The following is a 72,089-nucleotide window of genomic DNA, read 5'->3' on the forward strand; positions in this document are numbered from 1 at the left end:
TAACTTGCTGCAGTTGCTACAATGCAATTTGCTACTCCACCTTATACTTTATGTTATTGAGATGATGGCTGCTTTCCTTAAACTTAAGGAACCAACTTCTGCCAGCTTTCAGACTGTGTCTGCAGTTTTCTCACCTCTCTCAGCCTTATAGAATTGAATGCAGTTAGGGCCTTGCTAACAGAAGCAGAAGATATTAAGAAGAGGTGGCAAGAATACACAGAAGAACTGTACAAAAAAGATCTTCATGACGAAGACAATCACGATGGCGTGATCACTCACCTGGAATCAGACATCTTGGAATGTGAAGTCAAGTGGGCCTTAGAGAGCATCATTACGAACAAAGCTAGTGGAGGTGATGGAATTCCAATTGAGCTATTTCAAATCCTGAAAGATGATGCTGTGAAAGTGCTGCACTCAGTATGCCAGCAAATTTGGAAAACTCAGCAGTGGCCACAGGACTGGAAAAGGTCAGTCTTCATTCCAATCCCAAAGAAAGGCAATGCCAAAGAATGCTCAAACTACTGCACAATTGCACTCATCTCACACGCTAGTAAAGTCATGCTCAAAATACTCCAAGCTAGGCTTCAGCAATATGTGAACCATGAACTTCCAGATGTTCAAGCAGGTTTTAGAAAAGGCAGAGGCACCAGAGATCAAATTGCTAACATCCGTGGGATCATGGAGAAAGCAAGAGAGTTCCAGAAAAACATCTATTTCTGCTTCATTGACTATGCCAAAGCCTTTGACTGTGTGGATCACAATAAACTGTGGAACATTCTGAAAGAGATGGGAATCCCAGACCACCTGACCTGCCTCTTGAGAAACCTGTATACAGGTCAGGAAGCAACAGTTAGAACTGGACGTGGAACAACAGACTGGTTCCAAATAGGAAAAGGTGTACGTCAAGGTTGTATATTGTCACCCTGCTTATTTAACTTCTATGCAGAGTACATCATGAGGAACGCTGGGCTGGAAGAAGCACAAGCTGGAATCAAGATTGCCGGGAGAAATATCAATAACCTCAGATATGCAGATGACACCACCCTTATGGCAGAAAGTGAAGAGGAACTCAAATGCCTCTTGATGAAAGTGAAAGAGGAGAGTGAAAAAGCTGGCTTGAAGCTCAACATTCAGAAAACGAAGATCATGGCATCTGGTCCCATCACTTCATGGGAAATAGATGGGGAAACAGTGGAAACAGTGTCAGCCTTTATTTTTTGGGGCTCCAAAATCACTGCAGATGCTGATTGCAGCCATGAAATTAAAAGACGCTTACTCCTTGGAAGGAAAGTTATGACCAGCCTAGATAGCATATTAAAAAGCAGAGACATTACTTTGCCAACCAAGGTCCGTCTAGTCAAGGCTATGGTTTTTCCCGTGGTCATGTATGGATGTGAGAGTTGAACTGTGAAGAAAGCTGATCGCTGAAGAATTGATGCTTTTGAACTGTGGTGCTGGAGAAGACTCTTGAGAGTCCCTTGGACAGCAAGGAAATCCAACCAGTCCATTCTAAAGGAGATCAATCCCGGGTGTTCATTGGAAGGACTTTTGGTAAAGCTGAAACTCCAATACTTTGGCCACCTCATGCGACAGGTTGACTCACTGGAAAAGAGTCTGATGCTGGGAGGGATTGGGGGTAGGAGGAGATGGGGACGGCAGAGAATGAGATGGCTGGATGGCATCACCGACTTGATGGACATGAGTTTGAGTGAACTCCGGGAGTTGGTGATGGACAGGGAGGCCTGGCGTGCTGTGGTTCATGGGGTCGCAAAGAGTCGGACACGACTAAGCTACTGAACTGAACTGAACTGAACTGAAGGGCCTTGCTCTGGATTAGGCTTTGGCTTAAGGGGAAATTGTAGCTGGTTCGATGTTCTGCCAGGCCACTAAAACTCTCTCCGTATCAGCAGTAATATGGAGAATATGTTTCACTTTCTTATCATTTGTGTGTTCACTGGAGTAACACTTTTTTCTTTAAGAAGCTTTCTTCTGCATTCACAACACTGCTAACTTCTGCACAAAAAGGCCTAGTTTTCAGCCTTTCTTCATTTTAGACATGCATTCCTTGGCTTTAGACATACCTTCCTCATTTCTGAGAGCTATAAGACTAAAGATTAAGATTAAACTGAGAGATATAAGACTCTTCCTTTCACTTGAACAATTGTTGGCCTAATTTCAATGTTGAGTGTCTCAAGGAATAGGGAAGCCCAAAAAGAAGAAAAGAGATGGGGGAACATTGGTCGGTGGAGCAGTCAGAACACGCACAACATTCATTGAATGTTCAGTCTTATATGGGCACCCTAAGACAACTTTAATAGTAACATCAAAACTCACTGATCACAGATCATAACAAATATACTAACAGTTGAAAATCTTGAAATATTATGAGAATTACCAAAATGTGACACAGAGACATAAAGTGAGAAAATGCTGTTGGAAAAATGGCATGGATAGTCTTGCTCCACTCAGGATTTCCGCAGACCTGCAATTTGTAATAAGCGCAGTGTGTACAAAGTGCAGTAAAGGGAAGCACCATGAAATGAGGTATCCCTGTATTCCATAACTACGCCTATGATTCTCCTGAGTGATCTGCTATCCTATTAGCTCTTTAGAGCTCCCTTTGACTAAGCAAAGCCCAGACTGACGGAGCATGTATTTTCTGCTGGTTACCCCTCTTGGAAATCCTACAGCCACGATCCTTCAGCACACACAAGACAATGTGAACAAAGACTAGAGTCAAAAGATGGGATTTCTGGTGAAGTCTAAAGGCTCAGTGACGGGTTTCGACAGCCAATACAATCGTTCATTCACTCACTTAACTACTGACAAAACAACAAGTTGCACACCAAATGCTGAGAATGTAATGGTGAGCGATCCAAATGGTTCTCTACTTTCATAAAGTCCACAGCTTAGCAACAGTCCATAGACATTCTGGTGAAAGGAAGGGTGCTATGGAGACTGTAAGACTCCCATCCTCTTCAGGTTACTGGCAGAAGAGGAATAAAATAACCTAAGTAAAAAATGTTAATAGGGAAAAATAACATCATCTCATCCTGGTATGGGCCAGGGTGAGCCCCTGTAGACTGGAACTTTGCGATCTACTCAAAGAAGCTGAGTGCAGGAAGGTCCTCTTTGATGCCAAACAAACATTAACTGAAGCTCATCCCTCATTGGAGTACCTCCAAAGAGCACTTTACAGCCTCTGATATGTGTCAGATATCAATATTCTCCAGCCGACTATCTATCTCTGCCCAGCTTTGACTTCCCCACCCCCTGAATCTCATCCCATCTCCCCCATCTGGGTAAGCTTCTTACTGATAACTTCACCTCAGTTCCCTAAACTCCTCATCTTCGGAAACTTCCCCCTTGTCTCTCTTATGCCTTGAGCCTCGACTCCTCAGAACTGCTTCTCCTCTAAAATATTAAATGCCACCACCCAAACCTCTGACACAGTTGCCAGTTTCTGAAACTCCTTCCTCTACTCCAACTCTTTCTCATTGAGGTCCTTTATCCCGTGACTTATTTCTTTCTCCATTTTTTATCAGTCCATTTCCTGATCTTCTAAGCCTGAACCCCATAGTAGTCAACTTGAGTTGCTCTCTCGACTTGATTCCAACTTATTGGGTATTTAATTATGTGACATCCTGCCTTTTAACATCCTCAAGAAGACAATAAAGTAAACATCCACATCTGCACTTTTAAAATTTTTTTATATACACACTGCTGTATTTATTTTTTATTTATTGTATTTTCTTATTTGGGGCTGTGCTGGGTCTTCGTTGCTGCATGCAGTCTTTCTCTAGTTGCAGCAAGCAGGGGCTACTCTCTAGTTACAGTGCACAGGCTTCTCATTGTGGTGGCTTCCCTTATTGCAGAGCATAGGCTCTAGGTCTGTGGACTTCAGCAGTTCCAGCATAGCGGCTCATTAGTTGTGGCTCACAGGCCCTAGAGTGTGCAGGCCTGAGTAGTTGTGGCACATGGATTTAGCTGCTCCAAGGCATGTGGAATCTTCCTGGGCCAGGAACTGAACTCATATCACCTGCATTGGCAGGCGAATTCTTATCCACTGTGCCACCAGGAAAGTCCTAGACTTTTTTCTCCTGATTCAAACCCTGATGGAACTCAAACCTGGCACTCACTCGTCATTCCTACCCTTAAACTGGAGGCAAGTGTTTCACATATACTCAGTTCAGTTCAGTTCAGTCGCTCAGTTGTGTCCGACTCTGTGGACACATGGACTGCACCCCATGGACTGCAGCACGCCAGGCTTCCCTGTCCATCACCAACTCCTGGAGCTCACTCAAACTGACGTCCATTGAGTCGGTGATGCCATCCCACCATCTCATATATACTCAAATCTCAAGATATCAGTCTTAAAGCAAGGATATAATTGACATTTCCTACACTACACTTGGTTATAACTCTATCTCTAAAACTCCCCCAAATGTAATCCTCACTCTATTACTAGAGCTTACACGAATCTCACTGAATAACTGAAACTCCATTCTTACATCTGCAGTAATCCTTAGATTGTCAGCAACATAAAAGTGAGTTTATTTTAATACTAGACTTACTTAATTCAAAATCACATGGAAAACTTTCTAATGATCCTGGTCATTAATATCTTTTAGAATATATTTTGATGCCAATCCAAATGCTAATCTTAATTACCTTAAAACATACTGATACCAAAGTGATTTCTAATCTGTTCAATTAGATTGTAACTGTATGTATGGAATAAAATTAAAATAAGCCACAAACTAAAATGTACATAATGGTAGTTTTCTCATATTTTTTATAATTTAATTTCTATCCCTAATCTCCATTCTGCCTATTACCAGCCAACTAAATAGTCTTAATTTTGCAACTCAGATTAATTTCAGATATATCAGAATTTTCTCACTCAATCCAACATTTCCCCTTTCCACTTATCTCTGAGAGTAATTTCAGGATCAGCTGTGTGGGGGACACACTGCAGAAAGGCATGTGTTGGATATCTGGTCCTCAGCAGTTCCTTTCTATCCATGCAGACATCTGGTCATGCCATTTGGCCTACAGGCAAGATCATCCCTCTCCTTGTTGGCATCTCTTAAGGCGTCCATACTTCTATAAGTCTGAGAGCAACATTCCATGTCCTTACTTCCTTGTCTTAAACACAGCCCTGGCAGGAGACTTGGTGTTCTGCCTCAGGCTCTTTAGGAAAAGAAACACTCTCTATCTTGTCCATTCTTGTTCTGTGTATAGAATAACATCTCAAATAAAATACATGTTCAATAAATGTTTGTTGACAGGGACTTTTTGTTTCTTGATTTCCACCCAGTCATCTTTAACCTACTTCCATGTTTTGCTAGAATAGAGAATTTCTATCATATTACTAATGCCTAGATCTCTGGCCATGAATCAGCCATGAGTATTAGATTTCCCACAACTTATCTGAAGATTTATGGAATCTACCCCACAACTGTGTCCTCACTAAACTCCTAGAACAGATGTTGGGTACTACAAATCATGACACTAGTGAACCCCAATAAACTGGGTCTCTAATATCTCTCAAAATCCATTTTGGCAATTTGGCACTTTCAAAAAAATACAGAAATTTAACCCTCCAAAATATTAAACAATAATACAGACCTCTATAGACAGTCTCTTAAGGAGGTGACAAGAGTGGGGAGTGATAAGGCATGGTGATATTGCAACATATAGCATACAGTAAAACTTCCCAAAGTTCCCCTTCAGAAATGTCTCTCCACAAAGTGCATTAAGCACAGCATCTGCCTACCCCCAAATTTTTTTTATTTTTCCTAGATCTCCAGTTTCCTGATCTCTTTCCCAACTGCCTCTTCCAGTCTCCTTGCTTCTCTTGCCCCTCGTCCTACCTTCTAGAGCTTTTTTCTATATCTCACCTTTGTGTGCTTTCAAGTCTCCTCTTTTCCTTAGCAAGACCCTAGTAGCTGTGGCTTTAGGTCCAGAAGCTGACATGTAAGATATTCTGATTGTAATCCTGTGCTATGCAAATATTGATTAAAATTGTATCCCTGCCAGTTAAAAATATGAAGAGAACTTGGAATGAAATTAGTTGAATCCAATCTAATGGCAAAGAGATCTGATGGGGAACCAGTGGCTGAGGGGTGAGCATAAGCTCAAATTAGACTTGAAATTTTGTCAGGATAAATTTAAGGACAGTGAGCTACAAGACAATCCCATTTATAGGGCATAGATTTGAAATATTTATTGGCATGGAGTGTGCTAAACAAGGTTTGACTTATTTTTCATGGTTTTGAGAAAATTTAACACCCCACACCTCAACCAAAATCTTTGTTTCATGTACAGTATCAGTTCAACTGCACCATAAAGCCAAGGTGATTGACAGGGTGTGGCAGAGACTGCCGGACGCTCACCAAACAGTCACTCTCTCCTTGTTGAGTAACAGTGGGAGGCAACAATGTGACCAGATGATCATCCAGATTCCGCACCCACTCCCTTTGCAGATAAAGGTAGTCATATGACTGCATTTCGGGCAATGGTACGCAGGCAGAAGTTGTTGGATGGTGCTTCTGGGGAAACTCAGAGAGGACGAGGCTGACTCAGCAGGGAAGGCTTTCTGTTCTTCTTTCTGCCCACTTCAAATGGGAACATTGTTGATACAACCTTGAGGCAACTGTTAGGGTGGAATCTATGTGCTAAGCATGATAGAAAAGAAAGCCAGAAGGAACCCAAAACATTGAAAAAAATTTAATGTCAAATTCAACAGGAGGAAGATAATATCATGAGTGAAGGGTAGAACTTGAAGTGATAGGGACTCTGCATGATTCAATTAAATTTTGTGAACCTCTTTGAAACGACTCAATTTTTGCTTTTCAGTTCAGTTCAGTTCAGTCGCTCAGTTGTGTCCAGTTCTTTGCGACCCCATGAATCACAGCACACCAGGCCTCCCTGTCCATCACCAATTCCAGAAGCTCACTCAAACACATGTCCATCGAGTCGGTGATGCCATCCAGCCATCTCATTCTCTGTTGTCCCCGTCTCCTCCCACCCCCAATCCCTCCCAGCATCAGAGTCTTTTCCAGTGAGAAAACTGTTTGCATGAGGTGGCCAAAGTATTGGAGTTTCAGCTTTAGCATCAGTCCTTCCAATGAACACCCAGGATTGATCTCCTTTAGAATGGACTGGTTGGATCTCCTTGCAGCTTTTAGATGAAAGAAAAACAAATTGCTAACATTTTTAAGCCATCATCACTTAGGTTCCTGTGATGGCAATTAATCAAATTCCTAATATTTAGTCACTCCAAATTATATCAAAATGTTAAATTGTTTCTTTAAAGAGCTTTATTCCAGTAAAAAAAGAAGTAAGAACTGATGTGGTAAAGTTCAAAAGCATATTATTAATATTTCTCTACTATGTAGAAAAATGATCTTTAAATATTTTGTGTTTAAAATATTTATAATATGTAAAAAGATAATATGAATATGTAAAAAGATAATATTGAATGCCTAATAACTTAGCTATGAGGTTTCAATTTTTTAAATGTGTAATAAGTAAATGATTTGACTTGCAGATAATGAGAAAAAAATCGGTATTTATTTGAGTTTTAATATGTGTTTTGCACCTAATTCTCTAAACATTTTCTAATTAAGAAAATATTTTCATTATAACCTTAGGAAACAGCTTCAAGTACTACAAATAACTGGCATATTTTCTTGAAGACTGCATCTTTTATTCCATGGGTTTAATCTGATAATCTTAAAGTGATGACTCGTGTGTTTTTTCATTGTGGTTCTAATTTTTCTCTTCATTTAATAATCTATATAAGCTGTCATTTTTCTGTTTTATATCATAAAGAACAGAATCCATAGAACAGGCAAATTCAGCAAGAGCATAAACCTTATGTCTGGATTTATAAGAATATCCAGTGGAATACAACCAGCAATCAACTAGCCAGATGGACTTAATGCAGGGAATCAGGGAACTGTTAGAGAAACAAGCATCATAACTGTGTCAGAGCACCAAACCTCTAGTAGAAAGTTTCTTTGGGTAAACATAGGGCAAGCATGGTAAGTGGCAGCATAGGATCCGACCAGCCCAGCTTCATAATGCTCTGGAGTAAAAGAAACCATAGCACAACCATCTAATTCCTTGGTCACACCTTCTGGAAGACCAAGTAAATAAGCCAAGCCACTAGATGATTAAGGGAAAATTTGTCTAATAGAATTGTTGCTTTAAGTTGAAAGTTATAAGAGAATTTTACCATTTGTAAACATCATTGAGGAGAACATTATAATCACCATACTTTTAAGAGCAATTTATTTGATTTGTGATTACTTACATATATGAGAAGCTTTGTTAGACTGACAACTTACTAGAAAAGAAAATAGAAAATAGTACATTAAATTTATAAATGCAGTTGAAAATTTCTAGGAAATTTAATTAAGCTATAAAAATCCCCTTAAAATTACTTCCTAAATTTTCAGTAATATAAAATTACATTATGAAGTAGCCTTTTTCTTTCTGTGATTTTTCTCCTGTTGTTTGGGGTTTTATTGTTGCTGTTACTCAATGCAACAATTAAAAATATCTAACTGTAAATATATACAAAGTATTTTATGAGTCCTCAAGCCACTTTCAATAAATTCCAAAATTCACATTAACACTGTCCTTGGATTATTCTCTTGAATTATTTATTTATTTATTGGCTGCTCTGAGTCTTTGCTGCTATGCAGGGGCTACTTTTCATTGTGGTGCATGGGCTTCTCACCCGGCAGCTTCTCTTGCTGCAGAACACGGGCCCTGGGCACACGGGCTTCAGTAGTTGCAGCACATGGGCTCCGCAGTTGCGGCTCTCAGGCTCCAGTAGTTCTGGCACACAGGATTAGTTGCTCTGTGTGGAATCTTCCTGGACCAGGGATGGAACCCATGTTCCCTGCATTGGCAGGCAGATTCTTATCCACTATACTAGCAGGTAAATCCTCCTTGGATTATATTGACCAGCTCAACAGAACAGTGCAAACAAGAAATTTTTCACAAAAGGCAAGGATGAGGGAAATGCTGAAAGTTCAACATTTTAGTTTTTGTCCCCACAAATTTTCTACTCTGGAAAATTATTGTGATCTTTTAAAAGAGTTTTTAAAAATCTCACTGAGACTCTTACAGTCCCTTCAATTTCACAGTTCATCCTCATCTTTAATATTATGCTGCTCTCACTGTGCTCTCATAGCTTCTTCTTCTTCTCTAACCATCTTTAGTGGTGGTTTTGTCTGGCTCAGCCCAGGTTTGTCTGTCAAAATCTGTCAGAAAATTTTATATTCTGGAGTTTTGTAACAGTCCTGAAGAAAATACATTACCGGGAATGTCTGACAGTATTGTGCCTCTTGGTGAGTGAGGAAATGTGTTCGTTTTTCTTCATGGTTGCCACCAGGTGTCACTCTTCTCCAAAACTTAGATCAGTGCTATGGTAAGAACCCTTCCTCTTCATGGATCACAGCCTACAGTGGCAAAGGAGCTTAGAGTAACTCGATGAAGCTGTAAGTCAGGTAGTGCAGGGCCACCCAAGACAGACAGGTCACAGTGGAGAGTTCTGACAAGACATGGTCCACTGGAGGAGGGAATGGCAAACCACTCCAGTATGCTTGCCTTGAGAACTCCATGAACAGTAAGCAGGAAATGGAAAAGCATCAGTATCTTTTGGCAAGATTTTGATGCTGGGAAAGAATGAGAGCAAGAGAAGAGGGTAACTGAGAATAAGATGTTTGGATAACATCACCGACTCAATAGACATGAGTCTGAGCAAACTCCAGGAGATAGTGAAGGGCAGGGAAACCTGGCGCTGCCATCCATGGGGTTGCAAAGAGTTGGACACAACTTAGCAATCAAACAACAACAATGAAGCACCTTTAGCTTCCAAATCCTGGGCTGTCCTGAATTCCTTGTCAAGTTTGTGCCACTCATGGGAGGCATTGCAAGCATCTATTGGGCCTTGCAGAAATCTCGCTCAATGTGCAGTATTGCAGATTGCAGACTGGTCAACCTGTAAACTTCAGGGGCTTGCTTTTACCACTACTTAATATCTTCCCCCACCATGAGTTTCCCTCGTTTATGGTAGCACACATCCTTCAATAGTGTTTCTAATATTTGTTTAATGGTGCCCACAACAGCCATTCAGTCCCCAGAAGGTTTGCTTACATGGTGGAGAAGGGTAAAGGGCTACCAAAAACCTTCTCCTTCTAGGAAAGGCCCTAATTTATTAGAAAACTGTATTTAGAAGAAAGTTGGGTTAAAAAAAATTCTGACCTGTAATGTGAGTTGCTTAGACTTCATATGAGTGCTTCCCTGGTAGCTCAGATGGTAAAGAATCTGCCTTCTATGTAGGAGAGCCCAGTTTGATCCCTGGGTCAGGAAGATCCCCTGGAGAAGGGAATAGTTACCACTCCAGTGTTCTTGCCTGGAGAACTCCATGGACAAAGGAGCCTAGGAGGCTATAGTTCATGGGTCGCAAAGACTTCATATGAAAGAACTCACTGAACACTGCAATTCTGGTGAGCCATCTAATATACCCAGATCTAGACTGCTTTACTTCCTCAATAAGTATTATCAAGGTACTACAATTTTCTCTACAGTATCCTTTTAGATTTGAGGGTGTATTCTGCAGACCATTATAACCCGATGGGGATATATTTCTACTTATTTGTGCCATAAGCCAAAGAGTGTGGGTGTCATGGTGAAGGTTATCTCTTTTCCAACTACATTTAAAAAGAAATTTCATTGCACAACACAAAGCGAACTTTTCTTCCATATCTTTCTTCCTCAAAATTGCACTCAGCGTAACAGCTATTACTTCCAAAACTTTTCAAAAATCTCTTTCAACTCTGTTTTCCCTAGTCCTCCTCTTTCATCACCTCTTCTCCTATCTTTAGCCTTCTGCTCTTTTTTGTTCAGAATTTTTTTTTCTACTGTGTTCTTTCTCTGGAAATCAATCACTCCCTTCTCAGCTTCTCCCAGTTCCTGTTACCTTGATCAGACCTGGACACTGAGCAAGCAAGCAATGAATTCTACATAGAAAGAGGAACCAGAGGAAGGGCATGATATTTATATTTCAATATTTTTCCAGGCACAATACAGGTAAATGAACGGAAATCAACATAAAGATACATTGCAGTGATAGTAGATTGTTTGGAAATTAGTATATTATGAGTGGCATTGGAAAATGGTAGTTTTTCAGGAAAGTCATTTTACAATATGTGAAAGGATCCATTCAAATTCTTTCTGATTCAGTAATTCCATTTCAGAAATATGCCCCCAAGAGGAAAGCAAACGTCAAAAGGTATAAAGATGTTTGAAGCCGTGCACTGTGAAGGGAGGTGACAGAGGGTGTCATAAACACTATACCTGATTCACAATCGAAATAATAACAGGAGCTGCCTATGCAGGATCCAGGCCCAGAATCTGAGTAAAAATAAAGTGCTCTCACGCTGTGAGATGTAAGCAGACAAGATTCAACACATAACAGAAGGAATATGCCATGGCCTACTTCTTCTCAATAGGAGTCCAAAAGAATCATTTGTAGATTTGTTTTGATAAGACTTGGCAGTTCCCAGTTCCCAAAAAGCAGCCTAAAGAATAACAAGGTGGCAGTCGGTGAGCTATAATATCGGAAACCACAATATCAAATATTAAGTAAAATATCAGGATCAACTAGCAATACTTCTCAGCCATTTTTTTTAATTTGAGGATAATTTCTTTATAATGTTGTGTTGGTTTCTGCCATACAACAATGTGAATCAGTCATAATTACATACATATATATCCCCTCTCTCTTAAGCCTCAAAACTACCATATGACCCAGCAATTCCACTACGGGGTATATATACCCTGAGAAAACCACAGTTCAAAAAGACACATGTACCCGCAGTGTTCACTGCAGCACTGTTTACAATAGCCAGGACACGGAAGCAGCCTAAACGTCCAGTGACAGGAGCGGATGAAGAAGATGTAGTGCAGATGCACAATGGGACACCACTCAGCCTTAGGAAGGAATGGACCTGAGTCCGTTGTCGTGAGGTGGATGAGCCTCCTTAATGCTTTAGTGGGTGTCACTGGCTCCACTCAGACACAGACTGTCACTGGAACTAGCCCGCCACGAGGTCTCAGATCGCCACTGCTCTCACGCCCTTCTCCCGAGCCCTTGCCCACTCCGGTTTTCACTGCCCAAATAGTGTCAGCAAGTTAATCCTTGCCTCCAGTTCCATTTTCTAGAAAACTCAAGCTAAAACAGACATTGCACTCTTTCTTATGTTTTCACTCTTCTTATCTTAGCCAATTTGATTTGGATTTTTGTCACTTGCAATCAAGAACCCTGAAAACTGTAAGCTCAGCACAAATGTTTACACTATCAGATTTGTTCCTAACACCCTATAATGTCTCTTTAACCACTTTATCACAATTTTCACTATCTGTCTTCCTGCCTTAGACTCTAAGCATCATAGGAATAAGGGTCATATATTTTTGTATATTAACATTCAAATGGTCTTGAGTTTGTGGCTCTTCTTCCCATCTGAACCACAGAGTCAGCATCCATCACAAAATTCAGTAGGCAATCATTAAATATTCAGATTTTTTAATGAATAAATGAATTATATCTTTCAGTTACCTTGGGACTAATCTATAATAATTCAACCAAGTGTTATAAACCCAAAATGATATATTCAATACTCAAAACTTTTGAAAATTGTTTTGGGGATTTGTAAATGTGTCTTCTGTGACTTTAGCCAATGAGAATTAATTAAGCTATATGTGTTCAGCTCTGATACTAATAAATTTGAGTTACTAAATCTAAAACATGCACAAACATTCTGTAATAGTTACCAGCTCTGAGATTTGGGGTATGTCATTGAAACTCTTGAATCTGATCTTTTCATTTACCAAATGATAATAGTGTTTTATTCTGCTCATCTTATCGGCAGTTTTGAGGACCCAAAACTTCAAATGATGTGAATGCCTGTGAAATATTGGCTATATGCTGTTTGTCGTATGATGACAGAGGACAGCCACCATATAAGGAAGTTCCAGTCTGAAAAAATAATCTCTGACTCTCTAACCCATCAATCGGAAAAACAGCTGGATATTTTTGAAAACTGAAAATTATTTTCCATAGTGCTTAACTCTGTATTTTAACGTTCAGAAGAATTTCAACTATTCACTGTCTTACCTACCAACATCTGGATGTGGTGTTAAGGGTGGGAGTGGGGGAGGTGATGCATTTCTTTTTTGTTGTTTTTGTTCTTTGGGGCTTCTTTTAATCTATTTTTAATTAGAGGCTAATTGGTTTACAATACTGTGTTGGTTTCTGCCATACATGAGTTAGTCATGGGTATGCGTATGTCCCCTCCCTCTTGAACCTCCTTCTACCTCCCACCCCTTCCACCTGTCTAGGCTGTCACAGAGCACCAGATTTGAGCTCCCTGCATCACACAGCAAATTCCCACTGGTTATCTATTTTACATGTGGTAATGTATATGTTTTAACACTATGCATTTCTTAACATAATCAAGGAGCACACTAAAGGATTTTTCTGTAATAAAAGAGCTGTTTCCTTCCTAAGAAAAATTTTGTTTCTAATCTCTAAACTAACTAAATGACATAGTTGAAATTAAACAGTAATTTCTTCAAAGACATGTAATAAGATCAGACTATAATGCTGCTTTATAACCTACTTTTGCTTGCTTAGTTACAAAACAAACAGGCATCTTTACATCAAAAAAATACTTTTACTTCATACATAGCAACACATTAAATTTTTCTGAATGTAAAGTAATTAAACTAACCAATTATCTAAAATTAGGTTCATTTTTATTTTAATTAATACCACAATGATGAACATTGTTTTGCAACCATCTAAGCTGGATGGCATCACCGACTCTGTGGACATGAGTTTGAGTGAACTCTGGGAGTTGGTGATGGGCAGGGAGGCCTGGCATGCTGTGATTCATGGGGTCGCGGAGAGTCAGACACGACTGAGAGACTGAACTGAACTGAACTGAACTGAAGCTTGATATTTGGAGAAGGAAATGGCAACCCACTCCAGCATTCTTGCCTGGAGAATCCCAGGGATGGGGGAGCCTGATGGGCTGCCATCTATGGGGTCGCTAAGAGTTGGATACGACTGAGCGACTTCACTTTCAGTTTTCACTTTCATGCATTGGAGAAGGAAATGGCAACCCCCTCCAGTGTTCTTGCCTGGAGAATCCCAGGGATGGGGGAGCCTGGTGGGCTTCCATCTATGGGGTCACACAGAGTCGGACATGACTGAAGTGACTTAGCAGCAGCAAGCTTGATATTGGAGAAGTCAATGCAGCCCACTCCAGTACTTTTGCCTGGAGAATCCCATGGAGGGAGGAGCCTGATGGGCTGCAGTCCATGGGGTCGCTAAGAGTTGGATACGACTGAGCGACTTCACTTTCACTTTTCACTTTCACACATTGGAGAAGGAAATGGCAACCCTTTCCAGCGTTCTTGCCTGGAGAATCCCAGGGACTGGGGAGCCTGGTGGGCTGCTGTCTCTGGGGTCGCACAGAGTCGGACACGACTGAAGCGACTTAGCAGCAGCAGCAAGCTTGATATATTTTGAATATTTTAATTTGGATTGAATGCAGTAGTTTAGATGTTTTAAGTTAGGAATTTGCAAACATAAAGACACAGTATTCAGCATCAAATTTTTAATCCATATTTTTCCATGAAGGGAAAGCAGTGATAACTGCCTGATGAAAAGTATATCCTAGGAAAAGACACAACCGTGGTTTCTCTAGATGACAGCTTTGGTAATTTATCAGTCCTAACTCAACAACAACCCTGGCTCCAAGATCACCATGACAACTTTCTGTTCCAGTTCACAGAGGGAACAAGTAGAGGGGTTGCAGGGTCCCTGAGCTTCCCCCTTCACATGTGGCCTCTCCCAAATGAGAAATGCCCTTCTTCCTTCTGGGAAACTATAGCAGCTTTATGCAGAAACACAGAAGTCATGCACTCGTTCTGTATCCAGACATTTGCTTCCTGGGGTGTAGAGAAGAGGACGTTATTTCAGCAATGCCTCCTGACATCTGTGGCTCCAGTCCAATTTACTCTGCCCTTGCTACTCTGTTCTCTGCTAGCAATTCATATGCCCTGTATTTTCTTCTCCTTTCTAATCACAGAACACCACCCTGGTAGAAAGAAAAAAGCAGACACCCTGTATGCGGCCATGTGAAGTAACACATGGAGTTTGAGATAAGCTGAAGTGTAATTCCTTTCCAAGTCAGTAAACTGAGAGTGCAATAAAACTAAACTTTCATTAGTTCAGTCGCTCAGTCGTGTCCGACTCTTTGTGACCCCATGAACTGCAGCACGCCAGGCCTCCCTGTCCATCGTCAACTCACAGAGTTTACTCAAACTCATGTCCATTCAGTCAGTGATGCCATCCAACCATCTCATCCTCTGTTGTCCCTTTCTCCTCCTGCCTTCAATCTTTCAAAACATCAGGGTCTTTTCAAATGAGTCAGTTCTTCACATCAGGTGGCCAAAGTATTGGAGTTTCAGCTTCAACATCAGTCCTTCCAATGAACACCCAGGACTGATCTCCTTTAGAATGGACTGGTTCGATCCCCTTGCAGTCCAAGGGACTCTCAAGAGTCTTCTCCAACACCACAGTTCAAAAGCATCAATTCTTCGGTGCTCAGCTTTCTTTATAGTCCAACTCCCATATCCATACATGACACCACTGGTAAAACCATAGCCTTGACTCACTGGAAAAGACTCTGATGCTGGGAAAGGTTGGGGGCAGGAGGAGAAGGGGACAACAGAGGATGAGATGGTTGGATGGCATCACCGACTCAATGGACATGAGTCTGAGCAAGCTCCGGAAGTTGGTGATGGACCAGGAAGCCTGGCACGCTGCAGTCCATGAGGTCTCAAAGAATCAGACACGACTGAGCAACTGAATGACTGATACAACAGGAAACAAAAGATGATCTTTGCCCTTGTGGATCTTACATTCTAGTGGGAAGAGAAAACGTAAACAAATATAACATATAGTATCTCATATCAAGAAGCTCAACATTCAGAAAACAAAGATCATGGCATCTGGTCCCATCACTTCATGGGAAATAGATGGAAAAACAGTGGAAACAGTGTCAGACTTTATTTTTGGGGGCTCCAAAATCACTGTAGATGCTGATTGCAGCCAGGAAATTAAAAGATGCTTACTCCTTGGAAAGAAAGTTATGACCAACCTTGATAGTATATTAAAAAGCAGAGACATTACTTTGCCAACCAAGGTCCGTCTAGTCAAGGCTATGGTTTTTCCCATGGTCATGTATGGATGTGAGAGTTGGACTGTGAAGAAAGCTGATCGCCGAAGAATTGATGCTTTTGAACTGTGGTGTTGGAGAAGACTCTTGAGAGTCCCTTGGACTACAAGGAGATCCAACCAGTCCATTCTAAAGGAGATCAGTCCTGGGTGTTCATTGGAAGGACTGATGCTAAAGCTGAAACTCCAATACTTTGGCTACCTCATGCGACGAGTTGACTCACTGGAAAAGACTCTGATGCTAGGAAAGGTTGGGGGCGGGAGGAGAAGGGGACGACAGAGAATAAGATGGCTGGATGGCATCACCGACTCTGTGGACATGAGTTTGAGTGAACTCCTGGAGTTGGTGATGGACAGGGAGGCCTGGCGTGCTGTGATTCATGGGGTCGTGGAGAGTCGGACACGACTGAGCGACTGAACTGAACTGAACTGATACATTTTATTTTTAAAAGACCAAGATGTAAGAGAGAGTTGCAATTCCTTGCCAGTTGGTCAGTCAAGGCCTCACTGATAAAGTGCCCTGTAAGCAGAGAAGTGAGAAAATGAAGGGATGGGTTATCTAGGGAGTAATGTTCTAAGAAGAGGGAACAGCCAGTGCCAAGACCCTGAGACAACAGTGTGTTGCATGGTTTCACAGAATAACAAGAAGTCTCTTGTGGCTAAAGTTGAGAGCATGAGGGAAAAGCATTAGGAGATGAGGTCAGATAAGTATATCTGGATCACTAGACCATGTTGGTAGGGGCTAAGAACACTGTGAAAGCCTTTGTACTCTTTAATTTGAGATGAAAAATCACTGAGAGTATTTTAAAAGAAAACTAATGTAATCATTCTCAATCCAAGTTCAGTTTTTTGAAAAAGAACATGTAATTAAACAAATATTTGTTCTATTAAGTAATTTGACAATATGAATCAAGAGCCTTAAAATAGTTCAGGCCTACCATTAATGAGAAAATAGAATGACTTCCCTGGTGGTCCATTGGTTAGAAATTCGCCTTTCACTGCAAGGGATTCCGGTTCAATCCCTATTTGGGGAACTAAGATGCCACAGGGCAACTAAGCCCACTTGCCACAACTAGAGAGCCTGTGCTCTAGAGCCCATGTTCTGCAACAAGAGAAGTCCCTGTGCCACAAGTAAAGAAAGACTGCACACAACAATGAAGAGCCATGTGCCACAGTGAAGACTCAGGGAAGCCAGATTTTTTTTTTAATGGAATGAAAGATTCCGTTCACAAATAGAAAATGTAATGATAATATACCTAGAAATAAGCCAAGCAAAAAAATGACAGAACATATGTAAAGAAATCTTCAAATCTAATGAGTAAGATAACATAAGATGTAAATAATAATGCAAACCCTGTTCTCAGGGTCTCAAAATTGTAATTTTAATTATTTATGTATTTTATTTATTTATACTTTTCATATATTATTTATGTAGTTATTCATTTATAATTTATATGTGAGTTTAATGTAATTCAAATAAAAATGAAAAAATTATTTTGTCTTTTGTACTAGACAATCTCATTCTAAAGTTCATATGAAGACATAAACCTATAAGGATGGTCAGAGAAATTTTAAAAGAGCAGTAAAAGGTATAAGCCTATGACGTGTGAAAGAGTATTTTAAAATCATGGAAATTACTGAGATGAATAAGTGAATAACTAAATATCAATAAATATTAAAACCACGGGAGACTTCCTTGGTTGTGCAGTGGTAAAGAATCCATCTGCCAATACAGGGGACACAGGTTTGATCCCTGGTCTGGGAAGATCCCACATGCTGTGGGGCAGCTAAGCCCAAGCACAGCAATTACGGAGCCTAGAGCATGTGCTCTGCGATAAGAGGAGCCACCACAATGAGAAACCTGCTCACTACAACTAGAGAAAGCCTGTGCACAGCAACGCAGACCCAGCACAGTGAAAAGTAAACAAATTTGTTTTTTTTAAATAAGAAATAATCCACAATAACTTGAAGAATTGAACAATCCACTCTCAGCAACTGATAGAACTATTAGAAAACAAAGATATAGAATTGATTGACACCATCAAGGAACAGGATCTCGGTAGCATTTATAGAATTCTCCATCCAACAACAGAAAACACAGATTTCCCAAGCACTCATGTAACAGTCACCATATAGCCTATTTCCTAGGTCGTTAAACAAACCACAACAAATCAGAAAATGATTAAATCACACATGATAGGTTTCCCAACCATAATAGAATAAAACTAGAAATCAATAACAGAAAAGAAAGAGCAAATCTTTATAAACAAATTGAAATTAAACAACATACTTGACTTGGCCTCATAAAGAGCATCTACAAATCCCTACAGTAAAAGACAGTATTTCTCTCTCAAGACTGGGAACAAAAACATCACTCTCATTCAAGAATACCAGAAGCTCTAACCACTGCAATAAGACAAGGTGGGAAAACAGGCAAATTGGAAAGGAAAAAACTAAAACTGTCTCTATTTGTGAATAACATGATTGTCTACATAGCAAATCCCCAAGTGAAAGTCCCTCAGTCATGTCCGACTCTTTGCGACCCATGGGCTATGTAGTCCATGGAATTCTCCAGGCCAGAATACTGGAGTGGGGAGCCTTTCCCTTCTCCAGGGGCTCTTTCCAAACCAGGGATCAAACCCACGTCTCCTACTTGGCAGGCAGATTCTTTACCACTGAGCTGCCTGGGAAGCCATCTGGGAAGAAAATCCCCAAGAATATACCAAAACAAAAAAAGCAAAAATAAGCAAACAAAAAAACCTCCTACATTTAATAAATGAGTTCTGTACAGTCAATGGATACAAGGTCAATGCGCAAAAGCCAACTGCATTTCTATATACTGACAGCAAACAGGTAGAAATAAAAATTTAAAACACATGCTATGTATCTATTGCTACTTCGTTGTTTTAGGACTGTTTTTGTGGGGTTTTGTTTGTTTGTGGTTTAATGACTGTTTTTAGTGTTATGTTTGGCTTCCTTTCTCTTGTTTACTTGACTATCATTATAGATCTTTGGTTTGTGGTTACCATGAAGTTTATATATAGCAAAATAATTATTTTAAGTTGCTGATCTCTTACGTTTAAATGAGTTTTAAGAACCCTGCATTTTCACTTCCTGCCACACACACATTTACTGTTTTTAACATCATATTCTACATCTTTTTATTTTGTGTGTCTCTTAACCACTTAATATGGATATAGATGATTTTATGACTTTTTTCATCTTCCTACTAGCTTTATATGTGATTAATTTACTATTTTTACTACATATTTTGCCTTAACCAATGAGATTTTTTTCTTTCATAATTTTTGCATTTCTATTTGGGGTCTGAACATCAGTTTAAATTTGATTTTGGTATCTCTACTCTTAGAATTGGGGTTTTGATACCCCATAGCTCAACATGGTCTCATCTTCTTGGACAATATGAATATGACACCTGTTTCTGGAACCAGACTCAGAGCATTTGTCTTTGTCCCTGTACCCTTTCCTGATCATCCTCAGGCCTGGAGAAAGACAGGAATTTCTATTAGTGCAGGAACATCAGAACACTGAGGAAATTGAATATTACTATAAATATGACCCTATCATAGTCCCTGAGTGCACATGTCTCTCTCATGTTTATTTCAGGCTAATGGTCAAATCTAGAATATAACCTAGACTACATCATGGCAGTCAACTACTGGTCAAATGCACCACAGAGTCCAGGCTGACCCTTTACAGGCCGCACCAGACCTTGAGACACCACTCCAAAGGAAAATGAAAGACTTTGAAAATATTTCTATATTAGCATCAGGGATATGGCTTTGGTGGAAGACAGACCATTGCAGGGAATGCACCATTAGAGACTGAACATATCAGACATAAAGTTTGTTGCCTGCAGTATTCCTAAAGATTCTGGGAAAGATTACTTCCCTCTCAAAGTTCCCTAGAACATGAGAGCAGATTATTTCACATTTAATTGGATCTTTTCCTTGAAGATCCACAGTCCCTCTGCTATAGTAGGTATGACAGACCTGCCAAACAAGGTTCACTGTCAAGAGAATTGACTTACTGCCTTCATGACTCTTCATTTTCCTGTTAATCTCCTCCGTACTAGAGACATAGAGGCAAGACAAGTAAACATTTACAAAATTTCTCAGAGTGTTGCAAGACTTAATGTTTGAAAAGTCCTGCCTGTACTAATTGCCCTGGTGGCTCAGGTGGTAACAAATCAACCTACAAAGCAGGAGACCTAGGTTCGATCCCTGGATTGGGAAGATCCTCTGGAGAAGGAAAGGGCAACCCACTCCAGTTTTCTTGCCTTGAGAATCCCATAGACAGAGGGGCCTGGTGGGCTACAGCCCATGGGATCTCAGAGTCAGACACAACTGAAATACTAACACTTTCATACCAACTGCACAAGCTTCAACTCCCAGTGTTCACACACTTTCATGAGTTCCCCCTCCTCTTGGTTCTTATGAACGTCTGGGTACTGTGGTACCATAAGACAGAGAGCTATCACATGCCTGTTTCCGTGGCCATTGACCGTCCAGTACCTTCTGCCAAAGGTTACAGACCTGAGCTCTCCTGTTCTCTAATTATGACTGCTCTGAGGACATACAAGTTGCTGCCTCTGACATTTGCCTGTTCTCCTGGTTTTAACTGAGGTTTTCCTCATCCAACCTGGGAGGATCCAGACATTTATAGTAAAAAGGGTGCGTGTGGAGCTGGAGGATATGCAGCTAAGAGATGCTCCAAAATCTCTTTCCCATCTGGCTGTCCTCACCAGGAAGGATGAAGGATGCTCTGGAGAACAGGAACCATGGCAACTCTGAAATCTTAGAAGTCCTATGTTCTGTTATTTGGATAAAGCAAACCTGGCAAAAGCAAACCAGGTTTCCTTTCATGTCTCAAAATTCTAATTCACAAAGAGAAGACCAGCTTTTACCACCCACTAAGAAAACTGTATTTTTCAGGAACTAGTTCTGTGTATAATAGTCCATCTTTCTTTTGCCAAGCCTTTGTGCTGCATAGCAGTAGGCCAGTGGCTCTTAATCTGATGTTCCTGGATCTTTTATGAAAGTTTTGAGGCTCCCAAATTGTCTGAAAAAGCTTGTACCTTTGTGTCTTTGTACACTTGAGAGGATAAGTTGTGTGTATATTATAGCAAGATCTCAAAGAAGTATATGTAATAATGAATATCCATCAAGTTTGCAGTTCATCTGCTGCTTAACTGTCATGTCTTACTATTAAATCTTTGATTCATGGTTGGAATATTCCAGTGGCACATTTCTTCTCTGCCTCTGATTCTTTCTTCATTCCTATCTTTGTCACACAATCTTGTTCTTTTTCAAACATTGCTTTGACTTAACCCATATATATCTAACCATTCATATATCTACTTCTGAATGAAAGTTTTCCCAGAACAATTATTTGCCTGTCTTCTGGAGGCTGAAATGTCAAAGACATCATAAAGTAGAACGTATATGTATCTATATGGATGGAATTTATTTTTTACCCTCTCTTCTCCCTTACATTCAACAAAGCAGGCCTAGAGTCTGTGCCCTCAGACACTGCCCGCTCCAGCCTCCTCATACCTACAGGCTGCAAACATAAACAAATTTAACAAAGAAAGGCCTGTACCCGGTAGCTTAGAGCAGCTCTGGCTTGCTTCAACTCTTATGCACACATCTGTGTTCCAAGGGTTGACTGACTTGTGGAAAAGGAGTTGCAAATTCACAAAGACTTCAGGCTAAAAAGAGCTTCATCTGGGGATCTGGATCCGAAATTGTATTGAAGGAAGTAATCAAAAGAATGTGACCCGCAGTTGAGCCAAGACCTGGCCCTGGGCAATCAGAAGCTCTTCATGCCCTCCTCTGGGTTTGAAGTGTACCTCCTCCCCACTGTCCTTAGAGTGAGAGCTGTTTTCAAGGATGTAGCCTTGACAGAACAATGTGTTGTTGAGAGCATCTGGACAGTATAGACTGAACCCAGTTATGGTATGTTTATTAAAAAAAAAAAAAAGATTTGGGGGAAGGGTGCAGAAATTTACTCATCTTATAGCCACCCAAGACAAGCCTTATAAGTAAGTTCTCTTGCTTGTTAAACCTGCTGCCTACCAGTCTGGAGTGATCTGCCTCTTTCTTCTGTCTCTCCTTGCCCTCTGTGTATGGGGCCAGTTTGTGAACCAGTAATTGATGAGCCAGCCAGGACATCAAAGTAACTGGCCTTGGGAAACAGACATCCATGGGGGAAATCTTGAGTTGGCCAATTACCTCAATGTGTGGAGGGGTGGCTCCTGTCTTAGGTGTTGTGTGGAATGCCAACTGAGTAGAGAGGTCCCCAGAAAATGCCAGCTGCTTTAACACATTTGAGAAACTACACATAGTGAGTACACTGTGGCAAAGAAGAGGAATGAGTGGCTGCTGCAGTAGAATGGCCTCTACTTGGGCAGTTCTGCGCCCACCGATGCCCAACTAAGATTAGGAAGCCTGAGTTAGGAAGCTGGGATGCGAGCTGAAGTTAGGAAAAGATGTGCTACTGGCCACTGCCCTGCTAACTTGGGGCTGGCAGACAGGGCAAAAGGCGAGAATGATCAGCGGGAGACCTTAGCATGCTGTTTTACAAAGCTAAAAGGGCACACGTCGCCATAGATTAAGGTCCAAGTGCTCATGACAAAGCCCGATTAGGATGCTGCTGCTGCCGCTAAGTCGCTTCAGTTGTGTCCGACTCTGTGTGACCCCACAGACGGAAGCCCACCAGGCTCCCCCATCCACGGAATTTTCCAGGCAAGAGTACTGGAGTGGGGTGCCATCGCCTTCTCCGGATTAGGATGCTAGGAGGTAAAAATCTCTGTGAAAGTGAGCAGAACAAAAGGGAGGATATTATGATGATTGACAATAAAATGGATAGAGCTCCTCTTGCCATCTGAGCCCTCATACAAAGGAAAATTTTAAATAACAAGTACCCTAGACTTCTGATAATAAACAAATATAGTCCAAAATATGTAGGAGGAAAACTTGCATTCTTTCTCTGTCCACTTGAAGTTGTAAATATTATCTTGTCTTTTGAATATTAATATAAATACCTCAGGAGATAACTAAAACACTGCCCAGTACAATCCAAAGACTGAATAAAAAAGAGGCGGACAGAATTTTTGAAATACAGACTGTTATAGAAGCACCCTTACCCAAAATATAATTCACAGCCTCCATAAGATTATCCATCAATCTTAAAAGTCTTTCCCCAAAATACTAATAAAAAGCATTTGCCATATAAGTGGGTACCTGATTCATGGCTAGAGTTTCTGAATAAAAAACGTGGGGTCTATGTTTAAATTTCTGTGTATGGTTACATATATCTATGAATATATGTTATGTCCGTTCCGTTCCGTCGCTCAGTCATGTCCGACTCTATGCGACCCAGTGGACTGTAGCCTACCAGGCTTCTCCGTCCATGGGATTCTCCAGGCAAAAATTCTGGAGTGGGTTACCGTTTCCTTCTCCAGGGGATCTTCCCTACCCAGGGATCGAACCCGGGTTTCCCACATTGGGGGCAGAAGCTTTAACCTCTGAGCCACCAGAGAAGCCCAAGAATACTGGAGTGGGTTACCATTTCTTTCTCCAGGGGATCTTCCCGACCCAGGGATCGAACCCAGGTCTCCCGCATTGGAGGCAGATGCTTTAACCTCTGTATATGATATTTTTCTACCTCTGAAGAATAATGCCAAAATTATTTTATACATGACTTCCCTTGTGGGTCCAGTGGTTAAGATTCTGCGCTTCCAGTGACTCCACTCCGGCAGGGGGTGCCGGTTTGATCCCTGGTAGGGGAGCTAAGACCCCACATGTCATGCACAATGGAACCAATTTGCTTTCACATGGAAGGGACAGCAACAGAGTTTTCAAGTACTTCCCCAAGGTTACCTGCACTTCCCGACAACATGTCATGGACCGATGACCCTAGATCCGTCCCTCCTTTTCTTCATGTCAATAAAATGGGCCCATTATATTAATGATGCAATGTTAACACATGTGAAGACATACATATGCTGCAGGATACCCTGAAAATTTTGCTGAAACATCTGCAAGACAGAGGATAGCAGTAAAGCTGTAAAAAAATTCAATGCCCAGGCACTACCATGACATTCTGAGGAGTTGTTTGCTCTGTTAACATGCGTACTGTCCAGGAGCTATTATTGATAAGATGCAAGCCTATCAAACCTCTAAGAATATAAAAGAAATGCAAATTTTTGCAGAGATTTGGGGTTTGGGGAAAGTTTTTACTCCCCTCTGGCCAGTGTCTCCATCACTTATACTGCATAGAAAAGAGAAAGCACATGGGGAGCTGGAAGTCAGAACAGCACGCTACCTTTCTAAAATATTTTTCAGTTATTTATTTGGCTGCGCTGGGTCTTGGTTGTGGCATACGGATCTTTAGTTGGGCATGTGGGATCTGGTCCTCTGACCAGGGATCGAACCCAGGCCCCCTGCATTGGGAGCTTGGAGTCCTAGCCCCTGGGCCACCATGGAAGTCCAAGCAAGCCATTTTTGAGAAGGCAAAAATACTAACTGAAACAAATTAAAGCTCTGGGCATGTCCCAAACAAGGCTACTGTTTCAGTTAGATGTGTCTCTGACTCTGAAAGCTGTGGCAGAGACAACAGGAGAGACTGCCCCTAGGATTCTGGAAGGGGACGAAAACCTGACTGACTCCCACAGAGCAACAGCTCCTAGCAGTGTACACAGCTCGCAAAGAAACACAGTAAGAACTTCCCTTCCTGTCAAGGGGTGGATTAAAAATACGTTTCATCAGCCCACCTCTGCCATGACTCAAACCTGCACTTAAGCAGTGGCCTGTTTTCCTGGTGGTGCAATGGTAAAGATTCCGCCTGCCAATGCAGGAGACGCAAGAGACACGAGTTCAATGCCTGGTTCAGGAAGATCTACTGGAGTAGTAAATGGCAACACTCTTCAGTACTCTTGCTTGGAAAATCCCATGGACAGAGGAGCCTGGAGGGTTACAGAGCTCTGGCGGGGTAGCACAGAGTCGGACACAACTGAGCACTTGCACACACACACATGGAGCCTATTTTCAGCCAAGGACCACCCTAGCTGCCAGTCCACTGTCTCTAAAAATGCAGGTGATAGCAGGCCTTGTGGTGGATACTCAGTTCAGTTCATTTCAGTCTCTCAGTCCTGTCTGACTCTTTGTGACCCCGTGGACTGCAGCACACCAGGTTTCCCTGTCCATCACCAACTCCCGGAACTTACTCAAACTCACTTCCATTGAGTCAATGATGCCATCCAACCATCTCATCCTCTGTCCTCACCTTCTCCTCCTGCCTTCAATCTTTCCCATCATCAGGGTCTTTTCAAATGAGTCAGTTCTTCACATCAGGTGGCCAAAGTATTGGATTTTCAGCTTCAGCATCAGTCCTTCCAATGAATATTCAGGACTGATCTCCTTTAGGATGGACTGGTTGGATCTCCTTGCAGTCCCAGGGACTCTCAAGAGTCTTCTCCAACATCACAGTTCAAAAGCATCAATTCTCTGATGCTCAGCTTTCTTTATGGTCCAACTCTCACATCCATACATGAGTACTAGAAAAACCATAGCCTTGACTAAATGGACTTTTGTTGGTAAAGTAATGTCTCTGCTTTTTAATATGCTATCTAGGTCTGTCATAACTTTTCTTCCAAGAAGTAAGCATCTTTTAATTTTATGACTGCAGTTACCATCTGCAGTGATTTTGGAGCCCAAGAAAATAAAGTCTATCACTGTTTCCATTGTTTCCCGATCTATTTGCCATGAACTGATGGGACCAGATTCCATGATCTTTGTTCTTTGAATGTTGAGTTCTAAGTTAGATTTTTCACTCTCTTCTTTCACCTTCATCAAGAGACTTTTTAGTGCCTCTTCTCTTTCTGCCATAAGGATGGTGTCATCTGCATATCTGAGGTTATTGATATTTCTCCCAGCAATCTTGATTCCAGCTTGTGCTTCATCCAGCCTGGCATTTCTCATGATGTACTCTGCATAGAAGTTAAATAAGCAGGGTGACAATATGCAGCCTTGATGTACTCCTTTCCCAATTTGGAACCAGTCTGTTGTTCCATGTCCAGTTCTAACTGTTGCTTCCTGACTTGCATATAGGTTTCTCAAGAGGCAGGTCATAGGTGAGTGCAAAATCACTTACTTGTGGCCACTAAAGACAAACCTCACAAGTTCCCTTGCTTATTAAACCTGCCACCTACCAATCTGGAGTGGTCTGCCTCTTTCTTCATCTATCCTTGCCTACTATGTATGAGGGCCATTTGGAGGAACCAACAAATTCCTAGTGAAGAAGTGTTCATTTGCCTTGTTTATTCCACTGTCAATATTCATCCCTGGTATGGCTTACAAGATTATAATATTTAGGTTTATGGGATTCCAGTTGAGCTATTTCAAATCCTGAAAGATGATGCTGTGAAAGTGCTGTGCTCAATATGTCAGCAAATTTGGAAAACTCAGCAGTGGCCACAGGACTGGAAAAAGTCAGTCTTCATTCCAATCCCAAAGAAAGGCAATACCAAAGAATGCTCAAACTACCGCACAATTGCACTCATCTCACACGTTAGTAAAGTCATGCTCAAAATTCTCCAAGCCAGGCTTCAGCAATACATGAACCGTGAACTTCCAGATGTTCAAGCAGGTTTTAGAAAAGGCAGAGGCACCAGAGATCAAATTGCCAACATCCGCTGAATTATGGAGAAAGCAAGAGAGTTTCAGAAAAACATCTTTCTGCTTCATCTATGCCAAAGCCTTTGACTGTGTGGATCACAACAAACTGTGGAAAATTCTGAAAGAGATGAGAATGCCAGAACACCTGACCTGCCTCTTGAGAAACCTGTATGCAGGTCAGGAAGCAACAGTTAGAACTGTACATGGAACAACGGACTGGTTCCAAATAGGAAAAGGAGTACGTCAAGGCTGTATCTTGTCACCCTGCTTATTTAACTTATATGCGGAGTACATCATGAGGAACGCTGGGCTGGAAGAAGCACAGGATGGAATCAAGATTGCCAGGAGAAATATCAATAACCTCAGATACGCAGATGACACCACCCTTATGGCAGAAAGTGAAGAGGAACTAAAAAGCCTCTTGATAAAATTGAAAGAGGAGAGTGAAAAAGTTGGCTTGAAGCTCAACATTCAGAAAACAAAGATCATGGCATCTGGTCCCATCACTTCATGGGAAATAGATGGGGAAACAGTGGAAACAGTGTCAGACTTTATTTTTTGGGCTCCAAAATCACTGCGGATGCTGCTTGCAGCTAGGAAATTAAAAGACGCTTACTCCTTGGAAGGAAAGTTATGACCAACCTAGATAGCATATTAAAAAGCAAAGACATTACTTTGCCAACCAAGGTCCGTCTAGTCAAGGCTATGGCTTTTCCCATGGTCATGTATGGATGTGAGAGTTGGGCTGTGAAGAAAGCTGATCACCGAAGAATTGATGCTTTTGAACTGTGGTGTTGGAGAAGACTCTTGAGAGTCCCTTGGACTGTAAGGAGATCCAACCAGTCCATTCTAAAAGAGACCAGTCCTGGGTGTTCATTAGAAGGACTGATGCTAAAGCTGAAACTCCAATACTTTGGCCACTTCATGCGAAGAGTTGACTCACTGGAAAAGACTCTGATGCTGGGAGGGATTGGTGGCAGGAGGAGACGGGGACGACAGAGAATGAGATGGCTGGATGGCATCACCGACTCGATGGAGGTGAGTTTGAGTGAACTCCTGGAGTTGGTGATGGACAGGGAGGCCTGGCGTGCTGTTGACTCATGGTGTCGCAAAGAGTCGGACACAACTGAGCGACTGAACTGAACTGTACTAAAATATCTTTTTGGTCTCATCTCAACAATGCACACACTGATAACATCAAGTGGGGAACATGGGAAAAGAAAGGTTTTTGCTGGGAAGGAGCTTCTAAGGTTGACATAATCTCCCGCTCCCCCATTTAGGTCTATACAAGTTATTCTCCACTCGAACCACTTTCAGCCAAACCTAGATTCATGCTCTGCCCTTCTTGGCTGCTCTGCACCCTGGCTTGCTGACCCCTGCACACTGCATCAAACAGCCCCCTGACTTACAGCTGGACTCCATCAATAGAAGAGATGATGCTAAGGGAAGACAGGGCAGCAGGGAGAGGTCAGGGCATTCCCTCTCAGTGCCTCGTCTCCAGCAGTAGCTGCATCCTCCCCCGATCACAGCTCTGCCTGGTGGCCCCTCCTTGGTGACTCCAGTTCGCATTAGGCTTTTGCAACTCTCCTTCCTCCCCTTACTTCTTCAGTACAGGGGCTGAAACAGTGTCCCACTGTGATTGGCCTTGGGGTGACTCATCGTCTTTAGTTTGTTATTTCAACCCTGTCCACATCTCTATAAGTCAGTTCTTTCCTTAAAGCCTCTTCTTTTTGAGCACTAGTTTGATTCTACTTCCAGCCTGATACAAGAGCTTTCTTCCAAAATTGATTCTTGACCTTTGGAATGTCAGGAGACAGATGTGACCTGTCCTATGGGTGTTAAAATCCTTCAGATCACTGTGAAGTAATTTGGAGCTAATACCTAAAGGTTAATGCCACAGAGTGTGTTACTTTTTCCATTTTGCTTGTATCTGTCTGGAACATCTCATGGGCAGAGATGACTTGGGTTGGGCACAATTTGTACCCTCCTGAGTTCCTGGACTACATAATACCATCTTATACCATTCTAATCCACCATCATTTTTAACAAATGCTCATTATTTCTTCATGTGATAAAGTAGATCTCCAACGAGCAGCATCCATGTGGTGTTAGCATGGTGTCGCAATTTTGGGATTTGCATAACAGGCCGTGCATTCTGAATGGTAAAAGGGATTTCTCTTTGAAAAAGACCATGCAGGTAATATGAATTTTAGCAGGCCCAGAATTAAATCAACAGTCACTGCCGAGTCAAAACAAGTTAGAAAGCTTTTCTAGAGGGACCTTAGCTATATGGTGAAGGCATCTTATATTTTAAGGAGCATTTCTAATCAAAACACACATATCTGAGCAAGTCTGTAAAGAAGAATATTTAGAGACTTCCCTGGTGGTCCAGTGGTTAAGAATTTGCCTTTCAATGCAGGAGTCATGCGTTTGATCCCTGGTCAGGGAACTAAGATCCCGCATACTGCAGGGTGACTAAGCCCGCACACAGAAACTACTGAGCCCGAGTGTTCCAGAGCCCACACACCACAGCCAAGACCCAGCACGGCCTCCACTCCTCTCAAAAAAAAAAAAACAGAAGAACAACATTTACTTTCTCAGCATATGTGGGGCAGGGGGTGAGGACGATGCTGATTGTCAAACAGAGAGATTTCCTACATCCTTTTTTTAATTTCTATAAAATAAAACCTGAACCACAGTGCCCAATCCTGGCTTCACAGTCCATGGGGATAGACTGTGGATTCTGCCCTGGGACCTGAGCTGCACAAGTCACTGGGAGAACTTCTTACCTCCAACCTCATGTTCCTGTGGCCTTTGCTTCTGGTCCTTGGTGGGTAGGATGCTGAAGCAGGATTTGAGGACAGCCAGGACAGAACTGGGCTTCCCTCATGGCTCAGAGGGTAAAGAATCTGCCTGCCAATGCAGAATACCTGGGTTTGGTCCCTGGGTCAGGAAGATCCCCTGAAGAAGGGACTGGCTACCCACTCCAGTATTCTTGCCTGGAGAATCCCATGGACAGAGGAGTCTATGGGCTACAGTTCATGGGGTAGCAAAGAGTTGGATGGACTCCACTGAGTGACTAATACACACACACACACACACACACACACACACAGCAGAATCCCTTGTACCTGGGCACCCAGAATCTCTTCTTCTGCTGCTAGGATTAGTAGCAATGGGCTTCAGTTTCTAACTCAGGACCAATAATAGGTAATATGCAAATAAGTACTGATGAGCAGGGTTCCCAGGAAAAACAAAGGACTGTGAGTTTCTTTTCCAAATACTAATGCCTTTTCCCTTTGTTTATTAACCATTTCTACTTTGATCTCTAACAAAATTGGAAAGCTTCTTAAAAGGACATCAAAAGAATTTTCTGTTAGGATAAATTTTATTTCTAGCCCATTTAAATCCTCCTTTGCCACCAACCCCACTTCCACTTCAAATTACCACATTTTTGGTTAAACTCCAACTTTCCTAGACTTGGGTTTTGGAGAGGTTTCAATACATGCTACCCAGAGATGAGACTGTGTCTTTTGCTGATGAATATGACTCTTGTGCGTATGCATGCACGCTCAGTCACTTCATTCCTGTCCGACTCTTTGAGAACCCATGGACTATAGCCCACAGGCTCCTCCGTCCATGGGATTCTCCAGGCAAGAATACTGGAGTGGGTTGCCACGCCGTCCTCCAGGGGATCTTCCCCACCCAGGGACTAAACAGCCATTTCCTGTGTCTCTAGATTTGCAGGCATTCTTTACCTCTGAGCCTCCGAAGCCATGACTCTTGGATATGGATGGAAATGCAGTTCTAGATCTAAATAGGGGAAAGGGAGAAACGGTGTCAAGAGGATACCTCCATTTCCTTCCCGACCCTTCCTGGTTTGTGTGCTGCCACCAGGCAGGCAATGTGTCTCAAAACAAAACAAACAAACAGACAGAAATCAGTCTTAAAAAGAGAAGGTGCGAGAGGAGATAGGAAGTCATGAAACTTCTGAGAATTTGCTTGCAAAATAACCAACTTCTGGTAAAGGAGATGGTCTGTGTTTACAGAGTGTTTTGTCTTACAAAACAAACATTCAGTCCTACAGGAATGTTGTGAAGGTAGGAAGGGGAGATAGGAGGGAAAATAGAGGAACTGAGGGAAGGAGGATGGAAGGGAAGGGAGAGTAGGGGTAGAGGGAAGAAGGGATAGAAGGAAAGGGGGAAAGAAATTGTTGGAAATATTTTTAGAGCGTTATGACCTTTTTAAAAAGATCTTTATTCTGGTCTTGTAGTAACCTCTGTGACTCCATTCCCCCCACAGCTCCTATCAGCACGCAGTCAGGTGAGTTACTCTTTTGGGGTTGTCCTTTTAGATCTCTAGGAACCATAGTTATTCTGCAATGCAAGGAAGATACCACTTCCCCCAGCCTCCTAGGTGAGGGTTTTGGAGATCAGGGCTTGGACTGGGGTGAAGAGAGCAGGAGGCCAGTGTCTCACCTTGGTCCTAGCTGGGGCAGGAATGCTCCGATGTCACATTCATCTTTGCTACCTGCCTGCTTGATGGGTAAAAGACCCTACCCTGACACTCCAAGGCAATGAATTCCCCTCCCTTTACTATTAAGCCCTGGGACAGGAAAGGATTTAACTTATGAAGAGAAAGCAAATCATGCAGTGTAGTATTGGGAAAATGTTCTCCTGGTTTCATCCACAGGAGCTCGGTTCCCTCCACCAGAATCACTAGAGACAGGGATGGAAAATATTTATAATAGAAAACCAGCGGGCTAGGGAGATGCTGTGCGAAAAACAAGAACTTCCCTCAATCTTATATTTGGATTGCAAACTACCCATGTCTAACTTTTTTTTAAATTAAAATTCTAATGTAATGAAAAAGAGAGTTTGCTTTTATATTAACCTGGAAAGTTACACTTTCTTCTTTAATGATTCCTTTGAGAGAGTATTCATCCTGCTATAGGGATGGAAAGTGATACTTATAAATCTAGTACTTTTATATCTGATGATAGAAATTACATTATAGTTTGTTATTTTAAGCAAAACTGTTCTTAACACATTAGAGGGTCTCTGGATCAGCTTCACAGGATCCAGTGAACTCCCTGAAATTATAGTATACTATGTACATATGTACAGTTGTACCTTCCTCAAGGGAATGGCATGCATGCATGCTAAGTCACTTCAGTTGTGTCTGACTCTGTGTGACCCCGTGGACTGTAGCCCACCATGCTCCTCTGTCCATGGGATTCTCCAGGCAAGAATATTGGAGTGGGTTGCCATGCCCTCCTCCAGGGGGTCTTCCTGACTCAGGGATTGAACCCAAGTCGCTTATGTCTCCTGCACTGTCAGGTAGGTTCTTTAGCACTAGCTCCACCCGGGAAGCCCTCAAAGGAATGGGTCTGTAAATAAACAGGGAAAAGGGTCCAATCTTTGTTCCAGACTCTGTGTAACCTGTAGCCAAATTTCTTATCTAACTCCAGCCCTTGTCAATATTACCAAGTTGGTCACATAAATCTTATTTTTCAAATATTTCTTTAATTAAGTTTTAGTATCTGTAATCTTCACTGAAAGTGAAATGAAAGTGAAAGTCACTCAGTCATGTCCGACTCTTTGTGATCCCATTGACTATACAGTCCATGGAGTTCTCCAGGCCAGAATACTGGAGTGGGTAGCCTTTCCCTTCTCCAGGGGATCTTCCCAACCCAGGGATCAAACTGAAGTGTCGGGCATTGCAGGCGGATTCTTTACCAGCTGAGCCACAAGGGAAGCCCAAGAATACTGGAGTGGGTAGCCTATTCTGTCTCCAGTGTATCTTCCCGACCCAGGAATCAAACCGAAGTCTCGGGCATTGCAGGTGGATTATTTACCAACTGAGCTATCAGGGAAGCAAAACTTTGCCCAATGTTGAGGAAGAAAACTTTTGGTCTCCAGAAGGACTTAAGACTTCTCTTTCTTTATCAATACTTATGACTCCCACCATCCACTCCAACCTCCTAGCCTAATGGCAGGACTTTTGAAGTAGCTAAAAAAATATGGAGTAGTCGTCCCTGAATTTATTTGATCACTTTGTTCCATCAGGAAAAAAATTTGAGCATGTACCTTTAATGTATTATATACATGGTGGTGGTGGTGGTGGTTTAGTCCCTAAGTTGTGTCCTACTCTTGTGACCCCATGGACTGTAGTCCACCAGGCTCCTCTGTCCATGGGATTTCCCAGGCAAGAATACTGGGATGGGTCACCTTTTACTTCTCCAATTATATAAATATAGATCCCTATACTGACTGTGAATGTTGTAAAATACAACAAAAACAGAAAATTTAAAAGATGAGAAAATGTTTACCATAATATGAAAGCTTTGTCTCCACCTCCTTACGAATCCCACTTTGCATTTTTTTTAATTGAAGTATAGTTGGCTTGTAAATTTGTTAGATTCTGGTTTTCAGCAGAGTGATTCAGTTATACATATACATTCTTTTCCATTATAAGTTATTACAAGATATCGAATATGTTTCCGTGTGCTATACAGTAAACACTTGTTTATTTTATACATAATAGTTTGTATCTACTAATCCCAAACTCCTAATTTATCCTTTTCCCCCTTTCACCTTTGATAACCATAAATTTGCTTTCTATGTCTGTGAGTCTGTTTCCGTTTTATAAATAAGTCCATTTGTATCATATTTTAGATTCCACATTTAGGTGATATATAGTATCTTCCTTTCTCTATCTGACTTATTTCACTTAGTATGGTCATCTCTGGGTCCATCCACATTGCTGCAAATGGCATCATCTCACTCTTTTATGACTGAGTAGTATTCCACTTATAGTGGAGGACAGGGAAGTCTGGTGTGCTACATTCCACGGAGTTGCAAAGAGTCAGACACAACTTAGCGACTAAACAACAACAACTACAGTATTCCGTTGTGCGTGTACATACACATTAATATGCATATACACGTTCTTCATCCATTTATCTGTCAATGAATATGTAGGTTGCTTCCATTGCAAACAGTGCTACTGTGAACACTGGGGTGCAAGGACCTTTTTGAATTGGAGTTTTCATTGATCCCACTTTGAAGACTAGATCTTGACATCACGAGACAAGACACTGAGACCCAGCACTCCTTCCCTCCACCATAAACTCATGGCTGAAGGGGTGAGCTGGGCAGACAGCCTAAGAAAACCCTCTCAAGGGCCGTCTCTTTTCCCACTCTGTTCCTCCATGTCTGGCACTGCCTCTCTTTACACTGAAGGGGAATGATCCAAAGTTCAGACCGGGAATTAGATTTCACATCAGAACAACAAATATTTTCCCTGCAATTTATCCCAATGTACTACAATATCCCAATGTACTATGCTGAAGAATTGATGCTTTTGAACTGTGGTGTTCGAGGACTCTTGAGAGTCCCTTGGACAGCAAGGAGATCCAACCAGTCCATCCTAACGGAAATCAGTCCTGAATATTCATTGGAAGGGCTGATGTTGAAGCTGAAACTCCAATACTTTGGCCACCTGATGTGAAGAATCAACTCATTAGAAAAGACCTTGATGCTGGGAAAGATTGAAGGCAGGAGGAGAAAGGGATGACAGAGGATGAGATGTCTGGATGGCATCACCGACTCAATGGACATGAGTCTGAGTAAACTCCAGGAGTTGGTGATGGACAGGGAGGCCCGGATTGCTGCAACCCATGGGCTCACAGAGTCAGACACGACTGAACTACAATTCCAAATTGATTTTTAAACCTGAATTTCTAGTTCCACTGTCAACCAAAAAATTTTCCCCAAAAAAAGCCCAAGGCTGCAGGGTTGAACCACAGAGCACTGTGGTGGTTGACTTCCCCTTCTTTCTGCACAAACTTTCAGGCAATAGTCTCTTGCTCCTCTCCACTGTATTGTTTACTTTCCCTCCTGGGGCAGATCCCAAACACCAAGCTGTTGGTGTGCTCTCTAGTGACCACTCTCTTTTATGGGGAGGCAATGACCTGAACAAGGAGAGAAGCCCACTTCTCTTCTCTTAGGGATCATCCAGACGCCTCGGAAAAAAGCATCCAAGTGGGGAATTACGAATATTGAAGCTGTAGATCCCAGGGCTGATGTCTCAGTGGTCCAGATTGTTTCATCCAAGGAGAATGACAAAGGGAAGCTTTGTGAATTGTACTCCTGGGCTGAGCCTCTAAGGAATGACAAAAGCAAAGGTTAATTATGGCTGCCACAGGGATATGAGGTCACCTTGAATGGATATTAGGGGATGTTAAGTGGAACTGTTTTAAATCCATATTTGTTCCAGAAAAGTATTGGCACCCAGGAAAAAAAAGGGATCAAAATATTTCTAATAGACATAAAGCTATTAGGATGTGGAAGACAAAATATGTCACTAAGTGAAACAGAGCTCACCTTTGCTGAGCAAGGAAGCCAAGAGAGCCAGTAGATCCCAAGGGACTTATGGCTGCCCAGCTTCTTGTATATGAGTTTGCACTATCCCTCCGCCTTATGAACAGAAGCTAGAGGGCTGGGATGGGAGTGGGGAGCCTTGGAATGATAAATATTTTTGTATCTTTTGCAGACTGGCTGAGTATCGATATGCCATACTATGCCTATGAAGGAGACGAGGTGGTGGTGCGGTGGTGCTCTGGCAGAGACAATAATAAAATAAAGAGACTGATGTTCTACAAAGATGGAGCTTGGCTACCCTCTTATTATAACACCTATATCATTTCAAATGCAGGACCCAGTGACAGCGACCCCTATTATTGTAAGGCAAAAAGGAGAGTGCTCTTATTTATAGATGGCACAGAACAAACAAGATCTGTATGGTTCACTGTCTGAGGTGAGGGTCTCACTGTTTAAGTGGATAAGACTGGGAAGGAGTAGGGCCTGTGTGGAAGGAGCAGGGTGCAGAGCAGAGAAGACCACCCAGGAAGGGAGAAATGTTGGGTGGCTGCATGTCCTGGAGTCTGGGCCTGTTTCCTGCTCACTGGGGCTGAAAAGGCACTTCTCTACAGGAACTCTATACCTCACTGACTGGTGGCCTCTGTTTAATTCTTCCCTCCAGAGCTGTTTCCAGCACCTCAACTGACAACCAGAACCTTGCAACCCACTGAAGGAGCCTCAGTAACCCTGTCCTGTGGTACCCAGCTCCCAGCAGACAGATCAGAGACCCAACTTCACTACTCCTTCTACAGGGGTGGCTACACCCTGAGGTCAGACTGGGACTCACCAGAGTTTTGGATCTCAGCAATATGGAAAGAAGACTCAGGATATTACTGGTGTGAGGCAACGACAGTATCTCACAGTGTCTCAAAGCAGAGTCACCAGTCCTATATACAAGTGCAAAGTGAGCATTGGTACTGGGCTGCTAGGTTGGGTGGGCAGAGAACTGTAGTTCCCATTCAGACCTGTGTTCTTCATTTCAACTATGCTGCCTCTATGCCTGTGGTTGGGGGGCTACAATGACCCAATCAGGCTCTGCTTTATTAACTGCTACCATGGCATCGTTTCCCAATAGTTTTGTTCTCCCTACCAGAAAAAAAAATAGTAATAATAGGATTTCCCTGGTGGTCCAGCAGTTAAGACTCCATGATCCCAATGCAGGGGGCCCAGGTTCAATCCCTGGTCAGAGAACTAGATCCCATGGAAAGTGGAAGTGTTAGTCGATCAGTCGTGTCCAACTCTTTGTGACCCCATAAACTGTATCCCACTTGGCTCCTCTGTCCATGGAATTCTCCAGGCAAGAATACTGGAGTGGGTTGCCATTCCCTTCTCCAGGGGATCTTCCTGACTCAGGGATCAAACTCAGGTCTTCTGCATTGGAGGTAGATACTTTATCATCTGAGCCACCCCACAACTAAAAGATCTCACAAGCTGCAACAAGATCTAGTGCAGCCAAATAAATAAATTTAAAATACATATTTATAATTTACATATGTATTTTTAAATAGTTTAAAAAATAATTTTTTTAAAAAAAGTAAAGAAGTAGTTTAAAAAAACAATAATAATCTCTCTGGAGCATTTATGTATGCTTATCACTGAGGAATGCTCAGTGAACCAAGAGATAAATCATGGTCTCTGTCTGCAGAGAATGACCCCCCCAACTAGGAAGCACATTTAAGCCAGCTAGAGCAATGAAGGAACAAAGTGATGATGGTGCTAATGATGATGTGAGAAATATCAATAAGAATCCTCAGCATTTATTAAAAGTTTACTAAATGTTAACCTGAAACCAAGCAGTTATATTCAATTCAGAACCCCTCTGATGCTCAGAAATATTTGCAGAGGGGAAGACTTGTAGAAAATTTATCAAGTACTAGGAAGGCACTGATCAGAGGAGTTTTACATTTAGTCCTCAGAGTAACCCTGTGAAGTAGGTGAACATTATCTGTAAAGTGGATATTATGCCATCCTCACTTTACACTTGAGGAACTGAAAGCACAGAGCTATTTGGTAGCCTGCCCCAAGGGATCCCAGCAAAAAAGCGGCACAGCTGGAATCTGAACCCAGGCACTCTGGTATCAGTTACATTTCTTATCACAACCACATCAGTGGAGAGTACTACCAGTAACAGCCACCATTTGCTGGACATCTGCAGTGTAACAGGTTCTTTGCACATGAATGCTCTTTCATCTTCATGAGAACGCTATGAAGTTGGTATGATTATCCACACTTTACCTTTGAGAAAACTGAGGACCAGAGAGATTAACTAATCTATGAAGATCATGCAATGAATAAGCAGTGGAAGTGGGTGGAGACTCCCCTGTCAGTCCCCTTCCCATCACTCCTGCTGTCCTGAGTTTATCTGGAGATCAGGAAGGAGCAAGATCACTAAGGGCTGTGGTCATTAGGAAAGGTTAATGAGTGTGGAGGAAGTCAAGTTGAAATTTTTAGAGCATTCAGGAGCGGGATGATCCTGCCTGAGGGCCCTCAGCATGTACCCTCCCTGATAAAAAAAAAAAAATACTTCTCTGCCTAAACATCCCACCAGCTCCGCCTGCCATAATGCGCAGCTGGTGGTACCAGCCTCCACTCCAGGCCCTCACCCTTCGTCCTGTGTTCACACAGGAATCCCTGTGTCTGGAGCGCTCCTGGAGACACAGCCCCAGAGGGACCAGGTGGTTGAAGGACAGACGCTGGTCCTTGTCTGCTCTGTGGCCAAAGGCACAGGGAAAACCAGGATTCTCTTGGCACAGAGAGGACACAAGAGAGAGTCTGGGGCAGAAGAGTCAGCGCTCCCAGAGAGCAGAGCTGTAGATCCCCGTTATCCGGGAGAGCCACGCCGGGTGCTACTCCTGCACAGCTGACAACGGCTACGGCCTCATCCAGAGCGAGGCAGTGAACGTCACTGTGAGAAGTAAGTAGCTAATTCTAATTAGCCGGAGAGTCCCAACTGCAACTGGTTTCCTTCTGTGACAGTGAGGATGTTCCAAGGATAAGAATCAGGGCTGTGAAGAGGTTCAGTTCAGTTCAGTTGCTCAGTCGTGTCAGACTCTCTGGGACCCCATGAATCACAGCACACCAGGCCTCCCTGTCCATCACCAACTCCCGGAGTTCACTCAAACTCATGTCCATCGAGTCGGTGATGCCATCCAGCCGTCTCATTCTCTGTCGTCCCCTTCTCCTCCCGCCCCCAATCCCTCCCAGCATCAGATTCTTTCCCAGTGAGTCAACTCGTCGCATGAGGTGGCCAAAGTATTGGAGTTTCAGCTTTAGCATCAGTCCTTCCAGTGAACACCCAGGATTGATCTCCTTTAGATTTAGGAAGCCATTAACATGCTAGGATTGCTATTGCAACGGTGGTGGCAGCGGTAGCAGTGACAACAGGGGCAGAAGAGCCGAAGGACAATGTCAAGGGGAGACAGGAAGCAGGCCATGACGCCCGGTCAGGTGTATGGTCTCCAGAATTCCCCCCCGGAAACTGTCAAAGCTCCATAGGGCACCGTCTCTGCAGCGTCAGATCTGAAGGTGCGATAGTGGGAAGAAACCCCAGGGCTTGAGAGGTGCTGTGTGGCTACCGTGAGAATAGACAGCGTGGGTTATGTCTGTGCCCGCTCGAGAGACCCTCTCCGATGAACCGCCCTTTATCAGTTCCAGTGTCACGTCCTGTGCTCACCTTCAGTGTTCCTGGGGCCCAGGCCTTGACTGGGGACGTGGTGGAGCTTCGCTGTGAGGACAAGAGAGCATCTGCCTCCATGCGGTAGCGGTTTTATGATGACAATTTCCCCTGGGGAACACTTCGGCGCCTTTGAAGGAGGAGGTTCTGTCAAGCGCGCTGTGGCCGCAAGGCATCCTGGGACCTCCGCTTGCTAGGCTGACAGCAGCCTGGGGGCGCAGCGACGAGGCGGTGCTCCGCGCCGCAGGAAGCCTGCTGCCGGAGCGCTCGTTGCCGTTGTGCCGAATAATGGCTTGTGTGTACTTTCCATGGGTTTTCCTCTCCCCCGAGGAATCGGAGTTCGACAAAAGAAGCTGTCAGCTCTCCCTGTCTCTCCCTCTCGCGGGGCTGAGCAGCAGCATCACTGGCCTTCCGGTTTCCCTTTCCGGTACATCCTCAGGTAGGTGTGAAGCAGATACTGCACTAGGATCAAGTCAGCCCTGGGAGTGGGTAAGTGAGGCCTGGAGAGAGGAGCCAAAGATGACTGCACAGTCAGAGCTCTCAGCGAGCAACGAGCTGCAACCGAACCCTGTCAACACTTAAGGAAACAGCCAAAACCCATGAACAACCCAGATTCTAGGATTCAAAACTTTACCAGGATTATCTCATTTACTCTCCATTGACAACTCTCATTTCACTAATGAGGAAAATATATCTAGCATAAGTAACTTACCCACCGTCACACAGCGAATAGGTGTAGGTGCAAAGATGAAACTCTAGGCAAGAACTACAGAACTAAAAAACTGCTCCTTACCACTATTTTAAAATGTATATATAATATTTTTCCCTTTAATTTATTGTTGTGGAGAAGTGTCTTAATAAGTTTCTTAATATGCAATAATCATTGAATTCCTGCTATAAACCCCTCTCAGTCATTATATAGAAGCTACGTACAACGTTCAACTTAATATTTATTTCAAATGTTTGCATCTTTATTTATGAGTTTTCTTTTTTGAACTAATTTTCGTTTCAGGGATAGGTTTGCCTCATAAGAATGTTTTCAGAGGTTTTCCATATTTTCTATGCTCTGCAACAGTTTAAAACCATATTGAAATTATCTATTTGCAAAGTCTTTGAAACTAACCCAAACAACATTCTGAGCTTCCTAAATCCTTACCTCCACTGTCAAATCTTTTTTATTAGTCTTCAAATTTTCTATTCCTCCTTAAAATAATCTGGACGATTATATCTAAATTTATCACATAATGTTGTTCATAGTATGCTCATCTGATTTTGAAACAGGCTTTATATATGCATTTATGCTTTCTTCTCATTTCTAGTTTGTGTGATCTCTTTTTCTTAATCATATTTGCCATATGCTTGTCAATTTTATTGCTCTTTTTAAAGAACCAGGATTAGTTTTTTTATTCAAATATATTTGAGTTTTGGTTTTCTGACTCATTTGTTTCTCCTTCATTGTCAATATATCTTTCTTCCTTTTCAGTTTATGTGGTTCTTTAATTTCTTAAGCAAATGCTTATTCATTTTTCGTCTTTGTTTCTTAATAAATGAATTTAAAACTGTATAGTTTCTTCTAAGTACCACTTTGATCCCATCCTACAGATTTTGATGTATAATATTTTCATTTGTTTAATTTCCAAAGTATATAAAATTTGTGTTTCACTTAATTTTATAGCCTGAAACTTAATAATTTCTTATGAAGATATTTTTATCCCCTTTTATTAGTTTCTTTTTTAATTTTTATTGGCGTATAGTTGATATGCAATGTCATCTTAGTTCCAGGTGTACGGCAAAGTGAACCGGTTGTGCGTGCTAAGTCGCTTCAGTCGTGTCCGATTCTTTGCCACCCTATGGCCTGTAGCTCACCAGGCTCCTCTGTCCATGGGGATTCTCCAGGCAGTACCAGAATGGGTTGCTATTTCTTCCTCCAGGGCATCTTCCCGACCGAGGGATCGAACCCGTGTCCCTTGCATCTCCTGCATTGGAGGCAGGTTCTTTACCACTTTGCCACCTGGGAAGCCCCAACCAGTTATACATGTACATATATCCACTCTTTTTTAGATTATTTTCCCATATAGGTCATTACAGAGTATTGAGTCAAATTCCTTGTGCTATACAATAGATCTTATTAGTCACCTATTTTATATTTAGTAGTGTGTATATGTCAATCCCAATCTCTTCCAATTTATCCCTCCCTCACTTACCCCATGGTAACCATAAACTTGTTTTCTACATTTGTAACTCTATTTCTGTTTTGTAGATAAGTTCATTTATACACTTTTTAAGATTCTTATAAATTTCTTTTCTAAAAACTTACTACCCCTGTATTAAATTTTATCAAAGACTATGGCCTGTATCATTTGGGGATTTACTAATAATGTCTTTTGAAATAGCATTCAGTTAACATTTTTTCTAAATGCTATAAATGGAATTTGAAAAGAATGTGAATTTTCTATTTAGGATATGCAAAGGTCAGTTTTTATTTTTCTATTAAATTAAGCAAGTTGTTTGATGTATTCAGTCTCTATAGAGTCTTACATATATTTGCTCTTTTCAAGCTATTAATTTTTGAGAATCATATTCACATTATTACTTACAATTCTTAGAAACTTAACTTTTTATAGGGGCTTTGTCATGAACTTGATAATTGACTGTGTAAAATGGGGCATTTTTGTTTCAAATGACAGGAATCCCATACAAACAGGCTTGGGCCAGAAAAAAAAATAGTAAAGTTGGTGGGAGGAGTCAGGAATGGACATGGCTTAATGTGTGACTAGCAAAGGGTTCTGGCTCTGCCTCCCCTCTTTCCTCTGCATTTCTCCATTAACTTCTCAGACAGGCAGAGCTGACCACTGACATCTTCAGTCTTATATCCCTCCTTTCTGCTAGATATCCCAAAGAAAAGAGTTTAATTATTAAAAAAAATTTCTAATTAAAAAAAGAAATTTGGCTGAGCCACGTGATGTGCAGGATCTTAGTTACCTGACCAGAGACTGAGCCCACACCCCCTGTGGTGGAAGCACAGAATCTTAGCCACTGTGCTGTAAGGGAAATCCCTACATTTTTTTAAATTCAAGTGTAGCTGATTTACAATGTCATTTTAGTTTCAGGCATACAACAAAGTGATTCTGTTTTATATTCCTTTTAAGATTCTTTTCCCTTACAAGTTATTACAAAATATTGAGTAGAGTTCTCTGTGCTTTACAGGAGGCCTTTGTTGGTTATCTATTTTGTGTATAGTAGTGTAAATATGTTAATTCCCACCTCCTAATTTATCCCTCCACCACTTTCCCATTTGGTAACGTAAGTTTGTTTACTATGTCTGTGATTCTATTTCTGTTTTGTAGCTAAGTTCATTTGTAGCCTATTTTTTTAAGATTACATGTATAAGTGACATGATATGATATCTGTCTTTCTCTAACATTTCTTAGTATGATATTCTCTAAGTCCATCCATGTTGCTACAAATGACATTATTCCATCCTTTGTTATGGCTGAGTGATATTCCATGTGTATATGTACCACATCTTCTTTATCCATTCATCTGTCAATGGACATTAGGTTGCTTCCATGTCTTGGCTTTTGTAAATAATGCTGCAGTGAACATTGGTGGTCATGTACCTGAGAAAAGAGCCTCTTTAAACATTTCTCCAGTTTAGACACAGACTGGAAAACAGACTTATGGACCCGGGGCAGGGGCAGGTAAGAAGGAGAAGGTGAGACAAATGGAGAGAGTAGCAGGGAAACATATACACCGATGTATGTGAAATAGATAGCCGATGGGAATTTGCCATACGACTCAGGGAGCGCAAACTGGGGTTCTGTGACAACCTGGAGGGGTGGGGTAGGGTGAGAGGTAGGAGGCAGACTTAAGAGGGAGGGGCCATCTGTATACCTGTGGCTGGTCCATGTTGATGTATAGCAGAAACCAACACAATATTGTAATTATCCTTCAATTTAAATAAATTAAAAACAATTAGTTTAAGAAGCAAAAAATAAAACAACAACAAAAAACAAATAAATAGAGATTAACCAGTCCGCGTGATGTGTTCATCCTTTCCCTCTACAGAGAATATGGGCCTGTGACTGGTGAAGTCAGCAAAAGAGTAGAGCAAAAGAAAACTGAGTAACGCAATTGACCTATTCTAGGCCTTTCTTTATTCCAAGTCTGTGTCCATTTTTAGGAAAGACCTGATTCAGGACTCCTCCTTTTCTAAGATCTTTTTGAGCTCATAAAAATCAAGCCATAAGTCTCTATGTGCCTGCATTCCCTTGTTTTCAGAAAAAAAGGCCTTTTCCCAGGTGACTTTGAGTGGGGACCTAAGGTGGAGTGAGATGTTTTAGGAGATGGTAATGGCATGGGATAGAGCAAAGCTTGGTGATTCCTGATTTAGCAAATCCTCTGCCTCATACCATACACCACCACCACTATCAAACAACCTCTCTTAATGCTGGAAGCTGCCCTAAGAGGATATTTCTGAGTGTGCTCTGACCCCTTCTGTTCGCAGAATTTCCACCTAAAATACGCTTCATGAATGGTCCCCACCGTTGTGAAGGGCGAGTGGAGGTGGAAAAGGAAGGTCGCTGGGGCACCGTGTGTGATGACGGCTGGGACATGAAGGGTGTGGCCGTGGTGTGCCGGGAGCTGGGCTGTGGAGCAGCCAAGCACACACCTGCAGGCATGTTGTATCTGCCAGTGGCAGAAGAGACCCAGCCTGTATTTATTCAGGTAGCCCTGTGCAATGGAACAGAAGAAGCACTGGCTGAATGTGAGCAGGTTGAAACCTTTGACTGTGGGTATGATGAGGACGCAGGCGCAGTGTGTAAAGGTAGGTGATGGCGGGGCCTGGTGAATGGGAACCGGCTTACTCCACTTCAAGGCCCTTCTCTACGCTGCCTCCCACTCACCTTGCTAGTCACTGTTGCTCCTGCTGCCTTCAGAACCACTCACTCATTCTACATTAGCATGTGGTCAGGAAAACACCATTAGTTCATATTAGGCAGTCCAAAATTATAAAGGACTCTGCTACACATTCTGTTAGTAGCCTATATCTGCCACTGTGAAAGACAAGATATTGGCATTTTCGTGGCCATGAGTTTGTCTATAATGCCAGGAAAATAATTATGAAACCATAAAATTATACAGTTTGAGTGATTTTAATCGAGGTCACACTGCTTATATTGTTCTAATCAATATAGATTGATTAGAGCTGATGGGATTAGATTGTTCTATGCTCTAATCTAATCCCATCAGCTCTACTGTACTCTCTCCCTGAAATGCCTCTACTCGAAACAAATCCCCAAATAAGAGGAGTGCTTGGTAGGGAAGATGCAAGTGTTTTTCCTTCCCTGGATTCTAATGAGACAGGGAGTGGGGAATGCGAGGCATGTCAGAAAGACTCTGGGTCTTCAAGGAAACCAGGCCACAAATTGAGGGTGGAAGTGAAATAAAGTCCACTGCATTCCCAAAGATTCTATCGAGCCTGTGACTAGAGCAGAAGCCAGTGGGACTGCTACCTCAGACTCAGCCCCAGATCGTGTCTCTGGTGGAGCGCACCAACTTCCTGGGCATCGTTCCAGAGGTGGTAAGAAGAAGCTTTCAGAACCATTGAGCCGATGTCCAGTTTTAGGAATATCTAAAGGCTTGTGGCTTATTCAGGGAAATGAAATCAGCTTTGGAAACGGGAAAGGATCCAGGATTTGGTGTCAACTATACAGAGCTTGACTCACTGGAAAAGACTCTAATGCTGGGAGGGATTGGGGGCAGGAGGTGAAGGGGATGACAGAGAATGAGATGATTGGATGGCATCACCGACTCGATGGACATGAGTTTGAGTGAACTCCGGGAGTTGGTGATGGACAGGGAAGCCTGGCGTGCTGTGATTCATGGGGTCGCAGAGTCGAACACGACTGAGCGGCTGAACTGAACTGAACTGAACTGATACAGAGCTTGAGTCCTGCCTCCCCTACTTACCAGCCCTATAAGGATCAAACTTCTCTGAAGCTCATGATCTCTGTCAGAAAAGTGGAATAATACCTGGTCCAGTTACAGAGCTGGGACGAGATCAAACACTCATCATTCATAAAGATCTGTGGTGAAGAGCAAAATCTGGGAAGCAGTCTCCAGGGCCTGCTGCCGCTTGCTGATCTTGGGTGGTCTCCATGAACGGGGAGGTCTGGGACTCAGGGTTGACCCTCTTCCAGATCCTGGACCTCACCTCTCCAGGAAGCCCCCATGAGTTTGTCCGGACAAGCCCTTTTTGGCTCTTCCTCTCATTACCACCTGTTCCCTTTTCTCTACAGCATTCTAGCCTAGTTCTGTTTGAAGATATGGAGACTGGAGGCCCACAGACCTCAGAATATCTACGTTTTGACCTCCCAGCCTTGGGTGACCCAGTGGCTCTGGACAGACCTTAATGCTTTACCTGTGGCTCGCCTGACCCCTCAGTAGGATTCTAAATTTTGTTCTTCTGAGCCAAAGCATCACCTGTGCCTGCATCTGGGGCAAAACCCAGCTCCCAAAAAAGCTAAGCTCAGAAAATGTCTCCCTCTGTACTGACACCTTGGCCCAGTCCTGGCTTTTCCAGTCTCTTCCAGAACTGCCTGGGGATCCCAATACTGTCTCCTTGAGCAGATGTAGCAGCTCCTGGGATGAAACAAGCAAGGAACCAATTGAGGTGGGCCCTACATCTGGTACAAAATATGTGCATGTAAAACAGACAAAAGAAAATGTGGGTATTTGATTTTGTTTCCAAATAACTTGGGAAGAAAGTACCTCTTGTTTCTTTTTAAAGTATTTTTTAAATTACAAATATAAAACACATTATAGAAAGAATAGTATACAAAAAAGAAAAATCAGCCAAAATTTTAACACTCAGAAGTAACTGCTGTTAATATTCTGATAATTCTAAAATGTTTTATAAATATATATGAATGAATATGTATATTTTAGTTTATCTTACTGTAAGCTACATATTATTTTATACTGTTCATTAAATTTAAAGATACAATATTAAAAAGGAGAGACATTACTTTGCCAACTAACGTCCATCTAGTCAAGGCTATGGTTTTTCCCGTAGTCATCTATAGATGTGAGAGTTGGACTGTGAAGAAAGCTGAGTGCCAAAGAATTGATGCTTTTGAACTGTGGTGTTGGAGAAGACTCTTGAGAGTCCCTTGGACTGCAAGGAGATCCAACCAGTCCATTCTAAAGGAGATCAGTCCTGGGTGTTCATTGGAAAGATTGATGCTAAAGCTGAAACTCCAACACTTTGGCCACCTCATGCAAAGAGTTGACTCACTGGAAAAGACTCTGATGCTGGGAGGAAGGCAGGAGGAGAAGGGGATGACAGAGAATGAGATAGCTGGATGGCATCACTGACTCGATGGACATGAGTTGAGTGAACTCCAGGAGTTGGTGATGGACAGGGAGGCCTGGCGTGCTGTGATTCATGGGGTCGCAAAGAGTCGGACATGACTGAGCGACTGAACTGAACTGAACATTCAATTAACACTAATCTCCTGAGAGATTAGTTTTTGTGAAAACACACACACACATATATATTGTTTTCACAGAAAACTATATGTGTGTGTGGGTGTGTGTGGGTGTATTTTCACAAAAGCTAATCTCTCAAGAGAATATTGTCCTACCAGTTACTTAGAGATGCCCTTGCCCTTTTGAGAGTCTGAGGCTTTCTGCCAGCATTCAGTATATGTTCTGTGAGAATCATTCCACATGTAGAAACATTTTTGATGTAATGTGGGAGGAGGTGAGCTTCATGTTTGACTATTCCGCCATCTTGATCGGTCCTCTCAGGAAAGTCTTGATTCATGAGGTCTTTTGTTCTGCTAAGTATATTGATTAGATTAGAAAGGAAAAAGGCACATGCTCCATGAAGTAACGCATCCTATGAGTCCCCCAAACTTCAGTAATGCCTGAAAGTGAAAGTGTTAGTCACTCAGTCGTGTCTGACTCTTTGCGACCACATGGACTGTAGCCTGGGAGGCTCCTCTATCCATGGGATTCTCCAGGCAAGAACACTAGAGTTGGTTGCCTAGATCTCAAAAAATATTTGAGTGAGTGATTTCTTTTAGAAATTAATAACTAAATTTTTAATCTGAGTGGATATGGGAAGAAGAAAAATGAAAAGATATATTTCTTTGTCAACAGTTCTCCTTATAATGAATAATTATCACAGCTTTACCTGGTTGTGTTTACCTGTTATTAATATCCTGCTGAATTCCATTTGATAGTATCTTATGTAAGATTTTTGCATAGGTATTCATAATGAAGATTTGTCTGTAGTTTTTTACACTTTGAAAAGCTTGGATGAATGCTGTGTTGGTTTCGTATTATTTTGAAAGATTTCTTTCTCTGTGGTTGCTAAAAAAAAATGTAAATATTACTACATTTATCTTCTTGAAGACTAAAAAATATTAGTGAGTGAAACCATCTGGCTTGGTATGTTTGGAGATGTGGCTCTCCAAAAATGTTCTCAGTTTTTTTCACTATTATTGTTCTGTTTATTTAACCTTCTCTTCTTGGAAAAAAATGGTAATTTATATTTTCCTAGAAAGTCATCCATTTAATATAGGTTTTCAAAAGATGTATGTTTAATTCATTGTCCCTTCTTTCTTGATTAGCCTGTTCAGTGGTTTATCTATTTTTCATAGAAAAGCTTTTGAGTTTATTCATATATTCTGCTGGGATTTTCTGTTTGATTTATTCATTAATGTCTGCTTTTATCTTCATTGGTTTTGGTGATATTTTTCTAAGTTCTTAGTTTCAATACCTAGTTAATTTATTTTTATTTTTCCTTGTTGGTACTTTTTTCAATTGTTTAAAGACGTGTTTTAATCATGTCTCTTAAGCTTTGATAGGTAGTGTTTTGGTTATAATTGTTATCAAGTCTGTAATATCAGTTTTATATTCTCCTTTGACCTCAAAAATGTTTTAAAAGAGGAAATTTTTTAGTTGTCTGGTGAAATGATTTTCCCTTAATTTTGTGATTTTTAAAAATAATTGATTGCATTTATAATTTTTTAAGGTTTTCTTTGTGACCTAAAATATGATCAATCTTGGTAGATCATCTGTGACTACTTAAAAGAAAGTGAATTCCCTATTACTGGAGTCAATGTATATTTATTAGGAATTCCTTATTAATCATGTTATTTGATTCATGCGCACCCTTATTTTTTAATCTACTTGATCTACTGCGGGTCTGCAGGTATCATTTGTTATTGTCATTGTCATTAAATTTATTTCTCCTTCCATTTCCTGCAGTCCACGTGTCAAGTATTGATATTTTGATGGCATGATATTTACTTCCGAAGATTTATGAGGCTTAGAGCTTTGTCATTTATCTTAGCCTTTCCCACTTTCATTCAGTGTTTTCTGCCTTGATATGTCTTTGTCCAATCTTGCACTTCTAACTTTCTGAGTTTAGGTTTTATACTGGATACAAAATTTATTTTATTAACTGTTTGCTTTTCACTCTACATTTTCTCTTATTACTTTCTTCATTTGTTTCCTTTTGTTTTCCTTCCTCTTTGTTTTGTAACCTGGGCTGCTGAGTTAATCACACTCCTCAGCTCATGGCTCATCCCATAGTGGGACCATCCCTATTTTCTCTGGTTTTCTTTACTCCTAGCCTTGTATCTTTGGGGTGCTCCTCTCATTCCTTGGTCTCCAACCATGCTAATGCATTTGATGTGTTGCCTTCACGTATGTGCATTATTTGTGGTGAGCCTAATGTTTTCGTTAGGAAAACGAAATGCTGCAAACGAAATGCTGTTGCTCCATTTTTCTGTTGGTGCTGTTTGTTTTTAAATTATGCGCATTACTGTGTGTACATCTAGTTCATTGCTCCTAACTTCTGCACATTATTCCACCACACTGTCCATATCTAATCCCCCAGTGACAGACACCTAGATTATCCCCATCTTGTCACTACTGCAGACACTGACTAACTTCCTTTATCATGTTCCACCAAGGACACGTGTGAGAATTTCTCTGAATATATATCTGAGAGTGAGATTAATGCAACAAGTAATGCCAGGTGGTCCCCCAAATTGCTACTGCCCCCAGAAGTGCAAGGCCACTCCCTAATCTGACATCCCAAGCAACCTCTGAAAAGTGAAAGTGTTAGTTGCTCAGTCACGTCCAATTCCTTGCAACCCCATGGACTGTATCCTGCCAGGCTCCTCTGTCCTTGGAATTCTCCAGGCAGGAATACTGGAGTGGGTTGCCATGCCCTTTTCCAGGGTATTTTCATGACCCAGGGATTGAAACTGGGTCTCCTGCATTGCAGGCAGATGCTTTATTAACTGAGCCACCCTGCAACTAAGCAATCTTTGGCATGAGTTAATTAATTAGCCAATTAATTAATTAACTCTTTAAATTTTGCCAACCAAGTGGGCATAAAGAGAGATCTTATTGGCATTTTTGTTTCCATTTTTCTAATCATCATGCTCTTGTTAGCCTTTTAGGCTTCTTCTAAGAAATAGCCGCTTGCCCATTTTTTAGTTGAAGTATAGTTGATTTATGATGTTGTGTTAGTTTCAGGTGTACAGCAAAGTGGTTCAGTTATGTAGGTATAGATATATATTCAGATACTAGTTATCTGTGGGCTTCCCAGGTGGCTCAGTGGTAAAGAAACTGCCTGCCAATGCAGGAGACGCAAGAGACGTGGGTTTGATCCCTGGGTCAGGAAGATCCCTTGAAGAAGGAAATGGCAACTCACTCCAGTATTCTTGCCCAGAAAATTCCATGGACAAAGGAGCCTGACGGATTACAGTCCATGGGGTCCCAAAGAGTTAGATACAACTGAGCATGCACATGTGCACCCACACACACACACACACACACACACACACACAGTCTATGGAGTAGTTAAAGCACCAGATTCTTCTAGCTGTAAGAAACCCAACTTCACTCCAGCTTCTGCAAAAATGGCAGAGCTCTGGCAAAAGGCTGAAGCAAGTCCCAGGACCTTCACATTCTGGGGACAGAGGGGAAAAAAAGACTCTGGTGTAGTGATGTCAAGGAGAGAATGAGAATGTCACAGGCTACAGGAAGAAAACCAATAGTTCCAGACTCATGTAATCAGTGTCAGAGGGACCAGTCTGCCAGACTGGAGCTGAGAAGAGGGGGGCTAATACATCTGTTTATTCTTTTTCTGTTTTGATCTTGGAAATAGGGTTCTGCTTGAAAGCAGATAGGTCCTAGGCTTCCCTGGTGGCTCAGTGGTAAAGAATCTTCCTGACAGTGCAGGAGACGCCCCTGATCCAGGAAGATGCCACATGCCACAGAGCAACTTGAGCCTATGCCCTAGAGCCCTGGGGTTACAACTACTGAGGCTGAGTGCTGCAACCACTGAAGCCCATGCACCCTGGAGCCCATCTGCGGACGCTACAGCCCTGCTCCATTGTATTCAAGATCACTTTCCTTTCCCATAGTAATGCATCCAGTGGCTGCTCAACACTGGGGTATAGAAGCAGGGGCCCTTCACTCCAGCTCAGGGCCACTTTGAGAGAACACCCCAGTCCAAGTTATCTAGGGGAGCTGGCTGAGACCTCTGTGGAGATTCCATCTAAAGGAGGAGGTGAGTTAAACTGGGAGATGAGTACTGACACACTCACACACATATAAGAAGAGGTGGCAAGAATACACAGAAGAACTATACACAAAATTCTTCATGACCCAGATAACCACATTGGTGTGATCACTCACCTAGAGCCAGACATCCTGGAGTCCTAAGTCAAGTGGGCCTTAGGAACCATAACTACAAGCAAAGCTAGCAGAGGTGATGGAATTCCAGTTGAGCTACTTCAAGTCCTAAAAGATGATGCTGTGAAAGTGCTGCACTCAATATCCCAGCAAATGTGGAAACTCAGCAGTGGCCACAGGACTGGAAAAGGTCAGTTTTCATTCCAATCCCAAATAAAGGCAATGCCAAAGAATTCTCAAACTACTGCACAATTTCACTCATCTCACACACTAGGAAAGTAATGCTCAAAATTCTCCAAGAAAGGCTTCAACAGTACATGAACTGAGAACTTTCAGATGCTGAAGCTGGTTTTAGGAAAGCCAGAAGAACCAGAGATCAAATTGCCAACATCCATTGGATCATAGAAAAAACAAGAGAATTCCAGAAAAACATCTGCTTCATTGACTACACCAAAGCCTTTGACTGTGAGGATCACAACAAACTGTGGAAAATTCTTAAAGAGATGGGGATACCAGACCACCTGACCTGCCTCCTGAGAAATCTGTATGCAGGTCAAGAAGCTACAGTTAGAACCGGACATGGAACAATGGAGTGGTTCCAAATTGGGAAAGGAATATGTCAAGGCTGTATATTGTCACTCTGCTTATTTAACTTATATGCAGATTACATCATGAGAAATGCCAGGCTGGATGAAGTACAAGCTGGAATCAAGATTGCCAGGAGAAATATCAGTAACCTCAGATATGCAGATGATACAACCCTTATGGCAGAAAGCAAAGAGGAACTTAAGAGCCTCTTGATGAAAGTACCAACCTGGCACTCTGTGATGACCCAGAAGGGTGGGAGGGATGGGTGGGAGGGAGGCTCAAAAGGAAGAGGATATGTATATATCCCCTAGAAACCCATGCCATGAAGAGTAGCCCCTACTCACCACAATTTATTTATTTTAAAATTAGAGCTACTGCTTCCCTTCCACCTTGGAAACCTTGCAAAATATCTCATATGGTCCCCAGTGAAAGTGAAGTTTCTTAGTTGTGTCCAACTCTTTGCAACCCCATGGACTGTAGCCCACCAGGCTCCTCCATCCATGGAATTTTCTAGGCAAGAGTACTGGAGTGGGTTGCCATTTCCTTCTCCAGGGTCCCCAGGGGGAGGGCAATTCTGGGAAATGTAGTTCCTGCTTAAGAACACAATACAAGTCTATACCACACTTCCCATCCTAGCCCACTCCTCCTAACTGGGGAGGAAGCATGATATGATGCCAATATCATAAAATTTTTTAGTCAGATAGACTTGGAGTCAAAATCCAACTCTACCAGTTATGTGTTTTTTAGGAAAATTATCTAACTTCAGAGCCTTTAACTTCCTCTTCTGTCACGTTCAGTTCGGTAGGCATGTCAATTCCTATTTTGTTAAGTGAGAGTTGAAAGTGAAGATGCAAACTGACCTAACTAAGCATTGGTTTTCTTTCTTTTCCACCAATTATTGATTCTCCTGGAGACTGGAGGAAAGATTAAATAAAATATTTATTGCTCAATCCACACCTGTCAGCTTTTCCTCCTGATAACTTCTCAAGGCTTCACTGGGACTTCCATGGTGGTCCAGTGGCTAAGACTCCGAGCTCCCAAGGTAGGGGGCCTTGGTTCGATCTCTGATCAGGGAACTAGGTCCCACATCATGCTACAACTAGAGATCTTGCATGCCACAACAAAAATCAGCAATCCCAAGTCCTGAAAAAAATAGCTCTCGGATGCTGCAACTAAGACCTGGTGCAGCCAAATAAATAAATATTTCTTTAAAAAAAAAAAAGCAGTTCACTACATTCTGGGGAACAAAGGAGGATGTCCTGTGTCACCTAAACATGTTACTCACACCTTGAGTCTTCCAAGTACAGTCCTCAGGCCAACCCAAGAGTCTTCTGTGTCTCATAGAGTTCCCGGGCCCTGTGGCCTTCCCAGCATGGCTGGGCCTCCTCTGCCTGAGGGAGTTTCAGACACACTGTCTGTTTCCCTGACCTGTGGTGGACGCATATCTCACAAGATCATGGGTGCCATCTTGGCTGCACACTGGAATCTCTGAGGAGCTTTCAAAGGGATGGATGCCTGGATCCCCCATCCAAATTCTTTAAGAGTCTAACTTGATATCTGGGAATTAAGATTTTTTTAAAATTCACTTTATTCTCCAGGTGATTCTAATTTTCAGACAAACTGAAAACTACTCCTTTGAGATCTTATAGGTTCCCACATTAATTGCTGACCCCAAGAGGGACTGTGCCTTCATTCACTGTGATCAACTCCCATGCTGCTGATATTCTGATTTTCTTTGGATCCAGAAAAGATAGTGATGGGTAATTTATATTTGGTTTTGTACTCATTTACTACGACTGCCATAACAAAGTACCACAGATTGGATGGCTTAAACAATAGTAATGTACTTTCTCACAATTCTGGAAGCTGGAAGTCCAAGATCAAAGTGTTGGCAGGGTTGATTTCTTCTGAGACTCCTCTCCTTGGTTTGCAGATGGCCATGGTCCTCATGTGTTTTCATAGGGTCTTCTCTCTGTTTGTGTCTGTGTCTAAGTGTCTGCTATGACACCAGTCATATTGGGATTGCAGCCCACCCTAATAATCTCATTTTAACTTAATTGCCTCTGTAAAGGTCCTTTCTCTAAATACAGTCACATTCTGAGATATAGGGGCTAGGACTTCAACACATGAATTTCTGGAGTGTATGACTCAACCTATGAGAAGTCTCCTCCCGACTTAATTTTCTATTCATTCAATTTAAAGCTTACTCATAACCACCTCATATCTAACCACAATAGGCTGATGTGCTGTGCTGTGCTTAGTCACTCAGTCGTGTCTGACTCTTTGTGACCCCATGAACTGTAACCTACCAGACTCCTCTGTCCATGGGGATTTTCCAGGCAGGAATACTGGAGTGGATTGCCATGCCCTCCTCCAGGGGATCTTTCCAACCCAGGGATAGAACCCAGGTCTCCCGCATTGCAGGCAGATTGTTTACCGTCTGAGCCACCAGTGGATAGCCTATCCCTTCTCCAGCCGATCTTCCCAACCCAGGATCAAACCAGGGTCTCCTGCATTGCAGGCAGATTCTTTACCAGCTGAGATACCAGGAAAGCCCACAATAGGCTGAAAGTACTCCCCATTCTTTCCTTCTCTACAGTGACTGACTTAGTTTGTAACCTCATCTTTCTAGCAAATCTCTCCCCAGCTACCTTAAAGTCTCTCAGGGCTCAGTCTTACCCCAGCCTTGAGTTTTCTGTCTCCTTTGTGGATTTATTTGTCCTTTTGACAGGTTGTCTCTTGGGGGCTGCTTCTTCACTCTAGCCTTTCTGCTCTCAAGAATCCCATCACTATCAGAGCTTTAACTACAGCTTCTATGCAAATAATTTAAAAATCTATATCCCTTAACTTCTCTCCTGAGCTCCATGTTTACAGGACTGTTCCACTACCAGAAATTTTGTTCAGGCATTTCAGTCATCTCAACCTAAGGCATGTTAAGTTACTTTAGTTGTGTCCAACTCTGTGCCACTCTATGGACTGTAGCCTGCCAGACTCCTCTGTCCATGGTATTCTCCAGGCACGAATACTGGAGTTGGTTGCCCTCCTCCAGGAGATCTTCCCAACCCAGGGATAGAACTCACATCTCTTAAGTCTCCTGCATTGGCAGGAGGGTTCTTTACCACTATGCAGTGCTGTGCTGTGCTTAGTCTCTCAGTCGTGCCTGACTCTTTGTGAACCCATAGACTGTAGCCCACCAGGCTCTTCTGTCCGTGGAGATTCTCTAGGCAAGAACACTGGAGTGGGTTGCCATGCCCTCCTCCAGGGGATCTTCCCAACCCAGGGATCGAACCCAGGTCTCCCTCATTGTGGGCAGATTGTTTACCATCTGAGCCACCAGGGAAGCACTCTTTACCACTAAGCACCACCAACTTAAGACATCTAGAATCAAAAGTCTCTTCTGCAGAATTAGTTCCCTTCCTCATGTCCTATTTCTGTCGTAGATTTCAGTGTTCTCTCACTTGCCCTGGTGGCCTTCTCTTCGTTCCTTTCCTTCCCTGTTCCTTGCCTCCGATCAGTAAGGACGGCATTTGTCATTGAGTCTCGAGTCTAGTCAGTGTCACTGAGTCTAGTCTTGTCAGTTTCTTTCCATCACAGTTATCCCCTATTTCCTGTATCACTGTCACTCCTAGAAAAGTGTTCCCACCAGCACAGAGGCTGAGGTTCTCTCTTAGATCAGGGAGTCTGTGTGTGGTCCCTACTAGCTCAGACCTGTGAGCTCCAAGCGCCATGGAAACTGCAGAGTGGGCTATTGAACCCCTCCAACCCACAGGACATAGTCCCTATGGGGGACATGAACCTCCACCCCTGATTCACATAACTGATCACTGACACTTCCACTCTGCATGACAGGACACTTTGGTGTGTTGAGGTGGAAGCCGATTGAAACTCTGTTCCAAGTGATCAGATATCTAACCCACAACCCTCAATCTTCCTGAGAACTTCTACTCTCTCACAGAGTTGGTTTCAGTGAGCAAGGCAAGAAAAATCAATCTCAAAACACCTCTCTTTCTTTTTCCTAGCATGGATGACAAAATAAGCAACCAGAGGCTGTGTAGAGGAAACTTCTTCTGAAAAGGCACCTTGTTTCTCAGTTTTTGCAGAGATCATATTAACTTTAAGCTGCCCATTTGTGTCAGGCTGCCAATAACTACCAGTGGCTTCTGTTCTTAGATGCTGGAGCTGCCCTGAACAGACCTACCTTCTCCCTATGCAAAAGGAGAGAATGTGAAAGACATTCTTCAACAGATTCCTGTTCCTTATGACTTTGCAAGCAAATTGAGCTGAATAGACACTCAAAGGGAAAGCAGTGTTTTCAGTGCTAAACTTCTACTGTAGTGTTCACAACTGACTTACCAATTGCAAACTCTTTGGAGCTGTTATTATGAAATTTCTATCATGGTGTTAATACTACGATATGCATGGCCTAAGGTATAGAGAGAGAAAGATGAGTCAGACATAGTTCTTCACTCTGAGGGAATTTCACAATCTACCATCAGACACATACATGTAAAGATGCCTCCTTAATGCCAGTATTCTGACATAAGTAGAATCTTTCATTACAGATGGTGAATTTTATTAAAGTTTTATAAAATTACTAAGACTAGTTCTCTTAGAGGCCTATTGAATGCTCCTGCTGAGTTGAGTAACTTTACCAGCATTATGACTTTTAACCATCAGAACAGCCCTCTAAAGAAGATTATGTTCTTTCTATTTTATAAAGTAAGACATAGATATACTGTTCAAAATCTTTTAGCTAGAGATGGTGGGCTAGGGTTCACACTAAGATCTGTCTCCCCAGCTTGTAGAGGAGCTTTAAATTGGGTCAGTAAGGGACTTCCCTGGTGGCCCAGTGGTTAAGACTTGGTGTGTCATGGCAGTGAGTGTGGGTTCGATCCCTGGTCAGGGAACTAAGATCTTGCATGCTATGTGGTGTAGTCAAAAAACAAAATAAATAAGGAATAAAAATAAAAAATGTTTTCTCTCTAAAAATAAATTGGGCAAGTAAAAGTTCAATAGATGGGAAATAAGGAAAAGGACAGTACCACTTTGGATTAGCAAGAGAAAAAAAAAGAAATATAAAAAGTCCCAGAGTGCTTATGGTTGTTGTTATGGACGGAATTGTGTGTCCCTTCCCATTCATATATTGAGGTTCTAACCCCAGTGTAATTGTATTTGGAGATTGGGTCTTTAAGGAGGTAATTGAGGTTACATGAGGTCATAAGGGTGAGACCTGAATCCAATAAGACTGGTGTCCTTAGAAGAATGGGCACCAGGAGTGTGTTTGCACAGAGGAAAGGCCTTGTGAGGATGTGTAAGAAGGTGACACCTGCAAGTCAGGAAGAAAGACCTCAGAAGAAACCAACCCTACTGGCACATTGATCTTGGACTTCTAGCCTCCAGAAGTGTGGCAAAATTAATTTCTATTGTTTAAGCCACCCAGTCTGTGGTATTCTACATGACATCCTGAGCTGACAAATACAAAGGTCAATGAGCAAAATGACACAGAGACGTCGGACAGGCAAGTTTGAACTTGACTTTATAAAAGACATCAAGTGCTCCAGTGAGGGACTCTTTGTTGGTAAAACCTCTGAAGGTTGATAAGAGGATAGGAAATGCTGTTTGTTCCCATTCAGGTTACCACAGTTCATTAAGCAGAATTTCCTACATTATTACAGGAGTCCAAAAGGGAGGGGATATATATAGAGAGAGCTGATTCATTTTGCTGTACAGTAGAAACTAACACAACATTGTAAAGCAGTTACACTCCAATAAAAATTAATTAAAAATGAAAAAATAAAGTATCTTTTAAAAAAGGAAGAAGCCCTGTGAGTCCTATTTTACCATTACCCTGTTGGTAGGTATATGGAGAGTCCGAAGAGCTGATAGGCTGATGAGGCTCTTGAGAACATGGAAGACACACTTTTCCCAAGCTCAGGCCAGAACTGTAGAGTCCATCGGCCCTGATCACTGTCATTATACCTTAACCCACATTTCACCATGGGCAGAAGGCATAAGCACAGTGCACACTCAGAAGGTTCATTATTTACACTGGCACAACATTGTAAAGCAACTATACTTCAATTTTTAAAAAACAGAAGATTTGCTGATTTGCTAGGCAGTTGGGCATCTAATCTGAACATCAAGGCTGCTTTGGGATGGGTCAACAAAAAGTGGGCACGATGGTCTCCTTTTCATAACTAAGAACAACCAGGAACCCCAGCAGATTTTACCCGTGTATCCTGTACTTGATCAAAGCAATTAATCTATCAAACATATGAGACATCTTGGAGAGAACTGGCCCCTCTGAGAAGCCCATACATAGCCTGCATGAGTGGAAGGGAGACACCAGGTGTCCTCTATAACTGCTATCACTCCAAAAACGCCATAATCCTACCCAACTTCTGTTCACACAAATGTCATTGCAGAGCTTTGTGCTGCTTCGTGAGGACGGTTCAGACAATACAGACAACAGTGTGATTTTCAAGACAAGGGACAGATCAACCAGAAACTCTGAAAATCACAACCAGAGCTGCCCTTGTCCATTCAAGGCTTTCTACCCCAGCTGATTGTTCAGCTGTCACTCATAAGCAGACAGCCAGGGTCACTTTCAGCTGAGCTCTAACAGCCAGGACCCAGAGGCCCTCTGGTATGATGTCCTCCAGGGCATGACTGTTCACAGTGCCTATGTCCACAAAGCCTATGGCTACAGGCAACTCACATCACAACTGAAATCACAGCAAAAGATAACACCCTGCCTGCACAAGTAACAACTGCATTTTGACAGAGAAAGAACAAAGGGCTTCCAGACCTGCTGCTGCTGCTGCTGCTGTTAAGTCGCTTCAGTCGTGTCCGACTCTGTGCGACCCCAAAGGCGGCAGCCCACCAGGCTCCGCCGTCCCTGGGATTCTCCAGGCGAGAGCACTGGAGTGGGTTGCCATTTCCTTCCCCAATGTATGAAAGTGAAAAGTGAAAGTGAAGTCGTTCAGTTGTGTCTGACTCTTCGCGACCCCATGGACTGCAGTCTACCAGGCTCCTCTGCCCATGGGATTTTCCAGGCAAGAGGACTGGAGTCGGGTGCCATCGCCTTCTCCATCCAGACCTGCTAGCAAAGTCCAAAGGGAAGACATTTTCATAGAATCTGAATATTGAAGTTAGAAAGAATCTTTCCATGCAAAGCAGAAATAGAGACACAGAGGCAGAGAACAAACACGTGGATACCAAGGGGCCGGGGTGGTGGTGGGGTGAACTGGGAGACTGGGATTGACATATGCACACTATTGGCGCTATGTATAAAGGAGAGAGCTAATGAGACCCTACTGTGCGTGTATAACAGGGAACCACTCAGTATCCTGTGTTGCGCTAAAATGGGAAGGAAATTCAAATAAGAGAGGATACATGTGTGAACATATAGCTGGTTCACCTTCCTGTACAGCAGTGACCAACAACATTATAAAGCAAGTATACTCCAATAAAATTTCTTTTTTTTTAAAGAAAAGAACAAATCTTAGAGATCAACTTGATCAAGGATTCCCATCTATGTGGGTGGAAAGACAATGCTTACCCTAAAAGCATCATGGGAGACCATAGCGGCTGCTGATGTGTGCAAGGAGTCCTTGGAGCCTCCCCACGATGGACGCTTTGAACTGCCAGGTGGGCCTGAGGACACTATTATCATGATGGCAGCCAGTCTGCCACCATTCAGGCCCTTTGATCCAGCTGATCCCTTCCCTTTCTGGATGAAGAAAACTGAGGGCTAGAGAGAGGAGGTGACTTTCCCAAGCTCACAGTTCTTGTGGGAGCAGAGTGGCACCAGCTCTGTAACATCCCATACTTCTTTCTAGCATTTAGAATCCTTCCAACTATTTCAACCGTTTTATGTATAAGGGTTTATTTTTCCATTTAGATGATAAGTTCTGTATAGGTGCTATCACATTTGTCTTCTCCACACCATCCCCAGCACCTGACAGAGTCCCTGAAATATGGTAGAGTGCTCCATAAATATTTTTTGACAGACTCACTAGAGTGTGAGCCTCACGAGAACAAGACTAATAGCCAGCATTTCACAGGAGCTTATGTGCGCCAGGCAGGCAATGTTCAAAGAATTTATTTGTGTTAGTTTATTTAACCCAGAATAACCCTGAGTCAGCGCTCTTCTCAGCTTTGCCATCTTAGAGCAGACAACTCGGCCCAGAGAGATTAAGTACATTACCCAGGATCACACAGGAAGTGGCAGACCTGTGTCTCTAACCCAGGCACCGTATTTCAGATCTCACTCTTTATTCACCATAAAATACCACCTCTTCATCCATCTCTTCTATATTCACAGCTAACACATGGATGGCTCTCAATACCTATTTATAAAATAAATGCCACAGCAACAGACAGGAGCCCAAATCTATGACTATTCCAGCATCGGGTAGCCCCGCCGGTTGCACCACTTAGGTGGCCACTGTCCCAGCTCTGAATAAGGCACCCGGGATCCCCTCTGGCTGAGGGAAAGGGCTAACTGGCTTCTTATTCTGACTGAGCCTTCCTCCTCCAGCGCCGTCTTCCAGAGTCAGGCCCGTCTGTTAGGGAAGAGCGCTCTCTGCTGACACGGATGAGCTCTTGCTGCGTCTGTCCCTTCGGTGTTGCTGCGGGAGCTGTGAGAAAGATTCAGCCTGTTCCAGACCCAGCCCCGGACACACCACCCCCTGCTGCTACATTCAGATTAATCTTAAGACTCAGCCAGATGGAGAATTGAGGTTACTGAATAATGAGCGTGCTTTAGCGCTGCATCTGGCTGCCGGTCCGCTCCTCCTGCTGAGGCGCCCCTTGGCCGTCTTCTGTCCCTTCCGGCTCCTCCCCCACTATGGAGTCCTCGTGGAAGGATCCCACACAAATTGCATCACTGTGTTATTAACGTCGGGCCTCTGATTTTCCTAACGGCTGATTTCCTGAGATTCTCTCGCTGGTCGCTATTTTCTTACCACTCCTCTCCTGCTTTCACGTGCGGTCTCAGTGAACCCCGTGTTTTCCTTGCTGCCACAGAGACCCACATTCAGCCTTGCCTATTCCAATCCCCCCGCTCCAGTGGGGCTACATCCAGCGTGTGGCAATGAGGATGATCTCCTTTGGGCTTAGATTCCAGACTGAACCTAACGGGGAGGAGAGATGTGGTGAAGTGTCACCACTGGGTGAGGATTGGAGGGATCTCCTAGCCACTCCAGCCCCTGCTGAGGTCCTAAGGACAAGAAGAATGACAACTGATATTATTGTCATTCATTTTATACTTTTCCTTTGTCAATTTTTAAAATCATGTAAAAAAGGAATCCAAGGGACACCGGGGGAGAAATTGACAAACATAGATAAACATCTACCCGACAGCCATGGTCCAGATACAGCATGGCAAACCATTGGCCATACAGGATAAGAGCAGGTGAGGGAGGCTTTTGGACACCAGAGGGGTGTCCTGAAAAAAGCGTTGGACACATGGCCTCTGAGTGATCCAGTTCTGACCATCCATATTGGAGAACTGTGGGAAAGTAGTCCAGTGACTTCATGACACAGAAGAGATGGGTGGATGATATCTAATGTTTTCCATAAATCTCTCAGTTGATTTCATTTCCTTCTACTGAATCCCTATTCAGCACAGAGTAAAAAAAAGAGCCAAATGCCTCTGGCACCTCCACTCCATCTGCCCATCACAATGCTCCCTTCCCAAATTCCACACTTATGGGCGTCAGTGGGCTGGACCAGAGGCTGTGTCCTGGATGTCTCTCTTCTGGAGCCCTCCAAGACTCTACAACTTCCACTTTCCTGACTTCATTCCCAAGGAGGGAGCAAATGAAGCCCCATATGAGAAAACATCTCTCTTCTTTCCACTTCCCTGTAATATCTGATCATATACTGTTCACAAATCCTGGTTGTGCCTATCAAGATCTTTAACTGTAGCTAATACTCCAAGTAAAAAATAATTAATTAGTTATTTTCACCTCGTTAAACTGTAGGCAAATTATTCTCTGCCTCATTACCTGTAACTAACATAAAGGTTGCTTCATTGCTATTCATTGCTATTCAATAACTAATGGTGGAAGAGATGAAACATTTGCTCAAAAGATAAGTTGCCCCTTGGATTTCCAGCATCTGGCTCTTTTTTTTACTCTATCCTGGATGGGGATTCAGTAGAAGGAAATGAAATCAACTGAGAGATTTATGGAAAACATTAGATATCATCTACTCAGCTCTTATGTGTCATGAAGTCACTGAATTACTTTCCCACAGTCCTCCAGTATGCATGGTCAGAACTGGTTAGGAATCCAACTGCCAGTGCAGGGGACACGGGAAGATTCCACATGCTGCGGGGCAGCTAAGTGCATGTGCCAGAACTACTGAGCCCCCACGCCCTAGAGCCCGTGCTTTGCAACAAGAGAAGCCACCACCAGAAGCAGCCTGAGCACCACAGGGAAGAGGGGCCTCCGCTCACTGCAAGTAGAGAAAGCCCACGTGCAGCGACAAAGACCCCAGCGCAGACTGAAATACATAATTAAAAAATAATTATAATAAGTTGCCACTTCTCTGGGCTACCGTGAGAGCCCACCCAAGCCCACAGGTCAGATCGCCTGAAGTTGGATATCATTGTCCCTGGAGAGGACCTGCTCATGCTTGCCCACTCAGTTCTGCCAAAGAAAAGCTTCCGGGGTCTCCTGTGAACGGGCCTGCTCAGTCCGCTGCCAGCCTCAGGAGCTATGCTCTTTCATACATCATGTGCTCCTAGGATGGGCAGTATTCCTGGCCCTCCTGGAAAGCACTGACAGGAGCCCTGTGACAGTCTCAAAGACACACTGCGCAGATCTCCCTTTGAGAGAGAGCCTGCCCCAAAGTGTACACCTTAGGATCCATGACCACTTTTGAACAGTGCTATACTCTCCCCAGGTGGCTCCAGCCATGAGCACTGCAGGACTGCTGTTGATCCTGAGACTGAGACGCTAACGCACGTTCCCAAGCCTCCAGAAATCAGAGCACTTGTGCTCAACATGCTCAGAAATATTTCCCTGGATGTGTCTCTGCTTCTTTCTCAACAGGATTTAGAGGAAGGTCAAATGAGAGTGTCTGCCACATAGACAGAGGAAGATGAGGTGAGGCTGTGAGGATCCAGACAGCCAGGGGGAGCGCCTTTACTATGTACACTTCATCGTGTAAAGCAGTGGAAGATTGTATATTCCCTGAAATCCCCAAAGGTGCTGATGGCTGTGGAAAAGCTGCAATTGTCTTCGTGAGCAGAGTGAGTTATATTTCTCAGGGAATAGGGTGTAGCAAAAATGTCTGCAGGTCTGCAGGGGTGTGTGTGTGTGTGTGTGTGTGTGTGTGTGTGTGTGGTCAGGAGGGTGTGTGTGTGTGTGTGTATATGTGTGTGGTCAGGAAGGGAGAACTCTGTAATAGGGAAATGCCTAGAAGGGCAGAGAAGTGCACAGGGAACTCTGGGACATGGAGAGTGGAAAAGGGAGGGAAGAGTTGGCTCTAGGCCCACTGCCTGGTGAAGGAGAGGGGCTGAAGCTAAGAGGAATGTCTACAGAAGACTGCGTTGTGTGGACATGCGTCTTCTGGTGAAATGTTTGAGGCTCTTTCAACTGCATTTTTCTGCCAGATGCTACTCCTTTCAGTGTGATTTGGTCTAGGGCTTGCCCCCAAAGTAATAGTCTGGTCCCGTTTTGTGTGGGCGCCTCCTCCCTTGTGCCCTAAGGATTTACACTCTGGGCCAGTGGTTCTTCATGAGGCCCCGTGACCCGACCAGCGGTGCTGAGCTGTGAAGACCTGATTCAGGGGCCAGTGTGATGCTGAAACCAAGCCTGATTTACAAGGTACAATTAAGTTAACCTGTCTGAGTTGTGTTTGTGTGCACAGCTGTTCCTGAGCTGCCTGTCATTATACAGGGATGGTTCATATGCTGGGTTTCCCTGGTGGGTCGGTGGCAAAGAATCCACCTGCAATTCAGGAGCTGCAGGAGACTCAGGTTCGATCCCTGGGTCAGGAGGATTTCCTGGAGAAGGAAACGGCAACCCCCGCCAGTATTCTTGCCTGTAGAATCCCATGGACAGAGGAGCCTGGTGGGCTACAGTCCATGGGGTTGCAAACAGTCAGACACGATTAAAGTGACTTAGCATGCATGTACGATTCATATGCTCCAGGGTAAACAGACATTTAATGAGCTCCTGCTGAATACCAGGGAGTGAGTGCTCAATGGCACATTTCTCATTTGGACTTTAGATCAGTGGTCCGTGGCCTGGATACAGAGCCCATTCTTGCAGAATTCTTCCTGAAAAGGAAAATTAACAGGATTAACATCATTTAAGGGTCCTTTTCCAAGAACCCGTATGTCCTCATTCTACCCTTTCTCTCTGCCTTCTGGCTACAAAGTAGTTTCTTAAAAAGTGTTCTGTGGAAAAGGATTATGATGTCTTACCTACTTAAAGCCAATGAGTTAGTGCATGAGACTATAAGACAGACAGCTCAGCTTAACATTGTCTACATTAGGGGAGAACTGCTGCTGCTGCTGCTGCTAAGTCACTTCAGTCGTGTCCGACTCTGTGTGACCCCATAGACGGAAGCCCACCAGGCTCCCCCATCCCTGGGATTCTCCAGGCAAGAACACTGGAGTGGGGTGCCATTTCCTTCTCCAATGTGTGAAAGTGAAAAGTGAAAAGTGAAGTCGTGTCCAACTAGTAACGACCCCACGGACTGCAGCCTACCAGGCTCCTCCATCCATGGGATTTTCTAGGCAAGAGTACTGGAGTGGCTTGCCACTGCCTTCTCCGAGGGGAGAACTGGAAACAGGTAACTGTGCACCAGCAGAGAACCAATTAAACAACTATCGCACGTCACGACAATTACATAGTAAACTGTTTCTAAAGATGTGTGCTACTTTGGATAAAATCAAGTATCCCTAAGGAATACAGGTATATTCAAATTCTCCAACTTTTCTTAAGCCACTCCATGACAGTTTAAAAATGCAAAACCTTTATTTAAAATGAAGAAATTTATCTTGCTACACTAGGCAGTTCTAAAAATACTGGTTTATGAAATGGTTACACACATGACAGAAGAGAAGAGAAATGTGTGAAGAAAAGTAAATGCAGTGAAAAGAAAAAAGAAGTAGCTCTACATGTACCGGCTGAAAATATGCTCAGGATACAGTATGCTGCTTAGCAAGAAAAGCAAGCAATAGAATAATATGTGTAGAATAACCCCCTCTGCTTAATTAAACTATATGGACTGTTTTCAAATTTCATCTCAAGTCCCAAAGCTGAAAACTACATTCTAAAGGGAAGTGCCAAACACAACTTGCTGAACTTGTGAAAGGATGGCAAAACTTGTCCTTCAACCCTCACCCAGTTGCTGACCATCCTCCTTCCCCTTCTCTGCTCCCCCCGCAACCCCAGCCAGAGAAAGGACTAGAAACTCAAAGGGAAGTTCAGGTTACTCATATGAGTAGAGTTTTATGGTGCTTTTCTTTTCCTCTCAAACAAGCCAATAGGTGAAACCCTGGAAGAATAATTCACAAGATCAGAAGTGCCTACAGGAAAGGGAGACTGGTTGCTCACTGCCTCACTGAAAACCTGCTGGACTGCAGCTTCTCATATGCTTACCTAGGTGCGCCACAGCAGGACCAAGGCAAGAGAGTTACCTAGGTCATGTGAGAGTTCTGGGCAAGTGACTGCTGCCTAAGAACCACTGGCTGGAGCTGGACGTGACAGAAGGAAGAGGAGAGGGGGTCAGTGGTTTGGCGAGCTGCATTTCCACCATTCAATGAGTCAAGGCTGTTTCTGGTGAATTTCCAGTGAGCCTAGTGGAAGCTGTGAACAGTAGCCATACTAGAACCACTTTGATGTGATTCCATCCAAGAAGATTGCCCACTGGGGTGGAGGGAGTCCACCAGTAAGAGGCTCTGGTTTATATAGGAGCATGACCTGAGTGAGGTTCACAGGGGGTCAGCCAGCAGGAAACTGGACAGTGCAGAGGCCCCTGTGACAGACCTCCCCAGAACTTTCTGCCATACTAGAGAAGGTATAGCAACCATAACAGCCAAGAGAGAGCCACAAAGTGTAGTCACTGGGTAAAAAGAACTTTATCGTTCTTCCCCTAGCCCTGGGAGGAGGAGGAGACCGAAGGAGAATGAATGGCCCCTTTTCCCTGCAGGTGTCTAAGCCACAGGTCAAGCCAATGATTGGGGAAAGGAGAAACTTTGAACTGGATGTGACACTTAAGTTTTAAATTGAGCTAAACTAGACTATTTTTTCAAGCCCTGAAAGTGGTCAGAAAGCTATTGTGTCAGCTTCAGGGGCAAGTCAGAGAGCTTCTATATAATGTGATGGATAGCAGCAGCAGAGCTAAGAGAAAAATGAAGCTGTTTCTTGTTTCAAGTTCAACCCATTCAATAAAACTCTATATATAGCTATTCTTCTACAACCACAAAAGAATTCTAGAGAAACATAAAAGAAAATGAAAGTGGATACCTCTGCAACCAGAAGGGAAAAGTGGAGTGAGGCCTTGACTTCTCAGCTGTGCGTGTCCTCTGTTATTCAGAGACTTCATAACAACTTTGTATTACCTCTGTAATTTAAAGAATCAACTGTCTGAACTGTGAGTGTAGTAACCAAGGTGTCTAGCCCAGAATCCTGCAGTCCCTCCGCCAGCTGGTGAGTTTTAGGAGGAGAAGGGTTTGTTTGGTGATGCAATGGTAGCCCAGTGGCCGCAGGAGAAAATAACATGTTCGTTTGTAGAATTTGCTGATTCCCATGTGTAAACAGGCTTCCCAGGTGGGGCTAAAGGTAAAGAACCTGCCTGCCTATGCAGGAGACATAAGAGACGTGGGTTTGATCCCTAGATCAGGAAGATCCCCTGGAGGAGGAAATGGCAGCCGATTCCAGTGTTCTTGTCTGGAGAACCTCAGAATCCATGGAGGAGCCTTGCAGTCTATAATGTCCCAAAGAGTCAGACAAGACTGAAGCAGCTTAGCATGCATGGTGTAAACACGGCAACAACAATTGATTTCAAACTACCACAGTTTAACCACTAACTGTTACCAAATCCCTGGCTATTTAACCATCAACTTAATCCAGCTCCAGCACACCAGAAGAGTACTGCTTGGGCGGCAATAGCCAATGTCTTTTTCCTGGCCCCTGGCCCCTGGCAGTTTATTTCTAGGCTCTGTTAATTACCATCGGATTAGCAGGCCAGCTTCCACCCAGGAGTGATAAAGGGTCACCTGTTTTGAGAGCAAAATGCCAGGGCATTTCAGCGGGTCAGCCTACTGCCCCCTATAACATCTGAGCCAAGTGGAAGATTCTAGGAGAGTTGGGAGGGTGAAAGGCAGAAGGGTGTGTCAGAAGACGGAGGGCTGGGGCTTCCCTGGTGGTCCAGTGGCTAAGACTCTCTGCTCCCAATGCAGGGAGCCCAGGCGTGATCCCTGGTCAGGTAACTAGATCCCACATGCAGCAACTGAAGATCCTGCATACTGCAACTAAGACCTAGCACAGCCAAATGCATAATTAATTTTAAATAAAAAGCTGTTATCATGTCCACCTTCTAGGGCAGGAAACTGAGACTTAGATTAAACAACTTACTCAAGACCTTCAAGTTCATTCCTGGCAAAACTGAGATTCAAATCGACATTTAGTCCAAAGCAAAGCTAGATTTCTGCACAGCTGCATTAAGCATGTCAGAGTGAAGCAGAATCCTCCACAGCAAACCAGGAGCCAGCAGCAGATGGTAAAATCTGACCTGCAAGTGTCCACGTCTAAGCGCCCCTTCCTTGTCTCCCACAGGACAGGGTTGTTGGATCTGGCTACAGCTGCTGACTGGGAATAGAGTCTAATCCAGGTGCTTTCTAACATTGCTGTGGGAGCTCTGGGGCTTCCCAGGGGGCCCTGGTGGTGAAGAACCAGCCTGCCAATGCAGGAGACATAAGAGATGTGGGTTCAGCCCCCTGGTTGAGAAGATCCCCTGGAGGAGGGCATGGCAACCCACTCGGGTATTCTTGCCTGGAGAATCCCATGGACAGAGGAGCCTGGCGGGCAACAGTGCATAGGGTCACAAAGAGGCGGACACGACTGAAGTGACTTAGCACTCACGCGAGCATGAAGGGACTTTGGGCATGTCGTTTCGTCTCTCCTGGTCTCAGTCTGTCACTTGTAAAAGTAGAGAATTGAATCGAATAAACGCTAAGAATGAGAGATCCTTGTTGACGCATCCATTTGCTCTATCAGTGCAAATACCAGGAAGCCTGGGGAAATGAGTATCTACTTTACGTAACAGTCATTCCACAAATACATGTCACTATGGGTCAGGCATCATTCTGAAAGACACTGAGGATACGCTCTTTTCTAAGAAACAGTTGAGGTCTTCAGAAATCAGAAAAGAGAGATGAACTGGTCAAGGCAATTAGCAATTTCACTCATACATGTACTGAGTGCTGGACATTTCACAAGGTCTGGGGAACCCACTTAAAAGTCAGATTATTACCACAAGAAAGGGAAGGCCAGTGGAGTCAGGCTGACCTGAGGAGTCATACGGCCTGGGGAAGGCCATCTCCAAACCGCTGTTCCTGTCTTTAATTTGGTGTGTGTTAGTCAGTCAAGTTCAACTTTCTGCAGCCCCACGGACTGTAGCCCCCCAGGCTCCTCTGTCCATGGGATTCTCCAGGCAAAAATACTGGAGTGGGTTGCCATGCCCTTCTCCAGGGGATCTTCCTGACCCAGGGGTCGAACCCAGGTCTCCCACATTGCAGGCGGATTCTTTACCATCGGAGCCACCAGGGAAGCTCTTTAATTCAGGGATAGTGGCAAATTCCCTTCCCTGAATAAGATTGAGATCGTCTAAGTTGAGAACTTAGTGCAGACTCAAGCACGAGTGGACCCTCAATAAATGATAGCTATGCTGATGATAGGAGCTTCCTTGATGGCTCAGCAGGTAAAGAATCCGCCTGCAATGCAAGAGACACAAGAGACACGGGTTCGATCCCTGGGTCGGGAAGATCCCCTGGAGAAGGAAATGGCAACCCACTCTAGTATTCTTGCCTGAAAAATCCCATGGACAGAGGAGCCGGGCGGGCTACAGCCCATGGGGTCGCACAGAGTCAGACACGGCTGAGGAGCTAAGCACAAGCAGTGTGCTGATGGTATAGAAACAGTACTATTGGGGCCCCACAGGCACAGTTGTTCAGGAACGTGCAGAACTCACAAGACTATTTTGATGGAGTAAGGAAGGAGTCGAGCTTCTGAGAGGAGGCACAGAGGTATTACTTTTTATGACTCAGCAATATCTACGTGCCACAATAGATCAGGGTGCCTGAAGGTCCAGAGCCTCTGGGGAGGATGAAGAAAGAAGAGGATACCACCGCCAGGTTTCCTTGAGCTTCGTAGAGATGACAGCCCCTGCTTCTCCAGCTTTGGCCGGCTGGGGACTCTCCCCTTGATACACTTCCAAGCTTGGAGGATAGCAAATCCAGCAAAAATATATTGCTGATTTCAGGGCCTTCCCACACCTCTATTCTGCACCCTTGACCCCAGACCTCTGACCTTCACAACGAACATGTTATTCCACCTCTCTCTAAGCTCCAAGGGAAGCCTGTTGCTTTTCAGAGCTCTTTCTCTCTCCATATAAACCAAGTTACTCATTGGTGCCTCATTCCTGCTCTCCGAAAAGCAACACTAGGGACTCTCCCAGTGGTCCAGTGGTTAAGACTTCATGCTCTCCATGCAGGGGGCATGGGTTCAATCCCTGGCTAGGGAAATAATACCCCACATGCTTCATGGTGTGGCCAAAAATCTTTTCTAAAAGAAAGAAAGAAAAGCAACACTAGGGAACGTATGTCCATCAGGGTGGCGTACTCCACAACTTCTTCCTCGCTGCCTTCCACTTATGGAGGTTGGAAAGCTTCTCCCGCAGCTAGAAGTGGCTGGCAAAATCTAAGGAGACATCTGCTAGGAGTTTTCTGGAAAATCTTTTGCTTCCTCAAATAACAGAGGCAGTAGGGGCCACTGATTTTCCTCCTTTCTCCCTGAGTAGTTGTGTCATACTCAAAGTTGGGGTAGCTCTCCTGTGACCTCAGGGTGACAGACATGAGAATGAAAAGCTTAGATGCTAAAGATATGAAAGAGCCCAGATTCTTAATGATGCTACTGAGCTGCCTATGCCCAGAATGCTTGTTTGTAAACCATAAATGCCCTCAGATCAAAAGTCACTGTTAGTTGAGTATTCTATTTCCCATAAACAAAAGCATTTTCTCAGAAACAGAAACAAGAGCAAACAGGTAGAATCAAGTAAGCCAGCAATTCAGACATGAAATATTAGAGAAGACAGGGCTAATAAACAGCGTGAACTACTTGTCCTGATTTGCCTTGGATTCTCTTGGTTTGGGCATTGAAAGTCCCACAGCCTGGAACTCGACATCAGATAAACAAGAATAACTGATCATCCTACTTAGACATACCATCAGTTCATAGACAAAAGTGCTAAACCCTAAGGAAGGTGTGCCCAGGACAACACAGGCTGTAGCCAATCCTAGACCTTCCTAATTCCACATTGAGGGCTCTTCTGTCATGTTGCAAATCCACAAAGACATGCTGTCCTTCTCTAGAATCCGAAACTACCAAAATTACCTCCTCCCACTGGAAAACATGTGATTTCCTGGAACTACTAATTAGGACCTGCTTCAGTCTAGTGTATAAGCCACAGCTTCTGTGAATGCTGATGCGTCTAGGGGGATGAGGCAAAACCTACATCTGCAAAGTTGGAGGGAGCAAGACCACCTCTCGGCTCCTGCAATGGGCTGGGACAGGCACAGAGCCTCTGCTCCTCAGACGCCGTGCTTCTTGGCGATGAGCGGCTCCATGTCAAGGCAACAGTCACAGGAGTCACGCGGCACTGTCCGCCTGCTACTCCGTGTGGCTTCACATTCAACAGACACTTACTAGGGCCTGACTGTGAGTGGAGCACGGGGGCCTGTGGTTCACTCTGAGCTGAATACGGGAGCTAGGGATTTCACTCTGTTATTTCACTGAACGTTCAAAAACAGTCCTGTGAGACAGGTACAATGGTATCATCTCCACTTCAAAGATGAAGACGTGTTCCCGAAGACCCAGCTTGCTTGGTGACTTCAGACTCAAAGCCTCTGTGTTTTGCCTCAGTGTTGTGTTCCTTCTATACCCCCTCCGCCCTCCCTCTCCGTTCTCCTCTGGCTCTCCTGATCATTTCTCCTCTCTGCACCCTTCTCTGGGCTCACACTTACTCCTCTTGATTCTCGGGGGACACAGAAGAGCAGCAACCAGCTGTAGGCCGCCCCTCTTGTGCATGTAAAGTAGACTCTGGGTGAACACACAGAGAGATGCTCAGGCTGGGATTCTGTGCAGCAGAGACTGTGCGATCCCCATAAACACTGATGTTAACACTCATGGATGGATGGACCAGAGCTGTCAGATACCCATAACTACATCCCAGGCCCAGGGCTCACATTATGATAAATAGTTTAATATCATTCATGCACACAATTCTCTGGATTACAAACTCTCTGAGCCTCAGTTTCCTCCTTTGTCAAATGAGTGTGGGATTACTCACCCTACAGGTTGTTATGAAAGCCTGCCTAAGAGAAACCAGAAAACAGGATGCTCTCATTCCATGGAAGAAAAGGATGGTGTTCAATTCCTGATAGCCTCTTCCTATAACCTTTCAGAAGCTGGCCGCCCCCCCACCACACACACACACACACACTTCCTCTGGACACATGGGAGGTCTTCAGTGCTCCTATCAAGGGGCGCCACACCCACAGCACCAAGACTCCCCCCAGCTTCTTGGCCTGGACTTGGGGGGCTTCTTGACACTGTGGGGACCTCACCATTGGGAATTAGCTGTCATTTTCCTTTTGCAGTCAGTTTTCTCCTCAGACCCAAGAGGACAGTTTTCCGTGTCTGCCTTTTGTTTTTCTTTTTTGAGCAGGTTCCTATCATGTTAGTTACTTGCCTTCAGGAGAAAATTAGAGGGACTGGAATTAGGAGAGAGAGCTGGGTGGGATCGTGGGGTAAGAGAGACAGAGTAGTAAGGAGAGATTCAGTTACACAAGATAAGTTCTAGATATGTAGAACATAATACCTAGAGTTAGCAACATTGTATCGTGCACTTGAATTTTTTTTTTTTTTTTTTAAGGCAGCAGATCTCACGTTAAGTGTTCTGCTACAACAAAAACAAAAGAGAAAACTACTGCCCTGGCTGCTGGAGTGACTGTTGGCTCTGGCCGGCAGATGGCAGCATCGCACCACAGAATCTGATGTGAGCCCTCTAAGTGGACACTAGAGGGTCCAGAACTGGAAGCAGGAGGAACAGCAGGAAGCAGGGGCTGGGTTTGGGGCAGGGAGCAGAGAGGGACCAGCTGTGACAGGAGGGTCAGCAGGGAGACTGCTAGACACAGAGCCTTGGCTCTGGAGTGTCTCTCCTGGGTGGCTTCAGCAGGATCCAGTACATCCACTGGGGCCCGATCCTAATTCCAAGACCTCACTGTCATCTAGGCTTTGGGTGATTTTCAGCAAGTCATTTCACTTCTCTCAGCCTGTAAAAGGAAGCTGCCACAGTCCATCCAGGCTGGCCATAAGAGCAGAACACGGACTGGGTGTCTTAAA

At 43.3% G+C, this 72,089-nt stretch overlaps 1 protein-coding gene and 1 pseudogene across 2 annotated transcripts; both read left to right on the plus strand.

Moving 5' to 3' along the window:
* The first annotated feature begins 35,558 nt into the window (after positions 1 to 35,558).
* On the plus strand, positions 35,559 to 36,534 carry LOC148778215 (Fc receptor-like protein 2; annotated as a pseudogene). Its single transcript, XR_016037143.1, has 2 exons — positions 35,559 to 35,850; positions 36,076 to 36,534. The product of XR_016037143.1 is annotated as an Fc receptor-like protein 2 (transcript).
* Positions 36,535 to 37,940: 1,406 nt separating this feature from the next.
* Positions 37,941 to 46,999, plus strand: LOC129540426 (CD5 antigen-like). Its single transcript, XM_088835931.1, has 4 exons — positions 37,941 to 38,367; positions 39,102 to 39,565; positions 43,634 to 43,954; positions 45,429 to 46,999. The coding sequence occupies exons 2-4, from the start codon at positions 39,415 to 39,417 to the stop codon at positions 45,434 to 45,436; spliced, it is 480 nt and encodes a 159-aa protein (XP_088692057.1). The 5' UTR covers positions 37,941 to 38,367; positions 39,102 to 39,414; the 3' UTR covers positions 45,437 to 46,999.
* The last annotated feature ends 25,090 nt before the right edge of the window (positions 47,000 to 72,089 follow it).

This window comes from Moschus berezovskii, chromosome 4 (assembly GCF_049115385.1).
Source record: "Moschus berezovskii isolate FMDL1 chromosome 4, NW_MosBer_1.0, whole genome shotgun sequence".
NCBI classification, from domain to species: domain Eukaryota; kingdom Metazoa; phylum Chordata; class Mammalia; order Artiodactyla; family Moschidae; genus Moschus; species Moschus berezovskii.

What these genes read in the sequence shown, in the direction of transcription:
- LOC129540426 (XM_088835931.1), top strand. Translation starts at nt 39,415, where the DNA reads ATGGCTTGTGTGTACTTTCCATGGGTTTTCCTCTCCCCCGAGGAATCG. An exon ending in CCTTTCCGGTACATCCTCAG is followed by an intron (nt 39,566 to 43,633) that starts GTAGGTGTGAAG and finishes TTCTGTTCGCAG; the next exon opens with AATTTCCACCTAAAATACGC.